The sequence below is a fragment of the Urtica dioica genome, chromosome 6, assembly GCF_054948205.1.
Source record: "Urtica dioica subsp. dioica isolate 48M chromosome 6, U.dioica_male_clone48M_v1_H2, whole genome shotgun sequence".
In the NCBI taxonomy this organism is placed as follows: Eukaryota; Viridiplantae; Streptophyta; class Magnoliopsida; order Rosales; family Urticaceae; genus Urtica; species Urtica dioica.
This window is the reverse complement of record NC_142761.1, coordinates 34,583,327-34,655,415: the sequence shown is the minus strand read 5'-3', so window position 1 is coordinate 34,655,415 and position 72,089 is coordinate 34,583,327. Positions and strand designations below refer to the sequence as shown.

Sequence of the window (72,089 nt, the reverse complement as noted above, 5' to 3'; positions counted from 1 at the left end):
TAAGGTGTGAAATGGCATGTCTCATTTCAGGATTAAGGTAAGCATGATGCAATTCATACATAGTGACTTCGAGACATAAGAGGTTAAATGGTTTGTTCTTATATTGTCTCTAGAAGTGCACTGGTCAATTCAGTACCTTCGGAAGATACCTAGAAGAACTATAGAGTCTCCAACTCTCAATGCCTCATAACCAGACATCATAGATTCTTCTAACAATCATACTGAGGTCAATAGTCCTTTGACCCTTAGATTGCGAATATATCGTTTTAAGCAAACTACGAAGAGTTTGTTCATGCAAATCTACATTTGTCTCTTCGTAAGTTGTTAAGTTTGTTTATGGACTAAAAGACTAAGGTTTTATCATAAAGCTTCAAACAAAGAAAGAATGAATGAACGTTTCAACTTTATTAATGAATAAGCAATTACAAGCAAGAGTCTTCGTAAGACTACATGACATCAAATGTACATAAATAGACACTACTACTCTTCTTGTGGGCACCATTGACAACAAACTCCCACTTGACTCAAAGAAGATGTGAGTAGTCCTACATGCCTAATCCCTCTCGAAGTTGGTCGAAGACCATGTTCGCTAGGGCCTTGGTGAATGGATCTGCCAGAGATCTACTTCACCTCCACGTCTCCGCGCTGCGCGATCTCTCGAATCAAATGGTATTTCCTCTCAATATGCTTAGAGCGCTTATGGCTTCGAGGTTCCTTTGAGTTAGCGACAGCCCCACTATTATCACAATAAAGGGTCATGGGCTCGTCGACGTTTGGAACAACTTCCAAATACTTAAGGAATTTTCTAAGCCATACAGCCTCTTTGGATGCTTCACAAGCAGCCACATATTCTGCTTCCATTGTGGAGTCAGCAATGCAAGATTGCTTAATACTCCTCCACACAACAGCTCCACCATTAAGGATGAACACAGATCCCGAAGTGGATTTCCTGGAATCCTTATCCGCTTGAAAATCGGAGTCGGTATATCTCGTCATAGTCAGGTCAGTACCTGAGTATGTAAGCATCAAGTTCCTAGTTCTTCGAAGATACTTAAGAACATGCTTAACAGCAATCCAGTGCTCGGGTCCAGGGTTGGATTGGAAACGGCTAACTACGCCAACGGCGAAACATATATCAGGTCTAGTGCAAAGCATAGCATACAGGAGGTTTCCTACGGCAGAGGCGTAAGGAATCTTCCTCATGTCTTTAATCTCTTGTGCAGTCTTGGGAGACTGGTCCTTAGAGAGTGAAACTCCATGCCTAAAGGGTGTTTGACCCGACTTGCAGTCTTGCATCGAGAAGCGATCCATCACCTTATCAATATAAGATGCTTGAGAGAGCGACAGGGTCCGATTTTTCCTATCTCGAAAGATTTGGATCCCCAGAATGGACGCGGCTTCTCCTAGATCCTTCATATCGAATTGCTTTGCCAGCCAGACCTTAACCTCAGATAACTTACCCACGTCATTACCAATGAGCAGTATATCATCGACATATAGTACTAGAAACACAACTTTGCCTTCGTGTATTAACTTGTAAACACAAGGCTCATCTATTGACTATTCAAAGCCAAAGCTCTTTACAGTTTCATCGAATCTAATATTCCATGACCTAGATGCTTGCCTTAGTCCATAAATGGATTTAAGCAACTCACAAACCTTGGTCTCTTGACCTTTATCCACGAAACCGTCTGGTTGAGCCATGTAAATGCGCTCGTCAAGATTGCCATTCAGAAAGGCTGTCTTGACATCCATTTGCCAGATCTCATAGTCGAGAGCTGCAGCTATGGATAGGAGTATGCGGATGGATTTAAGCATCGCGACTGGCGAGAAGGTTTCTTCATAGTCAATCCCTTCTTGTTGGGTATAACCCTTCGCCACAAGTCGTGCTTTGAACGTCTCGACGTTCCCATCAGGACCCATTTTCTTCTTGTATATCCACTTACACCCTACGGGTTTAATCCCTTCAGGAAGGTCTACAAGTTTCCAGACTTTGTTGACATACATCGAGTGCATTTCAACTTTCATGGCGTCAAGCCAAAGGTTTGATTCAGAACAAGCCATCGCTTGGCTATAGGAAACAGGGTCATCCATGTCGGAGACGGCTACAAGAGAGTCTCCATAAGACATGTACCTGTCAGGCTTTTGAGTAGCCCTCCCACTACGTCTAAGTACTACTTGACGAGATTCTGATGAGTTAGGTTGTGTTTCAGTTGGGGTAAGAACAGTTCTTACAGATGAGGTAGAAGCTTCCTCACCCAACTTTTCTTCAAGCACAATTTTGCTTCTAGGTTTCGCATCCTTCATAAAGTCATCCTCAAGGAAACGAGCATTCGTGCTAACGAAAGTCTTATCGTCCTCGGGACTATAGAAAGTAAAACCTTTGGTTTCCTTCGGATATCCTAAAACAGGCACAATTCTGACCTACTAGCCAACTTGCTAGTCTTTTGCCTCAGCACGTGTGCAGGGCAACCCCAAATTCGGATGCGGCCAAGATTCACTTTACGGCCAGTCCATCTCTCATAAGGAGTACCAGTAACCGTTTTAGACGGAACTTGGTTCAGAATGTAGGCGGCTGTTTCGAGGGCATATACCCAAAAGGAAAGCGGGAGTGATGAGTAACTCATCATCGATCTAACCATCTCCATAAGAGTTCGGTTTCTTCTCTCTGACACTCCGTTTTGTTGAGGTGTGCCAGGTGCGGTAAGCTGAGAAGCGATACCTTCTTCTTTAAGAAAGTCATCGAACTCTCCAGACATATACTCACCACCTCGATCAGATCGAAGGGTTTTGATCACTTTGCCAGTTTGCTTTTCCACTAAAGCCCTAAAGACCTTAAATACGTTAAAGGTCTCAGATTTGTGTTTAAGCAAATAGACAAACCCATATCTTGAGTAATCATTAGTGAAGGTAACGAAGTATTCGTATCCTCCACGTGCCTGTTGGTTGAGCGGACCACATACATCAGAATGTATTAGTTCCAGCAACTCAGTGGCTCTTCGACGCTTATCGGAGAAAGGTCGCTTAGTCATTTTTCCTTCTATGCAGGATTCACAAGTAGGTAGTGAACCTATTGCAGAGGCTTGGAGTGGACCATCCCTCACAAGTCTCTTAATCCTATCTAGACTGATATGACCAAGTCTTAAGTGCCAGAGGTATGTTGATTTTGTTAGATCGGAGGATTCAGAAAGTTTGATCCTCTTTGGCTCCCTAATTAGATCGTTATCTATTTCGGTGTCTAAAAGAGAAGGTTGAGTGGGATAGATGTAAAAAAGACCATTCTTCATACATGCATCAGTGACAAAAGAATTAGAAAAAGAAATACGAATTCCATTCTTTATAAACTTTAAATAATAATCTTGCTCGAAAAGTTGAGCAACAGATACTAGGTTTTTCCCAAAGGAAGGAACATAATACACATTATTCAAATTTAAAGTTCGATCTTCAAAAGATAGCGTCACGGATCCCACAGCCTTCGCAGACACCACGCTCTCATCACCCCACTTGAAGCAGAAGTCGCCATCCTCTAAGCTTTTGCTTTTCCTAAAACCAGTCAAGGAGCAGCAAATATGGTTAGTAGCAGCGGAGTCAACAATCCACGATGATACATTATCAGCTACTAAACAGGCTTCAGTAACAAGTACAATACCTTTTGCTTTGGTTTTGAGGTAGGCAGGACAGTTCATACGCCAGTGACCAGGCTCGTTGCAGTGGTGGCACTTGTCGTTAGACTTGTCCACCTTTGGAGCCTTTGGCGCCTTCTTCTTCGTGTGAACCTTAGGTTGGTTCTTCTTCTCGGCGTTGCGAGGTCTCTTCTTAGATCCAGAGGTGGAGGCAGTAGCATGTACTTCTCCTTGAGCCCTCTTTTTCTTAGTGAGTGCCTCAGCGGTTTGAAGTTCCTTCATGAGCTCGGTAACAGTGTACTCTAGCTTGTTCATGGAATAATTCAACTTGAAGGTATCAAAGGTTTCGGGGAGAGTTTCCAAGATCATATCTATTTTAGTCTCCCCATCAATCTCAGATCCAAGAATCTCCATTTCGTTTAGATAGCTAATGATCAGCATCATACGATCTCTAACGGGAGTTCCAGCCTTCATACGACAGTTCATGAATTGTCGGACCGCTTGTTGTCTAGCTTGACGTCCTTGCCCTCCAAACATCTCATGGAGATTGTAGAGCATATCGGTGGCAGTTTCATAATCACGATGTTGTTGTTGCAACACATTGTTCATCGATGCCAAAATATAGCATCTCGCAATCTCATCGGATCGAAGCCAGGCCGTCAGGGCGACTTTCTCCTCTTGCGTCGAATCTTCATTCGTTTGAGGACAGGGGGTGGTGAGAACCCATTTGTGCTTGTCGACAGTAAGGACTATGTCGAGGTTACGTTTCCAGTCGACGTAATTGTCGCCTTCGAGTTTATTCGAGGAAAGAATTGTAGAGAGAGGGTTGAGAGACATATTGCCTATAAAAGTTGAAACAAGTTTATGATTAGTCTTTGGTTTAGGATTTAAGTTTTATTAAGACTTTTGTAAAATCCAAAGGTGTTATAAACCAAACGATAATTTACTCCCTCAAGAGAAGGCCGCAAAAAATCTCCATTTATAAGTAAATGACACATCATTAATGCTAAGCCAAGATGTCAATACATCTATTTTGACTAGCCACCTTTTAAATTGGTTTGATCACTCACATCCTTTCGCAGAGCCTCAAGGGAGGATACTAGGGATTGAGCCTAAGTGTGCAACCAACCACTTAGTCCAAAAGATCAGCTTTGAAAAACAATCCCCCAAGGGGAGGCCTTGTCATCATTGCATCACTCTCGGACGTAGCTCATTGAGCAATGATCGAAGCAATAACGCCTTGGAGTACTCACATTTAAGTGAGGCTCGCAAGAGCGACTCTTAGTCCCACGTTATTGCATCTTTCACTAGTGTTGGGGATCGCGGGTTACAAACAACGAATATAACCCTCCCACTTAGTTTTTGGAGATGGTTCATCGACTCTGATAAGTTCGAAAACAAATTTCCTAGTTAGAGAGCGACAGAGCGGACAACTAGAAGAGAATCCTAGATCGACATGTTCAGAGCAGTATTAGTGCATAAAGGCACAAGGTACATACTCGATCTTTTCCTATTTTCTATTTCAGGAAAGTGCGTGAGGGAAGTGTGAACTTCAACTCACTCGAACAAATGAAGAAGCTTCTAGAAGCTCCTTCTAGATGAGAATAGGCGCCCATAATACCCAAGGATAGAGAGTTTATTTTGTGCATAAATGTATTTAGATACTTGCCAAAAGAAAAAGAGGAAACAAATTTGCATATGCATGCACTAGGGTAATCGGCCAAGAGAGAGACAAGGCAAGGCAAGGAACAAAAATGGAAACAAATCCAAGCCTTCTAGAAGGCATCCTTGGCCGAGCATCTCAAGTGGGAAAAGAGGTAATTGGCTCATGAATATGTGATATTCTATAGAAGAGGAAACTACCTTATAGAAGGTGAGACCTCTCCTATAAATAGGAGCCCCTTTTCTTCACAATTCATTCATCCAAGTTTAAGAGATTTGAGAGACTCTCTCTCTAGAACTTGTGGCCGAAAATCCCCTCTCTCTCTCTAGTTTATTTTCGATTTTTTCTTGTCTTGGCACCTAGGTCCTCACTCGACCTAGTGTTTAGCTCTGCGACTTCGAGACTCGTTCTTAAGTCGTAGTGTTTAAAAGTGCCCACTCACTGATTCCTTCTTTTCGAGTGATTTAGTGATAGAAACTTTCGTGGTTGCTCGAGGTGCCGAGGAAAGAAAGAGAGACGTGCTGCGAGGGGAGACGAGCGTTGCAAACTTTCCAAAAGCTTCTTCAAAGTTCAAGCTTCAAGAAAGGTTAGTAAACTCTTAGCTCATATTGGTTTTTAATTACATGTACTTGCTTCTTTGTCTAGGTTAGTAAAAACTGTTTTTACTTGAAAAGAAATTTTTTAAAATTCCGCCGCTTCCCGAAGCATTTAATCTTTTTCTTAAACCCTAGATCAATTCCAACACTGTTCATGAAAGTGGACGCACGCGCACGCTTCCAAGGGGACACCCTCGGGCGACCGCATCTAGACGTCAACTTTCTAATGAGCACGCGCACGCGCCCTCGAAGGGACACCCTCTGGCGACCACGTCAAGGCGTCAAGTGTCGAGTAATACTCGGGGACACTCGACCTCTAGGTCCCAAAAGGGACGCTCCAAGCTCACCATCCGCGTCCAAAACCCCCGAGGAGGTGACGATGTCAATGGCCGTGGTGCCTGTCGAGGACGTCACTCGAATGATGTCCCCTCGCCTAAAGTGATAGGGACGGCCACCGGAGACTTGAGAGATCGCCTCAATTCCCGAAAGAAATCTCATGGGAGCGACTTGAGAGAAAAACTCAACGCCCAACGCGGGATCGAGAGAGAAGTCGTCTTGGAACATCAACCACCCAACGTTGCCGACCGCGCATCCAACAAGAAACGCGCCGCCACACTCATGGCACCGACCAGCGGTCTCGGCTCGCGAAGGAAGAGGCATAGAAATGGTCGGGTCCCTAATGACCATCCTTCTCCGGCCCCGAAGCAATCCTTCGTCCCACTCAATGCGACGCCCGACCGGATCCTGAGCTTACACAGGGAGAAGCTAGGCTCGCCGGCCCCGTTAAAGACGGACCCCGCGACGAGGGACAGGAGCAAACAATGAGAATATCATCGAGACCACGGGCACGCAACGACAGAATGCTACCAGCTTAGGAAGCGAATTGATTCCCTAATTCGAAGTGGGGACATCAAGGAATTTGTCGCGTACACTAGCAAGCCGTGACTGTCGCAGCTTGCACCCTTAAACTCATGCCCGGACTCACTCGACTTTGTAATCGCTTCATTTCAATTATGTAATTTTCCTTTTCCAAAGAAGGCCAAGTGCCATGAAAACTTGTAACGACCTCCTTACTGCAATAAAGGATTATTCTACACATGTCAACACACTCTATTGTACACCTCCAACACGAGAGTTTCTTGGCCTTCGTCTCACAAACGCAAGAAACTCGGGGGGCTAATGGGGATCAATGCTCAATCAAAAACAACTCAAAAATAAAAAAAATATAATAATAAAAATATAAAAAAAAAAATAAGTCCCAAGGGGCCGATGGTCAGGCTGGAGGTCCCAAAGAGAGACAATGTTCACATAACTCCTCGAGATGAGTTCATTCCTCGAGTCGAGTTCGAATCCACGAGTCGACTGATACTCCTCGTGCCGACTCTTCACGTAACTCCTCGTGCACGCTCTACATGAGTCCTCAAGTTGAGTTCGAGTCCACGAGTTGATTGATACTCCTCGTGCCGACTAGCTGGTCACTTCGTCTAGTCGAGCGCATCACCTCGTCTAGTCGAGCTCGCCACGTCGTCTAGTCGAGCTCGTCACTTCGTCTAGTCGAGCTCGTCACGTCGTCTAATTGAGCTCGTCACTTCGTCTAGTCGAGCTCATCACGTCGTCTAGTCGAGCTCGTCACTTCGTCTAGTTGAGCTCATCACCTCGTCTAGTCGAGCTCGCAACGTCGTCTAGTCGAGCTCGCCACTTCGTCTAGTCGAGCTCGCCACGTCGTCTAGTCGAGCTCGTCACTTCGTCTAGTCGAGCTCGCCACATCGCCCAATCGAGCTCGCCACGTCGCCCAGTCGAGCTCGCCACGTCGCCCAGTCGAGCTCGTCACTTCGTCTAGTCGAGCTCGTCACGTCGTCTAGTCGAGCTCGCCACTTCGTCTAGTCGAGCTCGCCATGTCGTCCAGTCAAGCTCGTCACTTTGTCTAGTCGAGCTCGCCACGTCGTCTAGCCGAGTTCGTCACTTTGTCTAGTCGAGCTCGCCACTTCGTCTAGTTGAGCTCGCCACGTTGTCTAGTTGAGCTCGCCATTTCGTCTAGTCGAGCTTGCCACTTCGTCTAGTCGAGCTCGCCACGTCGTCTAGTCGAGCTCGTCACTTCGTCTGGTCGAGCTCGCCACGTCGTCTAGTCGAGCTCTTCACTTCGTCTAGTCGAGCTCGCCACGCCGTCTAGTCGAACTTGTCACTTCGTCTAGTCGAGCTCGCCACTTCGTCTAGTCGAGCTTGTCACTTCGTCTAGTCGAGCTCGCCACTTCGTCTAGTCGAGCTCGTCACTTCGTCTAGTCGAGCAGGAATGACTTCATCACTTCGTCCAAACGTCTTTGGATTCAGTTCGTCAGTTCGCCCAACCGAGTTGGGCTAACTCAATCAAAACAACTCAACAACAACTCAATCAAGGGGCCGATGGTTAGGCCGGAGGCCCCAAAGAGAGACGGTCTGCACATTACTCCTCGAGTTGAATTCAGTCCTCGAGTTGAGTCCCGAGTCCACGAGTCGACTGATACTCCTCGTGCCGACTCTACATGTCTCCTCGAGATGAGTTCATTCCTCGAGTCGAGTTCGAGCCCACGAGTCGACTGATACTCCTCGTGCCGACTCTTCACGTAACTCCTCGTGCAGGCTCAACATGAGTCCTCGACTTGAGTCCCAAGTCCACAAGTCGACTGATACTCCTTGTGCAGGCTCTACATGAGTCCTCGAGTTGAGTCCCGAGTCCACGAGTCGACTGATACTCCTCGTGCCTACTCTACATGTCTCCTCGAGATGAGTTCATTCCTCGAGTCGAGTTCGAGCCCACGTTCGACTGATACTCCTCGTGCCGACTCTACATGTCTCCTCGAGATGAGTTCATTCCTCGAGTCGAGTTCGAGTCCACGAGTCGACTGATACTCCTCGTGCCGACTCTTCACGTAACTCCTCGTGCAGGCTCTACATGAGTCCTCGAGTTGATTTTCGAGTCCGTGAGTCAACTAATACTCCTCGTGCCGACTCTTCACGTAACTCCTCGTGCAGGCTCAACACGAGTCCTCGAGTTGAGTACCGAGTCCACAAGTCGACTGATACTCCTTGTGCAGGCTCTACATGAGTCCTCGAGTTGAGTCCCGAGTCCGCGCTCGCCACCCAGCTCGTGACCCGATACGCGGCGAGTTACGAATGGGTTTCAAAGGCTTGTGCCCGCCGGACGTATCTGGTCTAGCCAGTGTCCACGGGAAACCTAGCCACACAAATGTGGCACCGCGCTCGCCGCCCAGCTCGTGAGCTGAAAGGCAGCGAGTTACAAATCGGTTTCAAAGGCTTGCGTCCGCCGAGCGTATCTGGTCCAGCCAACGCCCACGGGAAACCTAGCCACACAAATGTGGCACCGCGCTCGCCGCCCAGCTCGTGAGCCGAAAGGCAGCAAGTTACAAATAGGTTTCAAAGGCTTGCGTCCGCCGTACGTATCTGGTCTAGCCAGCGTCCACGGGAAACCCGGCCACACAAATGTGGCACCGCGCTCGCCGCCCAGCTCGTGAGCCGAAAGGCAGCGAGTTACAAATGGGTTTCAAAGGCTTGCGTCCGCCGGACGTATCTGGTCTAGCCAGCGTCCACAGGAAACCCGGCCACACAAATGTGGCACCGCGCTCGCCGCCCAGCTCGTGCGCCGATAGGCAGCGAGTCACAAATGGGTTTCAAAGGCTTGCGTCCGCCGAACGTACCTGGTCTAGCCAGCATCCACGGGAAACCTGGCCACACAAATGAGGCACCGCGCTCGCCGCCCAGCTCGTCGCCGATAGGCAGCGAGTCACAAATGGGTTTCAAAGGCTTGCGTCCGCCGGAAGTACCTGGTCTAGCCAGCGTCCACGGGAAACATGGCCACGCAAATGTGGCACCGCGCTCGCCGCCCAGCTCGTGAGCCAAAAGGCAGCGAGTCACAAATGGGTTTCAAAGGCTTGCATCCGCCGGACGTACCTGGTCTAGCCAGCGTCTGCGGAAAACCCGGTCACACAAACGTGACACCGAGGCCCCCCGAGGCCCAAGCCGTGCAAATCGATCACGCCTTCATTGGTAGGTCGAGAAAATAAGACACGCATAATAAAGTCGTGCTAATCGATCACGCCTTCATTGGTAGGTCGAGAAAATAAGCCGCACACAGTAAAGCCGTGAAAATCGATCACGCCTTCATTGGTAGGTCGAGAAAATAAGCCACACACGATCAACCCGGAACAAAAGTCGTCCCTCGCGACGCAGAAAGGCCGTCCCTCGTGACGCACAAAGCCGTCCCTCACGACGCACAAAGGCCGCCCTCGTGACACACAAAGGCCGTCCCTCGTGACGCACAAAGGTCGTCCCTCGCGACGCGCAAAGGCCGTCCCCCGTGTCGTAAACCCGAGAGCGTTAATCCCGCATCCGCACGAAAGCGTAGATTTTGAGTTTCCACTCGACCTACGCTAGACCGGAAACTCGGGGGGCTAATGTTACCGGTCCGTCCCGGCCCGGTAGGACGACGACGGCCACGATAGCGGCCTCCCCGAGTCTCTCCCGGCGCACGGCCACCTCAGAGCCGGCCCTCGCCGCCGTGGCCACCTCAGAGGCATCCCTGGCGTCCATGGCCGAGTCAGAGGTGTCCATGGCCTTCATGGCCGGGTCATAGCCGTCCATGGCCGAGTCAGAGCCATCCATGGCCTCCAAGGCCAAGTCAGAGGCGTCCATGGCTGGGTCAGAGCCGTCCATGGCCGAGTCAGAGCCGTCCATGGCCTCCATGGCCGAGTCAGAGGCGTTCATGGCCTCCATGGCCGAGTCAGAGCCATCTATGGCCGAGTCAGAGCCATCCATGGCCTCCATGGCCGAGTCAGAGCCGTCCATGGCCTCCATGGCCGAGTCAGAGCCGTCCATGGCCTCCATGGCCGAGTCAGAGGCGTCCATGGGCTCCATGGCCGAGTCAGAGCCGTCCATGGCCGGGTCAGAGCCGTCCATGGCCGAGTCAGAGCCATCCATGGCCGGGTCAGAGCCGTCCATGACCGAGTCAGAGGCGTCCATGGCCTCCATGGCCGAGTCAGAGGCGTCCATGGCCTCCATGGCCGAGTCAGAGCCGTCCATGGCCGGGTCAGAGCCGTCCATGGCCGAGTCAAAGCCGTCCATGGCCTCCATGGCCGAGTCAGAGCCGTCCATGGCCTCCATGGCCGAGTCAGAGCTGTCCATGGCCTCCATGGTCGAGTCAGAGCCGTCCATGGCCGAGTCAGAGCTGTCCATGGCCTCCATGGCCGAGTCAGAGCCGTCCATGGCCTCCATGGCCGAGTCAGAGGCGTCCATGGCCTCCATGGCCGAGTCAGAGCCGTCCGTGGCCGAGTCTGAGCCGTCCGTGGCCGAGTCTGAGCCGTCCATGGCCTCCATGGCCGAGTCAGAGCCGTCCCTCGGCCAAGAGGTTGTTCGTAACGCCCTTTGGTCGCCTATAAATACAGGGGTCTTTCCCCTAATCCAGGTAATCCATTCTTGAGTACTGAAACGCTGTCGAACTCGTACCTCGCTCGTTTCTCTCAAGTCTCGGCCTCTAAACACTTAAACCCTCTTTATCCACCTCAATCCCACTAATGTTGAGCGTCGGAGAGGTAAACAGAGGCAACCCCTCTGTTTTCCCTTTGTAGTTCACACCCTCCTGATTGCTTTTCAGGTGCCTGGACGAAATTGACATCACCAACAGCTAAGGGACGACTTGAGATATCAAGTCCGACACGCTCGAGTCAAGACGAGACCACTTAATCCGGCCTTGGGTCTGACCGTCTGTGACTCCTAAAAGTTGTCCGAAAAACAGCGACAACAATAAATAAACAATAAATTAATTAATAATTACAAAATATTAAATAACAAATAAATATATAAATCTTACCTTTTCTTGATCAAATTTTTTATATTCATTTCGTTTGGTGCAAGATTTGTACACATTTTTCGGTACTTGTGTTTTCCCATTTTTCGATGATTGTGTTTGAATAACTCGGTTCATTTATACTCAACAAATTTTATCCAATCTTCCTTGGTGATGTTTGAGAGGAATTTGAAAACACTCTCCGGTCTCTTGAAGGATCTTGGTTCGTTGATCGTGTTTTGAGATGATCACTATATAACTCGTGATGGAATAACCTTGCCGCTTCTCCCACCCTCTCAAGATAATTTTCCTTTCTATCTGTACCAACCGTAAATCCTTCACATATTTCGTTCCAAATCCGTTCCTTCAATTGCATATTCTCTATTAATCTCCAATCGAGCATTGTGATTGGAACGTGTTCTCTAGCTAACACCAAAATAGCTCGACACCTCATCACCCTCCTTACCCATTGGTTGCCCTTTGTTATCAGATTCTATTTTTATATTTTTTACAAGAGTTTTACACTTATTAACTCATGGCATAAGAGTATTTTTCTTTTTCCCACACCTTCGCTATTGAGAAATCTTCTAGTTTTCTTTTTTATTACTACAATCGATAGTAGTACTAGTAGTAGACATTATATCTAAGAAAAAAAACGCAAAACACAATAAAAAAAAGCTATTTTCAACACAAATCCAGACACAATTTTAAACATCTTCATTCTATATTCCATACAATATCAAATCCAAACTCAATTACAACACAATTTCATTCTGAATCCAACAAAAACTCAATTCCAACAAAATATCAACATTTTCAAGCTAAATTCTACAAAAGAATACACATACAAAACATTCAACCATAATTCCCGAAGTTAAAACATTCTCAAATTCAATCTCAATTGCAATAAAGAACTCAATTTCAAATAAAAACTCAATTCAACGTAATATGCAACACCGTTTCATTCTAATTTAAACACAATATCAAATTCTATCTCCATTTAAACATCATTTTAAGACATTAAAACTAAAATTTTAGAAAATCTCAAATTACATACAACCACGGTGGAGTTTCAACCCAAGTTCTAACAAAAATACAAATTTGAAACACTAAAAAACTTAATCGGAGGTAGAGACATGGTTAAGAGCGAGATGTGGTGGTGATGACGTGGTTGGGCGAGCAAGGCAAGGTTGAAGGCGTCGGAGAATAGAGGACACCACAGAATAGAGAGAGGTGTGAGTTTGAAGGACGCCAGATGTTGTCAATGGTGCCCACAAGAAGAGTAGTAGTGTCTATTTATGTACATTTGATGTCATATAGTCTTACGAAGACTCTTGCTTGTAATTGCTTATTCATTAATAATAAAGTTGAAACGTTCATTCATTCTTTCTTTGTTTGAAGCTTTATGATAAAACCTTAGTCTTTTAGTCCGTAAACAAACTTAACAACTTACGAAGAGACAAATGTAGATTTGCATGAACAAACTCTTCGTAGTTTGCTTAAAACGATATATTCGCAATCTTAGGGTCAAAGGACTATTGACCTCAGTATGATTGTTAGAAGAATCTATGATGTCTGGTTATGAGGCATTGAGAGTTGGAGACTCTATAGTTCTTCTAGGTATCTTCCGAAGGTACTGAATTGACCAGTGCACTTCTAGAGACAATATAAGAACAAACCATTTAACCTCTTATGTCTCGAAGTCACTATGTATGAATTGCATCATGCTTACCTTAATCCTGAAATGAGACATGCCATTTCACACCTTAGTATTCTCATTTGAGAAAGTCAGAGTTCGGACTCACTATGTCATTCCGAACAGGGCCTATTGGTGAAATACTAAGTTGTGAGTATGTCATGAGTAACTTTGTGAAGTTCTCATAGATATGGAATTCATGTACAAGATTGCTGAAATGCAATGTATGTCACCTCATGCTTTGTTCCTTGGAGTGTGAATAAATGAACTGGCCAGTGTCCAAATTGAGTCCTGACTCTTTTGGATGAAACAATGTGACTTGTTAGCTCCTCGTCAATACATTGTTTCTAACTTATTCACAAGCGACAAAGGAGTTGAGGAAATAACAGCTAGAAGGGTAAAATGGTAATTTAGTAAATCCCGACTAGCTGATGACATTCATGAAGGGTAGCATAGATAATATTCAGTGGATCCGCTCATTATAATTAGGTCGAATTCTTGAGTAGAAAACAAATTCATTTGAACCGAGAGATTTTCAGTGTCAGCTCTTTAGTGGAGTCAGGTGGTATTAAGCTAAACTTGGAAAAGGTTTGTGAACTTTTGAGTCCAAGTGTTTAGCTAAAGCTTTGTTCATTTGGGTCCATGAGGTCACTGTCACGAATCACATCGATAGGAATAGTTAAACTGGAAGCTAAGTCAAAACAAGAACGAAAATAGTCAAAAGGGTATTTTTGTCTTTTGAGACAAAGGATGAAATGAATGTCAATAAATTTTTTGACAAGTTCATTTGATGACTTAATGTCACTCGGCCATAATATGATTAATTGGGCCTTGTGGATTAATTTCATTTCATAAGAATTTTATTGAAAATTCTTAATGGGCATTTTTCATGTTGTCATGAACAAAATAGAAAAGCTTCTAGAAGCCCCTTCTAGAAGGTGATAGGCGCCCATAATACCAATAGGAAGAGAGAATATTTTGTGCATAAATGTATCAAGATACTTGCCAAAAGAAAAAGAGGAAACAAATTTCCCCTAAGAGGAAACATGGTGGGCGCCCAAATGTGGTCAAGAGAGAAGCAAACAAAAGAGGAAACAAATCCAAGGACTTACTTGTTTTGTCTTGGACGTGCACCTCTTTGAAGGAAAAGGGAAATTGGCTCATGAATATGTGATATTCTATAGAAGAGGAAACTACCTTATTGAAGGTGAGACCTCTCCTATAAATAGGAGCCTCATTCCACACTTTTCATTCATGCAAAGTTTTAGAGATTGAGAGCTTCTCTCTCTAGACTTGGCCGCCCCTTCCTCTCTCTCTCTCTCTAGTTTATTTTCGATTATTTCTTGTCTTGGCACCTAGGTCCTCACTCGACCTAGTGTTTAGCTCTGCGACTTCGAGACTCGTTCTTAAGTCGTAGTGTTTAAAAGTGCCCACTCACTGATTCCTTCTTTTCGAGTGATTTAGTGATAGAAACTTTCGTGGTTGCTCGAGGTGCCGAGGAAAGAAAGAGAGACGTGCTGCGAGGGGAGACGAGCGTTGCAACTTTCCAAAAGCTTCTACAAGGTTCAAGCTTCAAGAAAGGTTAGTAACTTTAATAGCTCATATTAGTTTTTATTTACATGCACATGCTCTTGTCTAGGTTAGTAAAAACTAGTTTTACTTAAAAAGAAAATTTTTAAAATTCCGCCGCTTAACGAAGCGTTAAACTTTTTCTTAAACCCTAGATCGATTCCAACACCAGAAAGGACGTGGCATGGGTTCAAACGACGCAGGATAGGAGAGGGCTGAGAGAAGATGAGTCGGAGACAATGAGGAGAGGCCCGGGTCAAGAGAAGAGGGCCGAGATAATTGGGCATCGGTGGCTGAGAGAAGAAGGCCGATGGAAGAGGCAACAATGGCCGAGAGAAGAACGCTGATGGAAAAGGGTGGCGGCGGCTTGGACGATTGGGAAGAAGGCCGAGAAAAGATGAGTTGGTAGCCGAGAGAAGAGGGTGGTGGTGGCTTAAGAGAGAAGGTGGCAGAGAGAGAAAAGAGAAAAATAGATAGAGAGAGAGAGAGAGTGAAGAAGAAGAATAATGAAGAAGAGAGGGAAATAACTCTGAAATTCAAGAGGGAATTTAAGAAAACATGAAATTTTTAGTTTTTTAAACACTTCTACAACAATTAAATAAGATTTGTAGAATCCTTGCCGCTGCAACGTCTCTTTCTCATCACGGAGAGCCTTTCTACAACGGATATATTAAGTGTTGTAGAAGCTCCCGCTGCGGCTATGTATATTGCTCACCACGGCGAAGAAAATCTAGGAAATTAAAAATATTAGTCTCAACAACTTTCTCGCCGTGGCATGAAAATAAAGAGCGCCGCGGTGAGATTATCTTCTCCAAAAAAGGGTGCTCTCAGTAACTTTTTTGCTGCAACGAAGGCTAAATTTCACTGCTGTGAAATGGTTGTCTGGAACTGCACTCGCCACGGTGAAGTATAAATCTTGGCGTGGCGAGTATAATAGTAACCAAGAAATACATGTCGCTGCGGCTAAACAATTTCAAAATCCATGGTTCCATTTTGCCGCTGCTATATATTTTTTTTTGCCGCGGCGAGAAATTTGGGAAATCAAAAATATGTTCTCGCCGCGGCAGGTTTTATATATCGATGCGGCGAGATGAAATTCATTGCTCTCAGTAACCATCTCGTCGCGGCGATGGCTATTTGTCACTGCGGCAAGTATCTATCTTTCTACAACATTTCAATAAGCGTTGTATAAACACTCTCCACGGGTAAGTATAAATCTCACCGCGACGAGCAACATGAGACTGATGATATAAATTATCATTTATCGACTTTTTTCACTTAGAAATCTTAAATCCTTACTCGGAAATTATTCCAAATACCATTTCGACTCATTTTGCATTGTCCTCATTAGTAACTCTCAACTACACATCCAAATTTGTTAAGTTCCTTTTAACTTGCTATGAATGTGGTTCTATTGCATAGTTTACTAATTAGAATGAGTATTTTTTTCCCAAAATCTAGTGTTTTCTTTCAATGAAGACTATAAAATGGATGTGGGAGAATAGATTAAACGAGATATATAAAAAAATCATAGATGAGGTATGTGGTTTCACTAGAGAGAATATGATGGACGTGAAATCTATTCGTTGTCCTTGTATTCGATGTGGAAATCATAGACATTTTTCGCTTGATGTTGTTCAGACCCATTTCTTTGCGTATGAAATGATGAACTCGTATCCAAGATGGTGCTACCATGGTGAGATTTTTTGTTCTACGATAAATGATGAAGATGAGGATGTTGAAGATGATATTGATGTTATATGTGAAATGAGGAATGATTTGGAGGAAGATTTTGTTGAACAGCCGGAATTTTTTCAGTCAATGATGATTAGTGCGGAGACACCATTATACGAAGGTTGTACAAGCTTTTCAAAATTGTAATTTTTAGTTACATTGTTCCATTTGAATGCGTCAGTGGTTGGATAGACACTAGTTTTACACCATTGTTGGAAACACTTAAAAAAGCCTATCCGAAAGACAATAAAGTTCCTTTAAATATGTATGATGCAAAGAAGACTTTGAGCACATTAGGCATGAAATACGAGAAGTTTCATGCGTGCCCAAATGATTGTGTTTTATATAGACATAACTATGAATATCTAGGTGAATGTCCAACATGCAAGGAGTAAAGGTGGAAGAAGGGTAAAATGTCATGTGACGACATCAAAGGTGTTCCAGAACAAGGTAATTTATTCTTTGACTAGCAATTACATGTAACCTATATTTGTTCTTTATTATTGATTTATGTAAAACTATATTTAATTAATTTTGGTACATTTCTCCAATTCTGTGCTTTCGACGAATGTATAACAGTGCCAAACATGCGAAAAAACATGGTTTGGCACTCCGAAAACCGAATCGATGATGAGACATTGAAACCCTGCTGATGCTTCACAATGAAAATCCTTCGACTTATTAGACTATAAAGATTTTAGTGTTGATCCCTGAAATCTGCGTCTTGGTTTAGCGTCTGATGGTATGAACCCGCTCAGCATGATGAGTAGTAAATAGAGTGTTTTACTGGTTATACTTGTGAACTACAATCACTCTCTAAAGCTGTGTATGTAGGGAAAGTTCTTGATGTTAACATTCCTTATATCAAGAGCAAGCCAACTGGGAAACAATATCGATGTGTATTTGGCACCGTTGGTCGATGATTTATCGATGTGTATGCGAGTTTCCATATTCAAGTGTAAATGGGAGAAAAACAATCATGTTAAAGTTGGCAGTGAAGGAGTTACAATTGTCGACTTTAGACAGACAAGTTACGAAAATGATTAATTTATTTTGGCCTCTCAAGTCACTCAAGTGTTTTATGTTTCAGATTTAGTCAACCCAGAGTTAACATTAGTAGTTCATAAGAAACCGAGAAATTTTAATAAATAAGAAGATGAAGGCATATGTAGTATTCACATCATTATAAATTTCTATTATTATTTCATGAAACTATAAATAATTAGACTAATATTTATATTTGATATCCCTCCATAACATTCCCTCTATTTTCTCCATAAAATTTCAATTTAATACTTTGTTTACTATACCCTTCATTAGTTTCCCTCGTTTTCTTGTTGATATTTTTCCAAATTGTTTTTGTCAAAAAATTCAAAAAATAAAGAAAAGAATAAAGGAAAAACAAAAGTATTAGTTAGGCACGTGACTCAGATTAGGATAGAAACATGAAATAAATTTTGCAAAAAAAAGAGAAAGGAAAATCGTGGTCTGGAGAGAGAGAGAGAGAGAGAGAGAGAGAATCATCGCCGCTTCTTCTTCGTGGTCGTTATTCGTCGCCGGCTTCTTCTTCGTGGTTTTAATTCGTCGCTGACTTCTTCTTTGCAGTCGTTATTAGGCGCCGGCTTCTTCTTCGATCTTCGTCGCCGGCTTCTTCTTTGATCTTCGTCGCCGGCTTCTTCTTAACAGTCGTTTTTCGTCGTCAGCTTCTTCTTCGTGGTCATTCTTTGTTGCCAGCCTTCTTCTTTGTTCTTCCTCCTTCTTCTTCATTCTTCGTCTTCGGATTCACAGTGGTGCGAGTGTGGACTCTTTGATTTTTTCACAGTGGTGGTTGGAGTCCCTTCGTTTTCTTCAAAGTGGTGGTCGCAGTCGTTGTTCGTCGCCTCGTTTGTTCTCTCAATCACAAGGTAAAATAAAACCTAGATTATAAACCGATTTTTAACCTTGCTATTGTTAACTTTGATTTTGAATCCGATTTTAGAACTCGATTTTTGTGTTTCTTTTGAACTTATTACATTTGCTAGGTTTTCAGCTTCTTTAAATCGTATGTGTATTGATTAGAGAGTCAATCGTTTTGTATTTATTGAATATGTGAATGTAAATTTGTGTATTGGTTATGTGATTGTTGAACTTCTAATTTTCGGTAGTGTTGAACTTATGGTCTTGGTTATCATTGAACTTCTTATTTTGGTCATAGTTAGTGCAAAAAAGAAAGAGGACAATTCCGATCTTATGAATGTTATGTTTTTTATAATTATATCACAATAAATTGAGTTCAAATGTCTAAACACGGTTAAATACCCATTTAACAAGATATTAAACGGTTTAATTTAACAGTTATGGATCTGTACAAAAAATAAATGGTCGGATTTGAATCTAGATTGGATCTATATTTCAAACACGGTTAATAAAGGATTAGATCTGGTTCTAGCAATTATTTATGCAAACACGATTAACATGACACGAACACGAAATTGTCATCCCTAGTTACATGTTTATCATCTCAAATGTGTATATCTAATTTGGCCAGTCACTAATTTTTTTTTGGCCTCACTAGTATCCGCATAATAATACATATACACAACATTCAAAATTGTTCATCAACAATCTGGATAAGAGATGTCGCTTTAACGAAATTTTAATTTCAAATGTTTATAAGGAATAATGGACAAATTTTATATATATATATATATATATATATATATATATATATATATATATATATATATATTTATATATTATCATTAATTGAAATAGCCAAAACTAAATTCAGTATGTATATGCATCAATGCGTACATGCACTCCTGAAATGTGCCTTTATTTTTAGGGTTATATAGGTATATAGCCATACGGTTATAAGGGTTTTGGTTTTAGCCAGCCTTCTGTTAATTTTCTGTTAATAGCCACAGCAATCTATTTACAGCAAGTTAAAAGACGTGAATGACCTTAAATGACTCCCGCCCATTATTTTCAACGTAATAATTTAAATGGAAAAAGAGTTTCGACCATAACTACCTCGCATAAATCAAGGGAGCATTTAAAACTCCATAAATGCATATCTAACCCCTCTCTCATTATCCCTTCAGCGTAAAGAAATATTAAATCTTCATAAATTAGAATTCTTCCCTCACCTCTCTGCTCATGCGCTCCAGGCCATAATCCACGTGCTCTGCCAAAGCCCTCCGTGCATGAACACCGACTCCTCCACCACCACCGCCGTCACAGCTCTTCCAGGCCGCGGCGCGTCACGATTGGCGAGGCCGAAGGATTGGCGAGCCTTGTGGAGAAAAAGAGGTTGTCTCTGAACGAGATCTTGGCCGCGAGAAACAGCCCGTGATTCCTCCATGACAATGGCGCTCAAGGTCACAGCCGCCGATTCCTCCCCGGTGAGTGTTTTCAAGGTCGGCACGAACTCCGACAAAGCCTACTTACATGTGGAACACCATGATTCTAGGTTGTTAAATGACCGGGATTGCAAAAGGCCTGCGAGAAGGCTATGATGCCCAAGGAAGATGGGTCGGTAATTTGCTACACAAGGAAGATGAGTTTCAATGGTTATTTGTTTGTACAGAATATGATGATTCATTTTTGTTCGGATAGTGTATATTCGTGTAAATATAAAGCATATTTACAATATATTCGTGTAAATAGAAAGCATATTTACAGTATTTTCGTGTAAATACAAAACATATTTACAGTATATTCATTGTAAATACAAAGAATATTTACAATATATTCGTGAAAATAAACTGGAAAAAATTCTAGAAATATTTTGGATGTTCTAAAATTATGAATATATGGAAAACAAAATAATATCAATAAATGAAGAATATTTTCCAAATCCACACGTCCAAAAATTCAAAAAAAAGTCAGGTTAACTACTTTCCTAATCGGTTTGATTCAAAATTTAAAAAAAAAACTGCCTAAATGAAACAAATTAGTTAAGTCAACGCTGAAATTTCTCCATATCCACACATCCAAAAATTCAAAAAAAGCAGGTTAACTACTTTCCTAATAGGTTTGATTCAAAATTAAAAAAAAAAAAAACTGCCTAAATTATAATTAATAAGGGCAAAGGTGTAAAATTATTTCAATTAATGAGATGCCACGTAAACAAGATGGCTATTTACATGAAATTAACCAAAGGTTAGCTAAAACCAAATTGCAAACCTTAAAGATGGCTACACAGCGAATTTTTTGTTATTTTTAATTAAATATACAACTAAAAAATATATGTACGTATCCTAATTGTCAGGTACGACTGAATTTGAAAACCCAAACTCAATGATCTCCATTAGAGATGACAATTTGATCTGTTACCCGCGTTCTGGCCCGTTACCCGATTTATTCAGGTCGGGTAATACCCATTCTTTTTGGTAAACGGTTACCCGTTAAGGTTTTAACGGGTCCGGGTACGGGTAACGAATATAGTCATCCCGTACCCGGTTACCCGGGACCCGACCCGTTAACTTTTAAATATTTAAAAAGATAATAAATTTTTATATGTTGCAATGAAGATGACCAAATTTACAATGAAGATGATCACTTTGCAATGAACACTTCTTTTGTATTTTTTATTTATTTATTTTGAATTTTAATGTTCTTTATATTGTAGTAGCACTTTGATATTTTTCATCTAAATTTTATTATTTTTAAACTTTACGTTGTTAATGGATTTTTATTTTATAAACGGATAAACGGGTAAGCGGGTCTACCCGACCCGCTACCCTTTTTTTAATCCGGGTAAACGGGTAACGAGTTCAATATTTTTAATCCGCTTACTCGGCGGATATCCCCGTTACCTGGCCCGTCTCAAAATTCGGGTAAACGGGTCCGAGTAACGGGTAAAAAATTATAACGGGTACGGGTAACGGAATAGGTGTACCCGATTTTATCCGTACCCGTTGCCATCCCTAATCTCCATGTTCAGTAAAAATGAATATTAATCTTCAAGCCAAAATAAAAAGGGATGCACCATAATCGCAAAGAAACCACCATATGTGCATATTGCCAAGCAGTATCAGAGTTAAAATGCAATGTCGCAAAAACCAATTCCTTTCTCAAAATCAAAGGTCAACTCCGTCTGCAACGTGAAAACCCATAAATATGCTATGCATAGATCTTAATTGTAAAAAATGACCACCGATTCATTGCAATAAATACACACAATTAAAGTGCACTGAATCTATACGCGACAATATTTAAAAACGCAAAAACTGATAAAATATCGCTCCGAAGGGCCAAACAGCGAAAAAATGCAAACCAAAGTTTTTAACTGACATTGATTATCGAACGTCAAAAGCAATATAACGTGATAAACAAAGAGAGACCAAAAGTCATAACCCACATAATTAAATTCACTGCAAACTGTAATCGATTTCTACAAAAATTATTGTCGAGAATTAAATGGGATGCTGTGATATCAACGAATTTTTGAATCTTTAATTTATCCTCAATTTAATTCAAGAGATAAAATCAAAGATATAAATATAATGACCTTTAATTAATAATGGCCTCAACACATTTATTTATAACATTAGTAGTCCCAAAATATTCTAACAGCTAAACCTTTAATCGTCATCGACTAGTAGCGCTGCAATCCAGAATGATGAAGAAGAGATTATCCCCAGGAATGGTGAAGGGGATTTGATGTGGATATGGTGAGGCTGAATTGCAGCAAAATCGGCGATGGATGCAGAACCTCAGGCGGTGTTTTTGGCTCTTTTCCTGACCAAGTTTCGCAACGTGGGGGAGCTCGTTATTGAAGGTGATTGTTGAAGATCAGTCGTAGAACTTCATCAGAGGCTCTAGTATGCATCATCACAGTAGGAGGACCGTTGGATCATCACACTAGGAGGACCATTCGATCATCACAGTAGACGTTGCTTCTTGTGCAAGGTATCGACGACTGAGATTGATCGCGTGGTTTTAATGAGCTAATGTGTTGCATAAATAGAGGAGAATGAAGAGAGGCTGGTTGTAACTTCTTCCTCATTAGTCATTTGAAAAACACTTGGGAAACACAATTGCGTGATCTTTGTAAGGGTTTAAACACAAAGAGGGAAATTATGCGTGAGAGAATGTGTAACGGAACTTGATAGTGATTGTGATCTTCATTGCTGGATGTAGGCACATTGCCGAACTAGGGTAAAACTCGTGTCGTGTTGTTTTCGCATTTGATTTGTTTGGCGTATTTCATTTCTAGTTTGCGTGCACCAGAAGAAATCTAGGGTTCGTCGTCTAGATTGTGCAAGTTTCACTAAAAATGGTATTAGATCCATTATCAACAAATTAGTTTGGCACGAGGGGGATCACAAAGATGGAGATCGAACGCTTCAATGGCAAATGCAATTTTGTGTTGTGGCGACAGAGAATGAAGGCGATTCTTGTACAAATGAAAATCTCCAAGGTGATTGATTCGGTGGCCAAAACGCTGAATCTGTCACGGCTGAGAAAAATTCCTAGATGAACGAGCTCGCCTATAGCATGATCATCTTGTATCTTGGAGACAAGGTCTTGCGAGAAGTGGCTAAAGAAAAGACCGCCATTGGCGTGTGGAAGAAGCTTCAGAGCCTATACATGAAGATGTCACTGTCAAGATGAATCGATCTCAAAGGCATGCTGTTTGGATTCAAGATCTATGAAGACAAGCCAATTGAAGACTATCTTGATGAATTCAACCGAATCGTGATAGATCTCGCCAACGTTGAAGTCGAAACCCCTGATGAAGATCCGGCAATTCTGATCTTGAACGCATTACCTTCTTCATATGCAAACTTTGTGGATGCAATCAAATATGGTCGATCCTCTATCACCTTAGAGGAAGTCCAACTGGCACTGAAGGCAAAAGCACTGCAATCGAAGGGAGAGAAGAAAGCACCATCTGAAGGCCTGTTTGCTCGAGGGAAACAAGACAAGAAACCTTCCAAGAATTCCAAGAAAGGAAATCAGAAGGTGGAGAATCAAGATAAGCCCTTCACTTTCAAATTCTACAACTGCCACAAGGAGGGCCACATGAAGAAAGACTGCCCTGAGAAGAAGGATGAAGGAGCCTCTACTTCAAAATCAAGAAAGGCATCATTGGCAGAAAATAAAGGCTATGACAGTGTTGAAGCCTTGATGTTGACCAATGATCGTCCAAGCATTGAGTGGGTGGTTGATAGTGGATGTTCATCCCAATGACTCCAAAGAAGGAATGGCTTGAAGACTTCAAACCTGAGGGTGGCATGGTACTCCTTGGAAATGACAAGCAATGTGATGTTCTTGGCATTAGATCCATCAGACTCAGGAATCACCAAGAGCATGTGAAAATCCTAAAGAAAGTAAGGTACATTCCTTAACTAAAGAGGAACCTCATCTCTCTAGGTGTGTTAGATCAAGCTACAAATTTACCTTTGAAAATAGGATCTTGACTGTGCCAAAGAAAGGTGTAGATTGTACTTCGAGGAGTTATAAAAAATGGTCTTTACTTTCTTTCTGGTGAAACAACAACTGGTTTGGTTGCTAGTGTCAAAGGAAAATCTATCTAGATTATATTATGGCACTTGAGGCTAGGCCATGTCAGTGGAAAATGGATCTCTGGGCTGTCAAAACAAGGGTTACTTGGTAACACTAACCTTAACACCATAGATTTTTGTGAAGAATGTGTGTATGGTGAGGCTTGCAGAGTAACATTTGGCAAAAGGTATCACAGATCTCAAGGGGTCTTGGACTACATACACAGTGATCTGTGGGGCCCAGCCAAAGTCCCATCTTTAGGAGGAAGCAGATACTATATGAGCATAGTAGATGACTACTCAAGAAGGCAGTGGGTATATCTCCTCTAACACAAGAATGAAGCTCTCAACTCCTTCAAGGGATGGAAGGCAATGGCTAAGACACAGAGTGGCAAGAAGGTGAAGAATCTGAGATCAGACAATGGACTAGAATATTGCTCTAAGGCTTTTGACAACTTTTTCAGAGAGAATGGCATTCAAAGGCATCACTTAGTGGCTCACACCCCACAGTAGAATGGCATGGCTAAGAGATTCAACGGGACCATCATGGGGAGAGTGAAGAGCTGTCTCATACACGCCAAGCTACCAATGTCTTTATGTGCTGAGGCTATGAAAACTACAGCCCATCTCATCAACAGGTGTCCCTTCACAACCATCAATCTTAAGACTCCAATGCATATGTGATCTAGTCATGAGACCAACTATCAAAAGCTAAGGCTTTTTGGTGCACAACGTATGCTCACATCAAGCAGGAAAAGTTAGAGCCAAGGGCTCTTAAATGTGTGTTTATTGGCTACCTAGACGGAGTCAAGGGCTTCAAGTTGTGGTGCCTTGAGGCAGGTCACAGGAAGTTCATAGTGAGCAAAGATGCCACTTTCAGAGAAGAAGATTTTAGTGAAAGAAAGGCCACTACAGACCTTGGCATCTTATCAGAAGAGGATGATCAATCTCCACCTTTAGTTGAGGTGGAGCTTCAAGATCAAGCTGTTCAAGATAGCCAACATCCAGCTGCACCTGAGGAAGCTGGAGACAAACATATTCATCAACAAGATTATCTAAATGAAGACCAACCCCTACAGCCAGAGGAGCATGAGGATGAAGAAGCCACTGATGCAGAGAATCAGACAGAAGATCAGACCAACTGCAATCTTATCAGAGACAGGGCAAAGAGAGTATAAGACTACTCAAAGCAATAATAGAGAGCAATGGAGTCTGGCTATGGAAGATGAGCTAAAATCTCTTAAGGAAAATTAGACATGGACAGTGGTTGACAAACCACATGACAAGAAGATTATTGGCTCAAGATGGATCTTCAAGCTCAAGGAAGGAATCCCAAAAGTGGAAAAGCCAAGGTTTAAGGCTAGGCTTGTTGAAAAGGGATTATCTCAGCAAGAATGGATTGACTACAATGAGATTTACTCACCAGTGTTCAAACACATGTCAATTCGTATTATCTTATCTATGGTTGTTATGTTTGATTGGGAGCTAGAATAGATGGATGTTATATGGAGATCTAGATGAAGTCATTTACATGCAACAACCTGAGGGATATGAGATTAGGAAACAAGACTGGAAAAGTGTGTTTGCTTCATAAGTCTTTGTATGGCCTAAAATAGTCACCTAGGCAGTGGTATTTGAAGTTTGACTTGTTCATGGTGGAGATTGGTTTTGTGAGAAGCCAATATGACTGGTGTGTATACTTCAAAAATCTAAAGGGTGCTAGATATGTCTATCTATTGCTATATTTAGATGACATGTTAATTATGAGTAAGAAAAAGTCAGAGATCAACAGGTTGAAGAGTCTTCTCAGCAAAAGATTTCAGATGAAGGACCTAGGAGAAGCCAAGGTTATCCTGTGTATGGAGATTGAGAGAAATAGAAGGATTAAGAGACTTGGCTTATTTTAGAAGAAGTACTTGACATGGTGGAGCCAAAGCCTATCAACACTCCCATAGCTTAACACTTCAAGCTGTCTACAAGTCAAAGACCTGAATCAGAAGAAGAAAAGACTCACATGAACAATGTGTGCCTTATGAAAGTGCTGTGGGAAGCCTCATGTACTCTATGATCTGCTCTAGACCTTATATGGCCTATACTATAAGTCTAGTGAGTAGGTTAATGAGTGACCATGGAAAGGCACATTGGCAAGCTGTTAAATGGATCCTAAGATACATAAAGGGATTAGTGAACAGTGGTATCATCTACACTACTACAAATTTGGTTTTCTGATGCGCATGACCGGTGCGACAAGTCGCATCCAAAAGTCGCATCTAAATGACTTTCGGATGCGATTAGTCGCACCTGGTTGTCGGCCGGGAAACAAAAAAATATCGCTGAAATTGAGTTTCATTTTGACTATCCGGTGCGACTTCTCACACCTGATAGTTTAACAAACTTTCCGGTGCGACAAAGTCGCACCCGATTGTTCAAATTTTTTCTGAAGTTCAAATCCCCCCCTCATTTTTTCGTCCAGTTATATGACATGGCATTCTGATTTAATATTTTTTTAAATATTATCAGGTACGAGTAGTCGCATCCAATGATTTATTGGGTGCGACTATTCGCATCTAGGTTTTTCTATAAAACCGAATCTTCTGCACTTCGTCTTCTTCATAACAACCGCCGATTTTCTCCAAAAAAAAAAAAAAAACTTCTCCCGCTCATTTTTACTCTGCTCCAACCTCTCCACCATCACAAACCACCACAACCACTTCCACGAACCTCCACAACCACCAACTCCTCCACAACCACCACAGCCACCTCAAAATCTCTGCCTCACGCTCTCTCCGGCCTCACTCTCTCTGACCTCTCACTCTCCGGCTCACTCTCACTCTCCGGCTCTCTCTCTGCCTCACTCTCACTCTCTCCGTCAGGTCATCATTAGCTCTCTCGTCTTCAACGCTTTCACCAGCACCGCCTCGGCCCTTTCGATCGAGCTTCCGACCGCCGCCGCGGAGTTCTCTGATCTCACTCTCCTCATCATTGATCTCTGCGTCACTCTCTATCTCTCTCTCTCTCTCTCTCTCTCTCTCTCTCTCTCTCTCTCTCTCTCTCTCTTTCACTCCCTCACACTGTCTCATTCTCTCAAACGTGCTCAGCCTCGACAGCCTCGGCGTTTTTGCCCCGACAGCCCCGCTCCCTCGACACGTGCTCAGCCTCGGCGTCGCTGCAATCCCGGTAAGCTATTCCTCACTGCCTCTCTCTATCTCTCTCTCTCTCTCTCTCTCTCTCTATCTCTTATTTTCCCTTTGACTGAACCGAGAACTGAGAGCAGGGCTACTGTTGTCCCGAGCCTCGTCCCTGCTTTTTGGAGCCTCGTCAAGCTGTTGTCCCGATCTGCCTCATCCCTGCTGCTGTCCCGATCCTCGTCCCTGCTGTTTTGAGCCTTGTCATGCTGCTGTCCTCGACGAGTCTCTCTCCCCGTTGCACCGAACCGTCGCTGCCTCGATCACTCCTCGGCCATTTCACCGACCTGCTCTTCCGCTGCACCGAGCCTCTGTTCCAAGTAAGTCTAGCTTTTTAAAAAAAAAATTTATTGTTTGTTATATAAGATGGTTGTTAGTTTAGTTAGTTTAATTAATTAGGCTAGTTGATATAAAATATTAGTTAGTTAATTAGTATGTAAATGTTAGTTAATTAAATAGATATGTTAGTAATTAATTGTTTAGAATGTTAAGTGTTAGTATGTAAATGTAAATGTTAGTTAATATAATGGTAGTTAATAATTGTAAATGTTAATTAGATAGTTAGTAATATGTTTAGGTTGTTTAATTTAATTTTGATTAGTTTATGTTAATTGTAATTGTAATTAATTAGATATCATGTTAATGTTTAGTAATGTGTTTAGGTTAGTGTTTAGTTTAAATTTGTTTTGTTTTAATTAGTTTTGATTTATTGTAATTTATCAATTAGGAATTGTAATTAGTCGAATAATTACATGAATAGGTTGTTTAGTTTAAAATTAGTTAATGAAATTAAAATTGTACTTGTAATATGCTACTTTGAAATTGATTAGTAATTGTAATTGATACTTTCACATGTTTAATAATTTGATTAGTTTAGGTTAAAATTATGTTTTAATTGTGTTTTGTGACATGTTTTGATAGTTTGTGACATGTTTAGTATAAAATTAACTTTAGGGTAAAATTAAGTTAAAGAATTTGTGATTAGTTTTGTTTAGTTGATTTAACATGAAATGAAATTGTAACTTTAAATAAGAAAAATAGTTTGTGACATGTTTTGATAGTTAGTGATATTTTGTTTATTTAGGTTTTTTATTTAAAAAATGTTGTGATGAACCATGGAGGGTCGGTTTAGTGCTGAGCTAATTTGTAGGATAGTTCTGGATGGTTTGCATATGTCTTTAGATAATTTTACAGGTTTTTGGTTTGTCAGTATAATAGGGGACACTCTGCCGAAATTTCGGTAGAGTTTCGAATCATTTAGTCTAAAAAATCTCAACTTATTCAATCCGACTTCAAAATAACATACAATTCATAATCTCTCTTTAATGTTGTTCTCCGTCCTTTATCAATAACTATCCACAACTTTCATTTTTCACTCTCATTCAGCGAAATGTCCAATCCAAGTAGAGATTGGATTACGGAGAATAATCGGGTGACATTGCAGTACAAAACCGGGGTTAACGAGTTTATTCGTGCTACAAGAAGATTCCCTAACGAAAATGACAAATATCGGTGTCCTTGCAGCCTTGCAACAACGTGAGATGGCACGACATCGGGGTTGTTAGGAATCATCTGCTGAACAAGGGGTTTACCACAGGCTACACAAAATGATATCATCACGGCGAGCTCGAGCCTGTCGTCCTTCATCATGAAGAAGATTCCATCGGAGGAACAGATCAGATAGGAATAAGAGGATTGCATGGTTCTGTGGAGGATATCAGGGATCACGAGGATTTCGACGATGCTACGGAGCCGACCCAGAGCGAGGTGCGCGCAAAGGAGCAAGTCGAAGACCTCTTCGCTGAGTTGGAAGCGGAATTGTGCCCTGGATGCAAAGATTTTTCTTCTTTATCCTTCTTGGTTTCGTTGACGAGCTCTATTCGCTTTCTATCGGTTCCCTACAAGTCGCCTATCAATATCCGAGCTGCTTTGTAAACGGCGTGACGTTCATCACTCATCGTCGCGATAATCAACGAGTCACTCAAAATTGCGGTGTCTATGTACTGGTGGATGACTTCACTTACTATGGTTTAATGGAAGACGTCATCGTGGTGAACTATAGGCATAACTATAGTGTTGTATTATTCAAATGCATTTGGTACGGTGATAAGTATCATGCAAACCGACTAGTGCACACCGATAAGACTACTAGAGAAACGAGTGCTTATACCGCGCAACAGTGGTTTACAGAAGAGCCGTACGTACTCGCGACTCAAATGAAACAAGTTTTTTACATCGAAGATCTTGTTAAAGGCGGCGACTGGGAAATCGTCCAGGAATGCTATCATCGAGGGATTTGGGACATTCCTGAAGTTGACCCATCCAACTCAGCCTCAATCCCATTGACTATAGAGTTGTCAAACATCGAGCGTCTGAATCATCGACACGAAACCGATGAAGCTGAATTAGTGACTGTCGTTGACGATGATGAAGAAGACGATGAGGAAATTGAGAGACGGGTCGTTTTTGAGGGAGAAGATGTTGATGTCGATATAGAAGAGGATATTAACATTATATGCATAGATGATTAGTTAGTATGATCATTTACTATTATGTAACCACGATTTTCCTCCGCCATATGTGAGGTTTGTTAATAATAAATTCCGTGGTGCCGTCCACGTGTTTTTTTAAAATAGAAAACTAATATTTATTTACTAATATTGTTTTCATCTCACAGGATGTCAGATGCAGGTAGAGCAGGTTGAGATGAGCCTCCGCTACACCGTTCATGAGCAGGTGAAGATGAGGCTCCGCTAGAGACACCGGGTTCCCAAGATCTTAAGAAAACAAAGGGACCAACGACCTGCTCTACTTCGGCAAAAGCAGCGCATGGGGTACCCGATGCGAAGGTTGTTAGGTGGAACCCAATCTACCAAACATTCTACCAGGATGTAAGGAAAACAATAAAAAAAAAAAGGTAGGAGTATTCAACAACCGCGTCGGCGCTTTGGTGAAAGTCCATATCCCCGTCACAGTTTGTGATTGGAACGAAGTGGCGCCCCAGATGTTGGGCAATATTCTGAGCACACTTCATTCCGAGTACACTTTCGTGTACAAGGATAATGAGACCGAGGAGCTGCTTCCGGTGGGTTGCTTTCCTCATCAGATTGACCAGACTATCATTCGCGATGCAAAGCAAATGAGGCGCAACCAAAAGTCTAGATTATCAGGGACGTTCTTAGGCAAATGTTGCGGGCAAATAAATGTCGCCAAGAAAGAAATCCCAAAAGGATATCAGAAAGATGATTGATAGAGAAGTTCGCAACTGACGATTGGAAGGTAATGTATCATTAAAAAAAATATGTTATCTTCTATATACCAAATCGAATTATAACGCAATTTAATATTTGCAGAAAAATTCTGATCGCAACAGGGATAATTCAAAGAACAAGAAAACGAAGTCCACACAAGGATCGATTTCTTTCTTGGCTCATCGATATTTGAACGTAAGTTTATTTTAATTTTGTAATATTTATTTCACAATAAATACATTACTCATATTTTGATAAAAACAGCAGAGTAGGGAAGATGGGACTTTAGCCTCGGCGTTAGACACGTGGGAGAAAAAACACCAAGATGATCAAGGAAACTGGATGACAGATTGGACGAAACAAGCATTTGTAAGTTACTTGTGTTAATTACTTAATAATCAATATTCGATAATCTTAATAATTTTTTTAACATATGTTTGAAGGCGCGAATTAGAACTCAAGTCGAGGATATTAAGCGACAAGCAGCGGAGTCAGGCCAAACGTTTGACATAGACCAGGCGGAGCAGTATGCGATGGATACTGTTCTCGGGCAATGTCAAGATTGGTATGTCGGGATAGGTCCCTCGATCCCAAGATCCTCGTATCTCTTGGCTCAGGCTCAGGACGAGAGCTCGTCATGAGGTTCGTCATCGAGATGCGTTCCAGATCCAGTGGTTAGCGAGCTACAAGCAGCATTGGCCGCACAAAAGGTCGCAATGGAAGAGATGAGTCTTGAGCAACGAGCTTAGATGGAGGCCTTTCAGCGACACTTCTTTGCCTACACACAGTAGCATCCATCTCCCATGCAGACATCCCCCGTGATGTTGCACCCTAGGACGACGCTGCCATCAGCTTCAATGCCGAATGTTCGAACGCTGTCATCCGCTTCAATGCCGAATGCTCAGACGTCGCCATCAGCTTCAATGCCGAATGCTCAGACGCCAGATTCGGTAGAATTTCGGCGGCATCGTCCGAGCGGCAGCGCACGATGAGGATTTGGAGGAAGAGGAGGTCGTGCATTGAAGAATTGGAATCCTCCGAGTGAAAATGGGAAACAAAAGGAATAGGTTGTAATTTTTTTAATTTATTGAACGTAAATTATCAAATTTATATTGTTAATATTAGAATTTCTATTAAATGATTTATATAATTATTATATGAATCAATATATATATATATATATATATATAATTATTATTCTAATTAATACTATATAATTAATATTATTAAAATTATTTAATTAATTTAACAAAAAAATATTAATCCTAATAAAATCTTTTTGTAATAGAATCAGCATTTAAAAAAAAAAGCTAAAGAGAATTAGTTGCGACTTGTCGCATCTGATACTTTCGCTCCAAAGCTTTCAGATGCGACTAGTCGCATCTGATTGTATTGTATCCCGCCAAAATATATTAGGCGGGAATGAGTATCAGATGCGACTACTCGTATCTGATACGTTTCGCGCGAAGGTTTCAGATGCGACTAGTCGCATCTGATACTATATATCCCACCTTAATATATTATTTTGGAGTAAATTTAGGTGCGACGTTCGGTGCGAGAAGTCGCACTTAAAATTTCGCACTTGATAGTGATGATTTTCAGGTGCGAAAAGTCGCACCTAAAATCATCAGGTGCGGACTTTCAAATGCGACTTTGTCGCATCTAAAGTCACACCTGAAAGAGTCATCAGGTGCGACTCTTGCACTTTCAGGTGCAAAAAAAGTCGCACCTGATGCTATATTTTGTACTAGTGCTATGGCTGCAACAACTCATCAGATTTCGAAGTTGAAGGTTTTGTGGACTCTGATTATGCAGGAAGCATAGATACCAGGAAGTCTCTAACAGGTTACTTATTCACTATTGGTGGTAGAGTTGTTAACTGGAAAAGCAATCTACAGTCAATTGTGGCTCTATTAACAACTGAAGCCGAGTACATGGTTGTCACTGAAGCTGTGAAAGAAGCTATCTGGCTAAAAGGTCTAGTGACTGAACTTGGTTTCACTCGGAAACAAGTTGCAATGCACTGTGACAATCAGTCTACAATTCACCTGTCAAAGCATCAACTCTTCCACTAGAGGTCAAAGCATATTGACATCAAGATGCATTTTATGAGGGACATTGTTATCTCAGGTGAAGTAAAGATAGAGAAGATCGACACTGAAGACAATCCATCTGACATGCTCAAAAAAGCAGTTCTTGGATACAAGTTCTGTCATTGTCTAGAACTGATAAATGTGAGAAATAAGATGGAGGAGGCTAGTCCTTAGTGATCAGTAACATGAAGATCATGGTGGCTACATGAGAGTTCATGACCGAGGTGGAGAATTTTTGAAGATCAGTTGTAGAACTTTGTCAAAGGCTCTAGTATGCATCATCACAGTAGGAGGACCGTTGGATCAACATAGCAGACACTGCTTCTTGCGCAAGGTATCGAGAGCTGAGATTGATCGCGTGGTTTTAATGAGATAATGTGTTGTATAAATAGAGGAGGTGGAAGAGAGACTGATTGTAACTTCATTCTTCGTTAGTCATTTGAAAAACACTAGGGAAACACAATTGAGTGATCTTTGTAAGTCTTTAAACACAAAGAGGGGAATTGTTCGTGAAAGCGTGTGTAAAGGAACTCGATAGTGATTGTGATCTTCATTGGTGGATGTAGGCGCATTACCGAACCAGGGTAAAACTTGTGTCATATTTTTTTCCGCGTTTGATTTGTTTGGCGTGTTTCATTTTTGGTTTGCGTGCATTGGAAGAAATCTAGGATTCATCGTCTAGATTGTTCAAGTTTCACTACAGTGATAACAAGCATGTTCTTGACATTCTTCGAAACTTTAGAAGTTATCTGAATTGGTCTTTGATCCCTTTGTTTGAATATGTTAAAGCTCTTGCAGCAGGTTATCATGTTCTCCCTTTTTATTGGATTCCTCGTGCTACTAATACTGTCATATGGAAGAGGTCCCGACCTCTGCCTAGGGAGACTCTTTGGCCGATTTGGCTGTTGATTGATAGCATGATCGTTTATTAAAAAAAATAATCAATTACATTTGTTAACCAAAGATAGTTTTGTCAATATAAGCGTTAAATCATTTTAGAAATGTACACCTATGAGTATTTTATTAATGACAGATAGATAATTCCACTAATTAGAGTCTTGATTTGTCCTTAAATTTTTTGGTTTATATATGCAAATTCTAAATAACATGTTTGCAAAACTTCTACCATGGAAAGTTCTATTTTCAAACCTCTAGCTGCTTTTTTCTTTTGAGTGCACTCCCTATTTGTATAATCGAAAAATTAAAGAATTTTGTTCCAATAACAAAGTATTTTGTATTAAATATTTGAGCAAGGTTACCTCATCTTATTGGTTGGATATAACCGTGTTGGTACGTTCAAGTTGGCATTATTTTTTAATGCAAGTTGTTGAGGAAAGATGTCGGTCTTCATGCTTCAACTTTTGTCGAGGCATCCTTCTTCTTGTGGACATACTATTTTTCTGGCAAATTTTCTGCTTTGCCAGATTGCTTTGCAGAAGACGTTCCTTGGTGATCTTCTCGTGTGTCTGGGTAAGAAAACCCTAGATTTACTTCCAGAGATGTATGACTGCTATAAAGCCGTGCGCTCCCCCCTTAGCAGTCTTGACGCTTTAACAAAAAGAATTAGGATTCATAGACGTGCACGATTGACAGATAGGGAAACTAATTATTTTTGTTAAGAGCGGTGTTATTCTTCAAACACTATTCCAGAAGACTGAGTGTTTGTGAGATTTGGGTTTTGTGTTTACGTGATTGAAGTTTTCACGTACGTTGAGATTGAAGTCAACCAAGCATAGGCAAGTGCTTGAAGAGCGGAATTGAGAGGGGTCTCAAATTCAAGGGGAGTCTTTGGTCTTGGTAATCACTCGTGGTAATAGTTTCTAGGGCATTGATATTTCTTGTATTCATATAAGTCCTATTTGTACTATTGACTATATTATAGTGAAATCATTTACACTGGCTGTGAGCCCCCAGACGTAGATGACGTTGCACCGAACTGGGTAACCAATTTATGTGTCTCTTACTCTTTCGTACTCTTTGTTATCTATTCATTATTTGTGCTGAAGCAAATTGTCGAACACATTGACTCAACATTGTGAATGTCATCTTGTCTTCCTCTTGCAAAATAGAATTTCAAACCGTATTATCAAGCTTCAATTTTAAGAGGTATTGAAATTATTATGCATGTTATATTTTTAGGATATTTTTTTTACACCCTAATTTTTTTTTGCCCCCCACCCCTCCCCTTTTTATAATTCTGGGTCCGCCACTGCGTGTAGTACATGCTTTTTCAACTATTAGTTGTTACACCCCCACCCCTCCTTTTTTATAATTCTGGGTCCGCCGCAGTGACATGCTTTTCCAATTATTAGTTGTTAAGGGGTATTGATATAACCATATTATGCATGTAGTGAAATTATTATACAAGTAGAGCACATATTAGAGTTGCAAGAACAAATAAAGAAATGATAAAAGAAGAAGAAATAACAAAGGACACAGAGATTTATTAACCGTGTTCAGTGTCAAAACATCTAGTCGTAAAGATTGATATGTGCCATGGTGAAAAGAAATTCGCATATTGGTACCGTTCTATTCAATTGATCTCGTTTATCTGAATAAGGAAAAGATTACCCTATGAATTAGAGAGACTGCATGGATAAAATATAATACCACCTGCTTCACCAAGAATATCCCAATATAAGTGATTGCAAATGATATATATCCACTACTACAAATATGAGATTCTACAACGGACTTTCTACAACGCTTAACATAAGCGTTGTAGAAACTAGGGATTCTACAACGCTTAACATAAGCGTTGTAGAATCTGGGTGATTCTACAACGCTTATGGATAAGCGTTGTAGAATCTGGGTGTTTCTACAACGCTTATGGATAAGCGTTGTAGAATCTGGGTGATTCTACAACGCTTTACAAAAGCGTTGTAGAAGAACTTAAATTTCAGATTTCCCACAACGTTACAACAACCCGTTATAGAACCTTCGCCGCGGCACCATGTGATTTTCGCCGCGGCGAAACCTTTCTACAACGCAAGTTCAAAGCGTTGTAGAAGGATGGACCTCGCCGCGGCACGATTTAAACCTCGCCGCGGCGACAAATTCTACAACGGTTTTTTTAAAGGGTTGTAGAATAGAGTCGCCGCGGCGATGGTCCTCCCTCGCCGCGGCGAGATTATGTCGCCGCGGCTGGAAATAACCTCCGCCGCGGCGAGAAGGATACCGTGGCCTAGCAGTTTTCTATGAAACTGCCTCGCCGCGGCGATGTAGGACTCCCGCCGCGGCGAGATGATCCTACAACGGTTGAAAATCCGTTGTAGGATCTTCTCGCCGCGGCGAAGACATATTCTCGCCGCGGCGAGGTTTTTAGGTTTTCACTATATAAACCAGTTTTCAGTTTTTTTTCTCATTTTCCTCAAAATACAAACGCGAGACAAACTATTTCGGCCGACTCTGTCTTCATTTTCTCTTCCAAAATCCCTCGCCACGTCCTCGCCGCCCCGATTTCTCGCCGTCGCCTTGTCCTCGCCGCCATTCTCGCTCGCCACATCCTCGCCGCCATTCTCGCTCGCCACGTCCTCGCCGCCCAACTCTCTCGCGCCTCTCTCTCTCTCACCGCCTCTCACTCTCTTTTTAAAGGTATGATTTTCTAAGTTTTTAAGGTGGTTATTGATTTAATTTCGTGTTGTTGAATATGGATTTCGTGTTTTTGAATATGGATTTCATGTTATTTCCCCGAGTTGCATGTTGTGGTTATTGATTTAACAAAATTAGGGTTATTGATTTAAGGTGGTTATTGATTTAACAAAATTAGGGTTTGTTATTTTATTATGAATGAATTTGAGTTAGAATTTGTGTTAGAATGAATTTGAGTTAGAATTTGTGTTAGAATGAATTTGAGACGTTAGAATTTGTGTTAGAATTTGTGTTAGAATGAATTAGAGTTAGAATTTGTGTTAGAATGAATTTGAGTTAGAATTTGTGTTAGAATGGAATTGTTTATGAATTTGATATTGTTATGTTTAAATGAAGTTGGAATTGATATAGAATTTGTGATTGTTGTGACATTGTTAGTATTTAAAATGGTTATGTTGATTGTAGATGTCGAGATTGAATTTTTTATGATTATGCTTTGTGAAGGTGAAAAATGGTTCGAACAAAAAATCCGGCGGGCGCCACGGCTCCGAGCACTTCCAAAGGTCCTAGTAAAAGTAAAAGTAAGCGAGCTCGTCAATCGTCTCCTGAAGCAGATTATAACACGAATATCTTCACCAGCAAGGCCGCGGAGGATCGTTACGACAAAATCTCATCGCGCAGTGTGATCCCTGAGCGGGGATTCAATGTGAGCTCTAACACCGAGATAGGAGTGTCAATCCGCAACAGTATTCTTGGTCATGAATGGGTGAAGTATTGTGCCGTTCCCGAGTTCGAGACGAACTTAAACTTCGTGTACGAATTCTACGCAAACTTACCGGATCACAATGGAGATGTTGTGACGGTCCGAGGTAAAAAGGTCGATGTGAGCATCGAAGCGATCAACGATTTGCTTGGGACCCCAGATGTGCCTTTCGAGAATGAAGGCTATCGGGAATGGTTGAGAACTTGCAGCCACGAGGAGATGGCGAGGTTGCTGTGCATTCCAGGAGAGGATTGGGTCCTTGAAAAAGGGAAAAGGGTACTCAAGCGTGACCAACTCACCAGGATTGCTAAAGCTTGGATTTACTTTGTTTGCGCTCGCCTCTATCCGATCAAGCACTTCACCACTCTTGACGAGGGCCGTATCCAGGTGTTGTTCTGCATCATAAAAGGTCATTCTATCAACGTCGGTCGATTCATCTACAATTGGATGAAGAGTCTAGACTATACTAATGAACGCCACGGTTTGCCATATCCGTCGATCATTACCGGCCTTTGTACAAATGCGGGGGTAGGACGCTCGAAAAGGGATACGATCAAGGGTCCTATGGGGCCTATTACGAATAACATCATCGATCGCTACAAGATTAGGGAGGAACCACAAGAGGAGGAAGCGGAGGATGAGGAGGAGGAAGGGGAAGAGGGACCACCAGTCAACGAGCCTCGATTGTTCTTACCAGCACCTCCGGTAGTCGACCCCGCCACCATCGACTACATAGCTCAATGCTCCAACTATCTCGTCGGCGGGTTCCAACACACGCAACAGTACATGCACCAACAAGCGGAGTATGGCGCCTCTCACATCAACCAACTGAACGATCTCTACTCTCGGTGGGACATCAACCAAGAGAACCAGGTGTTATTTCCTCCATATCCTCAATACTCCGATTATCCGTACCCACCACCACAGTGGCCACCGCATATGACACCTCCTCAATATCCGGCGCACTCACCACCACCACCACCACCGAATGACGACTAAACCAACAACACCAACTTTAAATTTTAAATTCAAGACTCGTTTGGTTTGTTTAAGCTTCATTTTAAATTTAAATTAAGACTCGCATGGTTTGTTTATGTTTAAGACTCGTGTTTTAGTTAATGTGTGTTTGAGACTTGATTAATATTTAAAAACTTATGAAATCTGAATGTGTGATGGTTTTTTACTTGAATGATAATTTTTCTGTTGAAAACCAAGTTTAAAATGGGAAAGACAGTAAAAATGTGTAGGGTGAGGTGATTCTATTCTAATCTCGCCGCGGCGACTTAGACATTTCGCCGCGGCGTATAACTCTCGCCGCGGCGTGTTTTTTACCTCACCACGGCGAGACATTCTACAACGCTTTCCAAAGCGTTGTAGAAAGTCTTCGCCGCAGCGAAACTTACACGTCGCCGCGGCGAGAAACTTACCGAGAGCATGCGTTTTTTAAAACAGAATCTCGCCGCGGCGGCGTAGTCTTCTCGCTGCGGCGAAAACGTGTCGCCGCGGCGCAAATAAGCTATAGCCGCAGCGAGAAACTTACCGAGAGCCTTCATATTTGGGAACATATCCTCGCCGCGGCGAGTTGATATTCCCGCCGCGGCGTAATGACCTCGCCGCGGCATGGAATATACGTTGCCGCGGCGAGGTTTCTACAACGCTTTTTTAAGCGTTGTAGAAGGGTCCTCGCCGCGGCAGGATTTGTATCTCGCCGCGGCGAGAGTTTGATATTTTTATACCGAGAGTCTGTGTTTTTTAAGAACTTGTCTCGCCGCGGCGTGGTGATATTCCCGCCGCGGCGTATTGACCTCGCCGCGGCATGGAATATACGTTGCCGCGGCGAGGTTTGTACAACGCTTTTTTAAGCGTTGTAGAAGGGTCCTCGCCGCGGCAGGATTTGTATCTCGCCGCGGCGAGTGTTTGATATTTTTATACCGAGAGTCTGTGTTTTTTAAGAACTTGTCTCGCCGCGGCGTGGTGATATTCCAGCCGCGGCGTTATGACCTCGCCGCGGCATGGAATATACGTTGCCGCGGCGATGTTGGAGAAATGTAAATGACATTGTATAGAGAAATTTTGAATGAAAAATAACGTTGTCCACAGGAGAATAACATAAAATCCAAAATGAAAATACATTATCTAAATGTTCAATATCAAACAAAAATAGGATCTATATCCTTACGAAGTAGATGTGAAACATCGTCATCATTAAAATCATCCACCTCTTGATCAATTGGCGGTAATCCTGATGTGAACGGAGGAATGCTAGACATGTCTTCGTCTTCTTCTTCGTTACCGTTTCTCGCTTTCATATGAACCACTAACGATAACTCAGGATTTGCTGGATCTGAAACATAAAACACTTGACTTGCTTGCGAAGCCAAAATAAATGAATCATTCTCGTAGCCAATCCGTCTAAAGTCGAGAATTGTAACTCCTTCATTATCAACTTTAACGTGATTATTGTCTGCCCATTTGCACTTGAATAATGCGACTCGCAACCCGCAATAATCAAGTTCCCAAATATCTTCAATGTATCCGTAATACTTCATAAAAGCATGTTTTGGATTCTTATCTTTTGCCGACGAAACATGTAAAGCTTCAGCAAACAATGTAACACCGCTATTTTGTACGGGATGCTTGTTGTCTCGTTCCCTTGTGTAAAATGTAAAACCATTAACAGACCAAGCAGTGTACCTTGTAACCATTGAGGACGGCCCGCCAGATAGTTTACTCAACGTAGATGAATGTCCTGCCTCTATAAATATGCGTTTTCCAAGCCAGTTCTGAAACAAACGGTTGTGCTCTTCTTGCAACCATTTTTCATTTCTACCCTTCTTTGGATTATTCACTCTCAACTCATTCAAATGAATATCCACAAATGGCTTGACCTCGGAAACGTTGTGTAGCACATGGAGACTTGCTTGCTCCCATTCTTTTCGGTTGACGATCGAATAACTACCTATATATAATGAAACAAATACTTAAAAATAATGTTCATATATAATTTAAATAAACAAATAAAGTGTTAAATAAAATACCTTTAGATAGAGCTTTTGAATCAAAATTGGTATTCTTGGGTAACCCAATTTCGTCTGTTTTAGCTAAATACTCAGAACAAAACTCAACCGACTCTTCTGCTATGTAATTTTCAACTATGCTCCCTTCCGGCCTATTGTAGTTCTTCACGTAGCTTTTCAACACTTTCATATAACGTTCGATTGGATACATCCACCGTAAAAACACGGGCCCTCCTAATTTCACTTCACGTACCAAGTGGACGGTTAAGTGGATCATTATGTCGAAAAACGAAGGTGGAAAGATCTTTTCGAGCAAGCACAAAGTTTTCACCAATTCTGACTGCATTAAATCCAATCGAGTTGGATCGATGACCTTCGAGCAAATCGAGTTAAAGAATACACATATCTTTGATATTGCAAACCTCACATCTTTTGGCACAATTCCTCGTAAAGCAAGAGGCAACATTTGTTGTAGCAGCACATGACAGTCGTGCGTCTTCATTCCAGTAAGTCTCAAATCTTTCAAAGACACGAACCTCTTATAGTTTGACGAATGACCTTCGGGGACTTTAATAGAAGCAAACCAGTTACACAATTTCTTTTTCTCCTTTCGATCTAGAGTGTACTTTGCCGGTGGTAATTTTGTTTTTTTCCCACCCCCCTCCTCGGGATGCAAAATGCTTCTTATATTCATCTCTTTGAGATCCAATCGAGATTGTATTCCGTCTTTCGATTTATTTGGATCATCAAGAAGTGTACCAATAAGCGATTCGCAAACATTTTTCTCGATGTGCATAACATCCAGACAATGCCGGACGTAGTGTGTCTTCCAATAAGGAAGGTCGTAGAAAATCGATTTCTTCTTCCAAGGATTCTCTTTGAACGATTCTTTAGTACTAGCACTCCGCTTTCTTTTCCCAAGCACTTCATTGACGTTTTTAACCATCTCATAGACATCTTCACCAGACAAAATTCTAGGAGGGGGTCGTTCTTCTGAATTTCCATCAAACGCTTGTTTCAATCTTCTATACGAGTGATCTCTTGGTAAGAATCTTCTATGACCCAGAAAAACAGTTTTCTTACCATGCTTCAAACGGATGGAAGATGTGTCTTTCATGCAAATCGGACAACCAATCGAGCATTTCACAGAGTATCCTGACAAGTTTCCATAGGCCGGAAAATCGTTAATAGTCCACATTAACATTGCCCTTAAGTTGAACGAATCTCCACGGTAAGCGTCTTTGACTTCCATCCCTTTCTCCCATAACATCTTCAAATCATCGACCAACGGTGCCAAATAGACATCAATATCATTTCCTGGTTGATTCGGTCCTGAAATCAAAAGCGTTAACATCAAGAACTTTCTCTTCATACATAGTTTTGGAGGGAGATTGTAGTTCACAAGTATAACCGGGCCAAACACTGTATTTACTGCTCATCATGCTGAACGGGTTCATTCCATCAGAAGCTAGACCAAGGCGCAAATTTCGAGTATCAACACTGAAATCCTTATACTCTAAATCGAATGATTTCCACTGTGCAGCATCAGCAGGATGTCTCAACATACCATCATCGATACGCTTTTCGGAGTGCCAAACCATGTTCTTCGCGTGTTTGACACTATTAAACATTCGACGAAAGCGCGGCATTGGAGGAATGTACCATAACGACTGAAATATATTTAACGAAAATCAGTAATAAATAATGAATATGAGCTACATGTATTTCCTAATCAAGTGATGAAAATGTACGTACCTTAACTGGAACTCCTTTAACCCCGTTACATGGAATTTTACCCTTCTTCCACCGTGACTCTTTGCACGTCGGACATTCATCTAGATCTTCATACTCGTGTCTATATAAAACACAATCATTTGGGCACGCATGGAATTTCTCGTACTTCATGCCTAATGTACCCAAAGTCTTCCTTGCTTCATACATACTTAAAGGTACTTTATTGTCTTTCGGAAATGCTTTTTTCAGTGTTTCCAACAATAGAGTAAAACTAGTGTTAGTCCAACCCCCCGACGCCTTCAAATGAAATAATGTAACTAAAAATGACAACTTCGAATAGCTTGTACACCCTTCATCTAATGGTGTCTCCGCATCATTCATCATGGACTCAAACAATTCCGGTCGCTCAACAAAATCGTCCTCCAAATCATTCATCATGCCGCACATATCATCAATATCATCTTCAACATCATCCTCATTTGCCGTAGAACGAAAAACCTCACCATGGTAGAACCATCTTTGATACGAGGTCATTATTCCATATGCAAACAAATGGGTCCGAACAACATCAATCGAAAAATGTCTATGATTTCCACATTTAATACAAGGACAACGAATAGATTTCAAATCTACCATGTTCTCTCTAGCAAAATCACAAAACTCATCTACACCTTTCCGATATATCTCATTCAATCTATTCTCCCACATCCACTTCCTCATATTCATAGAAAAACCCTAATTATACAAAAAATTACCAATTCTAATTAGTATAAACTATCAAGAGAACAACAATTAGAAGAAGTTAAAGAAGAACTTACAAGATTTGAATGTGTAGATGAGACTAGTAAACGAGGACGCTCTAGAATGAGGTTACCCTAATTTTTTCGAGTGAGGTTATGAGAGAGTTCAAAGTGAAAAAGACCAGAAATGAGAATTTATATCACCAGTCTCGTGTCACTCGCCGCGGCGAACTTTCTACTTCGCCGCGGCGAGACATTCTACAACGCTTACCATAAGCGTTGTAGAATGTCCTCGCCGCGGCAAAAATATGTGTTCGCCGCGGCGACATATCACGCCGCGGCGAGGTACAAATCCCGCCGCGGCAGGAGTCCTGCGCCGCGGCGGGAACAAGTCGTCGCCGCGGCGAAAAACTTACCGAGAGCACCATGTTCCAGACATATACTCTCGCCGCGGCATCCTACAATTCCCGCCGCGGCGAATGTATTCCTCGCCGCGGCGGGAATTAGCCTTCGCCGCGGCGAGGCTTCTACAACGCTTACTTAAGCGTTGTAGAAAGGTCTCGCCGCGGCGGAAATTGTATACTGCCGCGGCGAGGACATCTAGGGTTACCTCGCCGCGGCGATGACACATTTTCGCCGCGGCGAGACGTTTCTGGGTAACTCTCGACGCAGCGAGAATTTGGTTTCGCCGCGGCGAGGCTCCTACAACGTTTATTCTAAGCGTTGTAGAATCATCTCGCCGCGGCGAGAAATACACTTCGCCGCGGCGAGATCCTACAACGCTTAGAATAAGCGTTGTAGGAGCGTTAAAAAATCTGAAAGTTTCAAATTTTTTTAACTACCCGCGCCCATTCATATCTATACTTAGCGTTTTTTTCCCTCTCATTTCTCATTCTCATTTCTTCTCATCTCCATTACTTACATCTCTCTCGTCTCTCTCTCTCTCCGCCACTCTCTTGCCGCCCCGCCCCTCTCTCCGGCCACCACTCTCTCTCTCTCGGCCCCTCTCTCTCTCTCCGTCCCTCACCTCGCTGAGCCACCGCGCCCTCGCCCCGCGCGTTCTCTCCCTCTCTCCGACCCTCACCTCCCTCTCCTCGCCGTGCGCCGCGCCCACGCCGCCCTCTCGCTGAGCCCCCTCCCTCACCTCGCCGTGCGCCCACGCCGCCCTCCCTCGCCGCGCGCCCTCACCTCGCCTCACCACCTTTTTTCTTCGCCACCCTTGTGCTCGTCCAACTCCGGGTAATGTTTTTGAATATTTTTACATGGACTTATTTAGTGTGAATTCGATATTGATTTGAAATTAGGAGATATTGTATTGGATTTGAGTTTATTGAATTGAAGTTTGATATTGATTTGATTTGAGAAATATATTTGATAGTAGATTGAATTGAGATTGAAATTGTGTTTTTGTTTAGAATCGGATTGGATTTGAGTTTATATTGTGATTAGAGTTGAGTTTATATTTGATTTTTGTTACATTTGAGTTGAAATTGTGATAACATTTGAGTTGAAAATTGAATTATGATTTGAATTTTGTTTATTAGATTCAATGTCGTCCACTACTACTACTTCTAGCGGTAGTGGTAAAAGAAAAATTAGAAGACAACTAGCGCTTAACTCCGATGAACAAGGAAAACGAAGAAACACTCTTATGGGTCGGGTTAATAAGGCTAAAACACTTGGTAAAAAAATCCCGGTACAATTTGATGATAAAGGGCAACCAATCGGTAAAGAGGGTGATGAGTTGTCGAGTTACTTTGGCGTGTTAGCAAGAGAACACGTTCCACTTTCAATGCGTGATTGGAGATGTAAAGACAACGCCCAAATTAAAGAACGGATTTGGAACGAAATGCAAGAAGGATTTACGATTCCTATCGAACAAAAACACGATTGCCTTATGAGAGTCGGAGAAGCCGCAAGGTTATTTCGTCATGAGATATACAACGATCTACTCAAAGACATAATCAACGAACCAATCGCCTTAAAGAGACCGGCTTGTATTTTGAAATACTATACAAGTATCACCGAAGAAGATTGGATAGCATTTGTTGAGTATAGACGAACCGAAATGTTCAAACAAACATCGGAACATGGGAAATCAAATATCGGAAAAAGTGTGTACAAATCTCGAACGGGCCGAAATGGATATCGAAAGCTTGATCAAGAAAAGGTTAGATTCATTTTTTTCTTTTAGTTATTTCAAATGTTGCAATTATTTTTTAATTTATTATATAATTACTTCTTACTAGCATGACGAAACGGGGGAATGGCCTACGAAAGAGGAACTTTGGATTGACTCGCGAATGAAAGACGTAGATAACTACAAGGATGAGAAAGACAAATTGATGGGAGACAAAATCGTAAGTTCTTTACCTTTGTTATAACAATTAACCTTGTAATTTTATTTTCAAATAATTTTATGTGTAGAAAACGTTATCACAACAAGCATCGCAAGGGACATGGTTGCCGGAATCGGGAAAGAGTGTTTTGCAAGAAGCTTTGGGAACGTCGCGAGTTTGCGGTCAATCCAAACACACGTCGCGTTTTAAGTACTTTGTTCCTCCAACGCCCAACGAAGAAGTAATGAAGATGCGTCGGGAAATGAGCGAGTTAAAGTCTTTGGTGATGAAGGCATTCGGTGGAAATGGTAGCATTAATGTCGAGTCGCCTAGTGTCGAGCAAGTGAAAGAGAATCTCAACGCGAAGGTTGTTGATGATAAAGAGATGGCAAATGTTGAAGAACACGTCAATGAAGCGGTCTCTTTAGGTATGTTCAATTTTTTTTTATCTATTTATTAAAGATAAATGTTTTGGTATTAAGTTATTGATAAAATTCTTGATTCGCTTAGAACACGACGATGTTGACGATCGTCCGAAGATCGATCCTATCATTGTTGATGATCGTCCGAAGATCGATCCTATTGTTGTGGAAAAACCAAATAGTGTCCGTGCTAGTTGCTCTTTGAATCCAACCACGCCGGTGACACCGAGTTCGGATGAAAGCGTCGAGTGTCTTCTTTTCATTGATGACACCGAGTTCGGAGGCACAATTCATGTTGCAAATGGGCGAGCGTACATGAATGGAGGCGTAGTTCATTTCTCACCTTTGGAGGAAGGAAATTTACGCGTGGCCGTTTTGGGGGTTTTGATTAAAAAAGCAAAATTGCCAATTCCCACCGAAGAAGCTCAAACCGTTGAAGATGCTATAGGCGGGTTTGTCTCGTGGCCGAAGAGACTCATGGAAATGGACTCGGGAATAGAGAGTCGCGGTCCGGTTGTCAAACAACTCTCAAAGCTCGGTTTTGAGAGTGAAGCTAGCATCGATGATGCTAAGAAGATTCCGTACAAGGTGATTAATCCAAAGTATCGATTGCTCGCTCAACATGCCAACAAAGTAATGTTACCGGAAGGGGATGTGATTATGGTCAATGTTAGTCCAAGTCTCGCGGCTATCCCGATTCCGGTGTCATTTGAAGACATTTCCGATTTTTTGCAATACTTGGAAATTGGCGCGGGGAGCATAACGGTTTATATGGAGTAAGAGTTTTCTTTATATGCGTTTTTTAATATCAATATTCAATATTTAGTGTTTTGATCAACTAAATATTTGTTTGTCATAGCTATCTACGATCGAGGCTAGAAAAGGCGAAGAAGACTCGAAATTTTTGTTTTATAAATCCGAGCTTAAGTTCGTATATACAAAATGACGACGAGGAGGCTTATTTGTCAAAACGAGTCAAGGACGTTGAAACGTGGTACGACATTGCAAATTTGGTGAACTAGTTTTGATGCCGTATAACAAAGGTGCGCATTGGATGCTCGTTGTCCTCGACCTTTGGAGAAATAGCGCTATGTTCTTTGACCCGTTGAGAAATAAAATCCCAACGGATTTAAATCGATTGATAAAAAGGTAATATTTTGATTTCTTAAATAATTTTTATTATAAACCGTTCTAGATGTTTTTTCTCTTATAATCTCCGTGTTATATAGGGTTCTTGTTGATTTCAAGCTCGAGCATCAAAACGCCAATAGTAACGGGCAATCAACGTACATCAAGGCTTGGGACGCTCCGAGACAAACGGGAAACACGGAATGCGGGTATTTTGTCATTTCTTATATGCGTGATATAGTCGTAGGAGGTGTAGGAAAATTAGAAAATAAGAAATCCTATACAAAAGAGGATTTAGAGAGAGTTAGGGAAGAATGGGTAACTTATGTACAAACATTTATTAACTGTGACGATTAGCTAGTTTTTTCGAAGATGTATATATTAGATTTTGAATGTTTTAAAGATGAGGATATTTGAGATGAATGTATATATTAGATATTTTTTGTATTGAAGATTATTTTCAGGTGCTAGTATCGTGTAAAAAACAAATTGTGGATTGAAAATAAATGATTCTCGCCGCGGCGAACTATACTTCTCGCCGCGGCGAGACAAGATACCGAGAGCAAGCAAATTAGAAATCTTAGTCTCGCCGCGGCGAGATTTTTTCTTCGCCGCGGCGAGTTTTTAAAAAAAAATTCATCGCCTTCCTACAACGCATTATATCCGTTGTAGAATCATCTCGCCGCGGCTAAGATTTGACGTCGCCGCGGCGAATTTCTCGCCGCGGCGAAGTATATTTTTCGCCGCGGCGACGTGCTTCTACAACGGATTGAATATCCGTTGTAGAATGTTCTCGCCGCGGCTCGGAACGTACCTCGCCGTGGCAAATAACTCGCCGCGGCGACGTATAATTCTCGCCGCGGCGAGGTCCTTCTACAACGGAAAATCAATCCATTGTAGAAGCACGTCGCCGCGGCGACATGTGTGAAAATATTTTAAAATTACACAATGGAATTAGACCGTTGTAGAAGCTTCTACAACGCTTAAGATTCCGTTGTAGAAGCGTAGTTTCTACAACGGATAATTAAGCGTTGTAGAAAGCTGTTGGATTCTACAACGGATTTTTAAGCGTTGTAGAAGCTTCTACAACGCAGGATTCTACAACGCTTAAGAAGCGTTGTAGAATCATTCTACAACGTTTTTTAAGCGTTGTAGAATCCTATTTTTGTAGTAGTGATCGGCGATATTTTTTCTTTTCTACGATTGTGATTGTTGTTTTTCTGCGGTTGAGAGAGAGAGAGAGAGAGAGAGAGAGAGAGAGAATAACTATTTCCTTAAAATAAAGAGAGTCAAAACAATAAATATTTATTATATAAATAATCTGTATATAACACTATAAACCGATTCCACGAATCAGGAAAGGATTAAAACACACAATGAATCGGCCTCGTAATACATTTGTCTATTTGTTTAACATTTATAAAACTTTTGTTAGATTGAAATTTAAACGTTTGAAGTTGTCTTGTTGATGCTAAATCTTTATTCCTTTTGTTAATGGCTAGTTTGCAAAATTTAACACTTGCTGACAGCGGCTTTGCTACAATACCCAAAATAAATTATCTTTAAATTTTGTACCAAAGAATTTATCATGAATGTTTTGTATTTGAACCAAACAAATGCGTCGTAATTAGAGATAGATGATGTTAATGAATAGCAGCATTTATTAAGGGAAAACATATTTATTGCCTATTCATAAATGATATCTCCATTGCAAACATGCATGAAATCATACAGATCAATGTTGGATATTAATGTCATTTAATACCATATTTTTAACTATAAATAGGGACGAATAGTATAGCGTCGTTATCCAATTAACAATCCAATCAGGGACCAATAGTATATAAATAGGGAGCCAATAATTCCCTAGAGAAAAACACAGCACCATGAAGTCGTCTAGTCTGGGTTTGACCATTCTACTTGCAACGATGATGATGACACCGGTCTTGGGATCAGTGCAGCCTGACAAGTGGTGGTTATTTCCGACGAAGGTGAATATCACAAACGGGTTGACGGAGGAGAAACAGCTGAGGATGCACTGCAAGTCGAAGGACGATGACCTCGGAGAGAGGTTTTTGTTGGGCGGGCAGTCGTGGACCTGGAAATTCCGTGTGAACTTCAAGGAGAACACGCTGTTCTACTGCAGTTTCGATACCCTGGTCGGCTCGGGGACTTACACCATCTTCTCTGCCAAGAGAGATAGAGGCTTCTGTCCTCAACACTGCACCTGGATCATCAAGGACGACGGCGTTCATGGTTACGCACATGTGGGCAGTAGTGATATACATTATTTCCCCTGGATGCCCTAACGTATGCATCTAATTTGTTTTTCAGTTTTGATTGTCAAAGTCATTGTAATGAAATAATTATATCTATTCATCGCCGACTTTACAGAACGAGCACAGTAAAAGGGAACAAGCCCATGGTCAGGTCTCGGATCAAAAAACAATTTCCATTATAAACTAAGTCCATGATACGATTATTTTGCAAAGAAAAGTAAAATGAGAAGTTGCTTGCTGTATGAGCCCATGTACCTCAATTGAAGGTGAATATATTATTAATGAAAAAACACTAGGACAAAATTACATATCCGGTGCGACGAATGTCGCACCCAATGCCTCAAATGTCGCACCTAAAAGTTTATTAGGTGCGACAGCGTCGCACCGGATAACCCGTCGCAGAAGGTATTCGGTGCGACATGTCGCACCTAATAAGTCCCCTTTAGGTGCGACACTTACAGGTGCGACATGTCGCACCTCATGCCCAAGTTATTTTCCTGCCAAATTTTATAGAATTGGCAGGTAAATGAATATCGGGTGCGACATGTCGCACCTGAAAGTGTTCGCGCCATGGTATTCGGTGCGACAATGTCGCACCGAATATGTTTTTTCAATTAAAAAAAATTAAAAAAATTAAATTAACAAAATAAAAATGAATTACATAATTCTAAATGAATTACATAATTCTAAATGAATTAAAAATAAAAATTCAAATAATATTAATTAAACAAAATTCTAAATGAATTAGAAATAATATTCTGAAAATAGAATTCTTAATTAAAAATACAAATTCTTTCCAAAAAAGCGAAAAAAATGAATTCCTATTTTTTTTCTTATAAAACTTATCGATAGTAGAATTTCCTCTACCGAATAAGTTGCCAGAACTTCGAGAACCGCTTCCGCGTCCTCGTCCACCGCTGCCTGACGCACTGCCGCTCGTTCCGCCGCTTCCGTAAGGACGGTCTCGCAAGTAATCCGGCGTGGAACCTGGCGTCTGCTGATCCGTCCCACCTGAGTGCGATGCAGGCGGAGGTTGAGGAGTCGTGGGAGGCTGGTTGTGCTACTGGCTGAGGAAGGCGATCTGTTGCCGCATCACTTGCAGCTCGGCTTGTTGGGCATCCATCTGAGTTCGCATCTCAGCAACCAATGGATCGGTCTGAGATGACGAACTTGACGAGCCTCCATCTAGCGTTTGGGCAACACCCAACGATGACCTTGGGATCGAAGGCCCTAAACCGACTTCCCAGTCTCTGCGCACTCCCAAAACATCGCGCATCGCGTACATCTCCGCATCTTCTTGGGAGATCACGATGTTTTGCTCCTCCGCTTGCCGCAAAATATCTATCGTCTGAGCGGTGACTTGATCCTTCAAAATAAAACCACAAAAAACTTATCAGATAAGAAGAAATAAAATAATTAAATATAGTAAATAAAAAAAATTAACTTACGTATTGCGTCTTCGCGAAGTCCGTCGTCCACGATCCCTTAGCGTCCTGGTGTTTTTCTAACCATATCGCTAAAGCCGAGCCTATACTCCCATCTTCTCTTCACTGTAATTTTTTTCAACATTAAAATATGAATCACATATATATTGCATATTAATTTTAAGAGACTTACGTTCCTCGAGCGATGACCAAAAAAACTAAGCGAGCCTTGCCTCGCCTTCGTCTTCTTCATCTTCGAATTTTCCCGGTTGCGGAGAGATTTCGCCTGCAAGACATAAATACGTGAAGTTTAATTTTAAGAAATTCGAATAATCATCGAAAGTTCAACTCATACCTTATGCTCCGGCGAGTCGAACGTCTCTATTGCTTTCAACCAGGCTTCCTGGTTGTAGCCATCGGGAGTTTCATTTTTAGCGAGATCCTTACTCCCGCAAAATGTCTTGAAGAAGAGCTGCGACAACCTCGACTTCTGGCCACGGCGCATCCTCTTCGCATCGCGAACGATAGCCATATCAATCTCGTTGCGAATAGGATCTGCAGGCACAAGCTCGCCACTCTCGGGATGTTCATAAACGAAGTTATACTCGTTATGAATCGAGTTCATAAGAGCCGCCACACTCTGCGCAGGCACATGATTCCAGTCTGGGAGGTCGACTGGAATGGTACTCTTGATCAGGTTTCCTAATCGGTTTTGGAACGTCCCGATCAACGGATTTTGCTCCCTGACGTCTTGGTAGAACGCCTGCGCATTCTGATCGTAGCGAACTGTGTTCGCTCCAGGGGTCCCAACACGAGCTCTCGCAGAAACGACGTCAGTCGTTGGTCCCCGCTTCTTCCTCGGCATCTGCGGGGGGTCACGCTCTCCTCCTGATGGGTCCTGACCTGAAGTAGACATCCTGCAAAATGAATTGAAGTTAGTATTTTTAATTACTATTCGACGATTACGGTTATTACATGGTGTTAGTCATTCATCGTTGTCACTCGATGTAATGTTAGTATCGACATCAACATCGTCTCCCTCAAAAACGGCAAGCGCCTCATCTTCTTCATCCACTTCTTCATCATCTTCAACGACATTAACAAGCTCGGCCGTAGCAGTTTCGTGTCGATGATTAAGACGGTCGATATTTGACAATTCTATTGTCAATGGAATCGATGCTGAAGTGGTCGGATCAACTTCAGGAATGTCCCATATCCCACGTTGATTGCATTCCTGAACGATTTCCCATTCGCGACCCTTAACGAGATCTAGAATGTAAAACACTTGTTTCGCTTGAGTCGCGAGTATAAACGGCTCTTCTGTAAACCAGTCTTTAGCGGTATACGAACTCGTTGCTCCGGTGGTCTTATCAACGTGCACTATACGTCCTGCATTGTACTTGTCACCATACCATATGCATTTGAACAGTACGACACGACAATTATGTATATAGTTCAGCACGATTACGTCTTCCATTCGACCGTAAAAGTTGAAGTCGTTCAGGGGCACACAAACACCGCTATTCTGGGTGATTCGTTGGTTATCACGACGACGAGTGATGAACTTCACGCCATTCACAAAGCAACTCGGATACTGATGAGCAATTTGCATAGATCCCCGTAGACAATGCGTAAAGTTCTTCAGACACGTCGGAACCACTAACTTTCATGTCATAAATCTGGAATATACAAATTAAGATGATGTCATTAGCAATTTTAGTATGCTTTCAGCAAATGAATCCTTTCGGTTTACCTTTTTCGCAAACCAAATTTTGAATTCTTTTCTGTGCATTGCTTCGAGATCAGAATCTGCAGTTCCCGCTTCAGAGTTATTTTGTATAAGTTCCAAATGCTCACTGTTAACATTACGTAATTAGATGTAAATCAATGAGCTAGATTATGTACATATTTAAATGAAAGATTCCCTTACATCAAATACGGATCGATTTCTGGACAATTGGTAAAAATGTACCACTCCGCCTTCTCTTTTTGGTCGTCGTCTAAAACTATCGGCTTCATCATCCCGTAAGGCACACAGTTTTCAGATCGAAAAACACTAAGTTCCCGCACTTGAACTTCATCGACAGTTTTCTTATCTTCGAGATACCTTGCAACAAATGTCAATGCCTCTTCTACAACGTACGCTTCTGTTGGAATCGATCTAGGGTTTGAGAAAATAATTAACGCTTCGGTAAGCGGCGGAATTTTAAAAATTTTCTTTTACAAGTAAAACAGTTTTTACTAACCTAGACAAGTGCAAGTACATGTAATTAAAAACCAATATGAGCTAGAAGTTTACTAACCTTTCTTGAAGCTTGAACTTTGAAGAAGCTTTTGGAAAGTTTGCAACGCTCGTCTCCCCTCGCAGCACGTCTCTCTTTCTTTCCTCGACACCTCGAGCAACCACGAAAGTTTCTATCACTAAATCACTCGAAAAGAAGGAATCAGTGAGTGGGCACTTTTAAACGCTACGACTTAAGAACGAGTCTCGAAGTCGCAGAGCTAAACACTAGGTCGAGTGAGGACCTAGGTGCCAAGACAAGAAAAAATCGAAAATAAACTAGAGAGAGAGAGGAGTTCGGCCAACAATGTCTAGAGAGAGAGTCTCTCAATCTCTAACTTATGTTGAATGAATTGTGAGGAATGAGGCTCCTATTTATAGGAGGAGGATTACATTCAAAAGGTAGTTTCCTCTTTTCCTATTGCCTTGCACGTCCAACATGCCTCATGAAGGCTTAGGATTTGTTTCCTCATTTGATTTCCTCTTAGTTGGCCGAAAATGCACTTTCCTTCTTAAGGAAATTTGTTTCCCCTTTTTCTTTTGGCAAGTATCTTCATACATCAATGCACAAAATAAACTCTCTTTCCCACTATAGCATGAACGAAATTCAGCCTTATTTTCCTTGGGTTGGACGAAATTTGAGCTTCTAGAAGGAGCTTCTAGATGTTTCTTCATTTGTTCATGACAACATAAGAAAAGCCCATTAAGAATTTTCAAGTAAAATTCTATGAAATGAAATTAATCCTCAAGGCCCAATTACACTAATATGGCTGAGTAATATTTATTTCATTTGTCATCATATGACAATGTCAAAAAAATTTATTGACATTTTTTTTCGTCCTATGTCCAAAAAGACAAAAATACCCTTTTGACAATTTTCGTAAAACTGTCTCGTTCTTGTTTTGACTTAGCTTTCAGTTTAACTATTCCTACTCGATGTGATTCGTGACAGTGACCTCATGGACCCAAATGAACAAAGCTTGAGCTAAACACTTGGACTCAAAAGTTCACAAACGTTTTCCAAGTTTAGCTTAATGCCAACTGACTCCACTAAAGAGTTGACACTGAAAATCTCTCGGTTCAAATGAATTTATTTTCTACTCGAGAATTCACCTAATTATAATGAGCGGATCCACTGAATATTATCTATGCTACCCTTCATGAATGTCATCAGCTAGTCGGGATTTACTAAATTACCATTTTACCCTTCTAGCTGTTATTTCCTCAACTCCTTTGTCGCTTGTGAATAAGTTAGAAACAATGTATTGACGAGGAGCTAACAAGTCACATTGTTTCATCCAAAAGAGTCAGGACTCAATTTGGACACTGGCCAGTTCATTTATTCACACTCCAAGGAACAAAGCATGAGGTGACATACATTGCATTTCAGCAATCTTGTACATGAATTCCATATCTATGAGAACTTCACAAAGTTACTCATGACATACTCACAACTTAGTACTTCACCAATAGGCCCTGTTCGGAATCACATAGTGAGTCCGAACTTTGACTTTCTCAAATGAGAATACTAAGGTGTGAAATGGCATGTCTCATTTCAGGATTAAGGTAAGCATGATGCAATTCATACATAGTGACTTCGAGACATAAGAGGTTAAATGGTTTGTTCTTATCTGGTCTCTAGAAGTGCACTGGTCAATTCAGTACCTTCAGAAGATACCTAGAAGAACTATAGAGTCTCCAACTCTCAATGCCTCATAACCAGACATCATAGATTCTTCTAACAATCATACTGAGGTCAATAGTCCTTTGACCCTTAGATTGCGAATATATCGTTTTAAGCAAACTACGAAGAGTTTGTTCATGCAAATCTACATTTGTCTCTTCGTAAGTTGTTAAGTTTGTTTATGGACTAAAAGACTAAGGTTTTATCATAAAGCTTCAAACAAAGAAAGATTGAATGAACGTTTCAACTTTTTATTAATGAATAAGCAATTACAAGCAAGAGTCTTCGTAAGACTATATGACATCAAATGTACATAAATACACACTACAACTCTTCTTGTGGGCACCATTGACAATCCGCAATGGAGCCTTCGGGTCTAGCTCTATTTCTGACAAATTGTTTTAACGTTCCAAGGTATCTCTCAATTGGGTACATCCATCGCATATGCACCGGAGACCGCCACACAACGCTTCATCTGGTAGATGAATTGTCACGTGAACCATGATCGTGAAAAAAGCTGGCGGAAATATCATCTCAAGCTTACACAATATCTCAATGATTGAATCTTGCGCTTTTTCGAGATCGTCCACTCTCAGGGTTCTAGAACTGATCAACTTGAAAAAGTTGCAGAGCTCTGAGATCGTCTCTTGTATCGGTTTTGGCACAAAAGGGCGAATACCATCAGCCAACAGCCTCTGCATGATCACGTGACAATCGTGCGACTTCAAGCCTGTGAGCTTCCCGTCAGCAGTTACATTTTTCTTCAAATTTCCAGCGAGCCCATCTGGGAATTTAACAGATTGGAGGAACTCGGTAAACCGATGTCTCTGCTCAAGCGTTAACGTGTACGCTGCTGGCGGTTTGTACCACCCATTCCTTTGTTGTCTCAAGTGCAGAGAAGACTTGATTTTCAAGTCCATCAAGTCAAATCTCGACTTCTCCGTATCGTAGTTCTTCTTTTCCAAGCTGAGCATCGTCCCGAGAAGATTCTCGCACACGTTCTTCTCTATATGCATGACGTCCATGTTGTGCTTCAACTCCAATTCTGACCAGTAAGACAACTTATAAAAGATGCTCTTTTTTGTCCAATTCAATTCGCACTCAGCACGTTTTCGTACCGATATGCTTGCCGGTTGTCGTGGAAGACACACTAGTCTTCTGATCGAGTATGTCTTGCGCAGTCAACTTGACAGGTTTCAGGCGCTTCTCGTGACGATTTACGTAGTGATCAGTGCTTTTCCTCAATCGGTGAGGCGTAGGCAAGAATCGACGATGGTCATAGTAGACAATCCTGTTTCTAATTTTCATAGATGGCATCTCAATGTTGCACGTGGGGCAAGCAAGATACCCTTGGCCACTCCATCCCGACAAATACGATCGAGCCGGAAAGTCGTTTATCGTCCATAGAAGCGCGGCACGCAACCGAAACACTTCATCGTTCGCCCCGTCTCGCACTTGGAATCCATCATCCCACAATTCTTTCAGCTCTTCAACTAGTGGTTCTAAAAACACGTCCATGTCTTTTCCAGGTGAGCTCGGTCCAGGTATCAAAAGCGTTAGCATCAAGTACTCTTTTTTCATGCACAACCAAGGTGGCAAGTTGTACGCAGTTAGTACCACGGGCCACATACTATACGCTAGACTCATTTCCCCAAACGGGTTGAACCCATCAGAAGCTAGTCCCAGACGTACGTTACGAGGCTCTGCAGCGAAATTTGGGTGTCTCTCATCTAGATTCTTCCACGTCGAACCATCTGTAGGATGTCGCAAAACGCCTTCTTCTTTGACCCGATCTCGTTCATGCCACTGCATCTCAAGCGACGTGTGTCGAGAAGCGTACAATCGCTTCAATCGATCTTTCAAGGGAAAGTATCGTAATATCTTTTGTGATACATTCTTCCCGGTTGGCTTCCATCTGCTCTCATTGCAAATTGGACACACTTCAGCTTTCTCGAGATCTTTTCGAAATAACACACAATTGTTGATGCACGCGTCAATCATATTGTATCCCATGCCGAAACGCTTCAGCTTCGCCTTTGCCTCGTAGTGTTTTTCCGGAATTCGATTACCAATTGGGTGAGACTTCCTCAAGAGCTGCAACAATTCTGTAAACGACTTGTTCGTCCAATGGTTCGTGACTTTGATGTGCATCAACGAAACCAAGAACGACAAAGACGAAAACTCTTTGCACCCAGGGTACAATTCTGCTTCTAACTCAGCGAACAAATCTTCCACTTGCTCATCTGCACGCACTTCACTCGGAGTCGGATCCGTAAAATCGTCGAAGTCCTCGTGATCCATTATATCATGGAGAGCATCGTGCAATCCACCGACTCCTCTTTGGTTAGTCTCGCTGGCATCTTCTACCATTCGACGTTCGCCGTGATGATACCATTCGGTGTATCCCGGAGTAAACCCCTTGTTCAAAAGGTGATTCTTTACGACCCCGATGTCCAGACATCTCACGTTATTGCAAGACTTACAAGGACAACGATAATGACCGTTTTCGTTCTGGAGTCTGCTTGCAACGCGGATAAACTCGTTAACCCCTGTTTTATATTGCAAATCAACCGATTGTTCTCGGTAATCCAGTCCCTACTTGGATTTGACATTCTTCTGAATGAGAAGGGAAATTGGGAGATAAAACTGAATCGTTAGAATTCATTTTGTAAGAATGAATTATTAGGAAATTGAGAGGTAAAATTGAGAGTGAATCGTTAATATTTGAAATTTAGAGTGAATTATTATGAAATTCAGAGTGATGAATTGTTAGGAAATTGATAGTGGATCGTTAATATTTGAAAGATTCGAGAGCGAATTTGTAAGAATGAAAGAGAAATTGTGATTGACATGTATTAATTTTGAAAAGTGGTTAGAATTCGTTAATATATAAAAATTCACTACTGATTTCATTAACGAGTTAACCAATTTCGACAAATTAGTTAATTCGTTAAAATATATTATCAAAAAAGTTACTTTTCTTGACAAATACGTTTTATTCTACCGAAAATTCGGCAGAGTTTCCCCTAAAATATTGACTAACCAAAATCTGCAATTAAAAAAAAAACACACATATAACCAACCAAGACTATCTTATTAACATACTAAATACTAAATTGAACCTCCGTAGCTCCATTGCAATAAATTTTCAATAAGTTTAAATTAAATTTAACATGTTACTAATTCATTTTAAAATATATTCATATATATTACTAATTAATCTAACTAAAAAAGTATTAAATTAATTAATTAACCAAATTTTCAACAAATTGCAATCAACTTAAACAAATCATGTTACAATTACATTAAATTACACTAACCACGTTACTAATTAATTTAATATATTACTTTTAACTTAATTAATCTAATCTAACATGTTACACATTATTAAAAAAAATTGACTATTACTATATGCTACTATTTTATCAAAGTTATATTATCATTTAATCTAACATGTTACTATTTTCATATATATTACTAATTAATCTAACTAAACATATTACTAATTAATTAATTAATTAAACGTGTTAACATCTAATCAAAGTTATATTTTCATATATATTACTAATTAATCTATATGAAATAATCTAAAAATATTAAATAATCTATAAATATTAATAATTACAAATAACTAACGTTTTTCCGAGGCGACGACGAGGCACTGAGACGACGGGGCTGCGAGACGACGGGGCTGCGGCGACGGGGCTGGTCGCGCCGGGGACGAGCGTTCAAAGAAACCACCGAAGCTGAAACATTTCAAAGAAGAAAATTTTGAAACAACCATTACGTTCAAAGAAACCACCGAAGCTGAAACATTTCAAAACCACCATTCTAAAACATTTCATGTTAAAACAACCATTTCGTTCAAAATTACCTAAGAAACGAGTGTAAAATCGGATAACCATTTTTCGAAATCGTAGAAACAATTTTCGAAATCAAAGAAACCATTTTTTTTTTTTTATAAAGAAAACTAAGAAACCCTAAATTAAACATACAAATTTCTAAAACTAGCCACTGAGAGAGGAGGACGATGGACAATGGCCGACGGAAACAAGACGATGGCATGCGGGACGAAATCAGACGGTGAATGGTGCGACGTACCTGGAGGACGGCGAGCTTCACGGCGTGGCGAGCTTCACGGCGTGGCGGGCTGGAGGCGGGGCTGGTCGCGCCGGGGACGAGCGTCGGAGAGAAAGTCGGGCCTGGTCGGAGAGAGACAGAGTGAGATTGACGGAGAGAGAGTGAGACAGAGAGAGAGAGAGAGAGAGAGAGAGAGAGAGAGAGAGAGAGAGAGTGAGAGAGAGAGAGAGAGAGTGAGGCGTACCTGGAGGACGGCGAGCTTCACGGCGTGGCGGGCTGGAGGCAGGCTGGTCGCGCCGGGACGAGCGTCGGAGAGAGAGAGAGAGAGAGAGTTAGAGAGAGAAGAGAGAGTTATAGAGTGAGAGAGTGAGTTTGGGCGAAGAAGAAGCCGCTCGGGTATAAAACATACCCTAAAACTATTAGGTGCGACACTGTCGCACCTAATAGTCATAAATGTCGCACCTAATGTGAAATTCCAGAACCCAAAATATTCGGGAGGAATTTCTGACCGTTTTAAATTTTTAAACCCATTAGGTGCGACACTAGTCGCACCTGATAGTATTAGGTGCGACAAATGTCGCACCCAATAGTATTAGGTGCGACAATATCATATCGGGTGCGACATAGTCGCACCGGATAACACTTATCATCAGCGAAATTTTTAGTCGCTTGGACGACTATCTGGTGCGACTTGTCGCATCTAATATGTGCTTAGGTGCGACTATTAGGTGCGACATGTCGCACCTAATACCCTTTCGCACCTAATATGTTAATTTGTAGTAGTGAAATATATACATTTTTTTAATAAAACAAGAAAAACTTATTATTGCAACATTTTTGTTTTTAAGCGATAGAAAGAGGGATTAGTGTTTAAGATTGATGGAGAGTTTCATCCACGCTAATCGGATAGGGCCTCACAATCGCCTTCTACCCCTCGTTCTAGAAGAATATTGGCCAAAATTATGTAATGATGACTAATTCATGGACATGCTAAAGCGTCTCTCAGCTTTACAATTAAAAGCGTCTTTCATTTTATACTACTCACTCTATATTGCCGTAGCATGCGGTAGACATGTGTGAGACCTTTAAAGGGATTTGAAAGGTAAGGTTTGTTTGACTTGAAGTAATCGAATTAAAAAAATAACATAAAGTTTTAATTTTTTGGTGCTGCTGTGTAACTAAAAGAAAATGCTTATATTCCGACATTTTTTTCACTTATCGTCGACTGAGAGTGCTGGAAAAAGTATTATTTTTTAACTTTTTATGACAATTTCCAATTGTGATAGGTAGTGTTATTAATTTATTTTTTTAATGATAGAAAAAAGAGTAAATATGAATCACACACACAACAAGAAAATGGTCCTATCGCCGCGCTCCCAAGTGTGGAGTCGGAGTCGCGTCTTAGCCTTCAAAGTGCCTCACTATGCTTCAGCCCCAGTATGAGGTCGGCCTCAAAGCCTTTGGGAAGGAAGATCCCGGCAACCAAGAGGCCAGCCAACAAGACCCCAACTGGTTGGAGTCCTAGCAACAAGGCCTCTACCAATATAGTTCCCAACCACAACGCCTCGTCCAGAGGAGGTCTTGGCCAAGTCTCTTCGTTCTCCAATAAATACGACACTCCTCTCAAACTCATGGTAAACCATTCTTATCTTAGGAAACTGAAAACATATCCCCGAACTTAATATAACTCTCTCTCTCTCTCTCTCTCTCTCTCTCTCTCTCTCTCTCTCGCTCTCTCGCTCTCTCTCTCTCTCTTCTAGAACATATTATTCCCCTTTCTACATCTAAAAAACGAGATGATACACTCTATCGAACAAACATACTACTTATTGAGCGTCGGATAGCGTATTGTGTAACCTTCTTCGCCCCGTCGTGGTTTTTCTTCTAGTCTTCATTTGAAAAAAGATGGAAGAGTGTTTCTTATAGGACATGACAACGAGTCATGATGGCTACCACTTTTAGCTCTGCAACAAAACAGGGCCCTGTGTCTAACCGCGTTCTGTGTTGATCCAAAAAAAAGGAACTAGTATTTTAGCGTTACAATGAGTGGGTGCAAGAAAACATTCACGAGTTTCCATAGCAATGCATTTTTTCTACAAATTTTTTTTTTTTTTTTTTCTGGAATTTATGGTAACAATCCTCATGGATTACGCCTATAAGTCTGATTCACGTCCCATTGCAATACATTCTACAATGATTTTGCACAAATCGTTGTAGATGCTTACTTTGTACAACGGTTTGATGAACTATTGTTGAAGCGCCATTAGCAGCCTCAATTTATAACTATATTTGTATAATAGTTAAATAATTAATTTATAATACCATAAGCTAAATTACATTTTTATTGGGTAATGATATGACTAGTCGCATCTACTACGTCACCCTGCATTTTTGGAAGATGTTTAAGACGCGACTAGTCTCGTCTAATGACCCCCCGTCAAATTATATATGATAAAATAGACTAGGCTAGTTATGTCAATGGTCACCGCTGAAATCGCGGCTAATATTTAATCGTGATTAGTAGCATTAGCGTCGGACTCTTATATTTATTTATTGTTGGTTTCGTTTAGGAAAATTGCCAAAAGTAGGACTAAATTAATAAGGCCCATTTTCAATTTCCTACTATTTTCAAAAATTTACCAAATTAGGACTAGTAAAAAAAAAGTCAAATGAGAGATATAAAAAATTCTACCTATTATACTCTCATACTAATTACCAACCTATCATCTTCCCCAATAAAATCTCTTCTTTTTTCTCTTTCTTTCTTTTTTCCCGCTCAGCACGTCGAGTAAAAGAATTTTTTTTTTTTTTTTACTAGTCCTAGTTTGGTAAATTTTTGGAAAAAGTAGGAAATTGAAAATGGGCCTTAATTTAGTCATACATTATGATTTCAAATTGTCTGTCTTATATTTCTTCCTTTGATCCTCGTGATTAAGTTTACAATATTTCAAGTTTGTGAAATAAATTAATTTACTAGAAGAGTTGGTTTAATTTATTATTGAGATTATGGTTTTTTCGCAAGTTGTTTTCCACTATGTTAAGTAAATTCATTGATTGAATCTAAAATAGATCATATGTACGTGTTAGTAAATTAGTTTACTATTATGCTTTAAGTTTATACGTTAACTAGGTGTTTGATTAATTAATTTTAATAGTAAATAAGAATATGGATGCATTTTAGTAAATTAATTTACTTATATCGGGCAGTGAGTTAGTTGCGAAATATGTGTTCAAATTAATTAATTTAGTAATATCATGCAGGGAGAAAATTGTATAAGATGTTGAACCATCATTCGGGAGCAACAGATTTCGCCCGTTTATTACAAAAAAAGTAGAGCGACCAAACATCACTAGAAATCCAGTATGTCAAAGAAAAAAAAAGTTCAATAAATAGGAACAACTTAAATCTTATTTGGTTTTTGGAAGTTCCACTATGTTTATTTGGTTAATTAGATTGACTGTTACATTGGTGTATGGTGGCTTTTTGGGATTTATTTTTAGTGTAAAACTGCTTTAGCTCATCAAGTACGAAAAAGAATTTATTTAGATTTAGTTTTTGGGTTAATTAATTTACCTTTAAGCATTCCATCTTCTTTTTTTATTTTTAGTTGTGTTAAAATATGCGTTAATTGATAATCTACAAATTAGTTATTTGAATTTATTGGCTTGTTAATAATGTAATTATTTCACTACAAGAAATACGACATTTAGCGACGAAACTATTAGCGACAACTTAATCGTCGCTAATAAATCGTCGCTAATCACCCTTTTAGCGACAATAATAGCGTCGCTGATTTTTTGGTGCCAAAAATATTAAAGTTTGGCGGCAAAGATAATTAGCGACGAATTTATCGTCGCTAATTCTTTTTTGCCGTCGCTAAGTTTGCGGGAAAATATTTAGCGACGATTTTATCGTCGCTAATTATTTGTGATTTCAGTTAGCGACGATAATATCGTCGCTAATAATGTAGAATTAATTTCGAATTTTAAAGAGGGAAAAATCCCTACAATTTAATTAAAACGAAAACATTTAGCCACGATTTTCTCGTCGCTAAATATTTTTTGTCGTCGCTATACATTTAGCGACGATTAAATCGTCGCTAAATGATTTCGAATTTTAACGAATTTTAAAGAGGGAAAAATCCCTCCCATTTAATTAAAACGAAATGATTTAGCGACGATTTATTTGTCGCTAAAGATGTGAAATATACGATTAGCGACGAATAAGTCGTCGCTAAATGCCTGGTGATTTAAGTTCATTTAGAGACAATATAAAATCATTTAGCAAATCGTCGCTAATTGTCTTTAAATACCAGATCGCAACCCAGTTCCCCCATTCGCTCTCTTAACCTAAAATCGCCATTTTTTCTCTGGTTTCTCCTCTCTGCCGTCCATCCGCCATGTGCCCTCCTCCGCCGTGTGCCGCCGACGCCGTCGACACCGACCTCGTCTTCCCCGGTAAGTCTCTCTCTCCTCACTTCTCTCTCTCTCTTCTCACATCTCTCTCATTACCTCTCTCTCAACCGTTGCAGCTCCTCCGCCGCTCCGCCGCCGACGCCGTAGCCGCTTCCCCGCCGACGCCGTCCTTGTCCGCTTCCCCGCTTCCCGCGCGCGCCGTCCCTGATCTCTCACGGTAAGTTTTTTTTTTTATAACTTTATATATATATATATATATATATATATATATATATTAGTTATTTATAGAATTAATATATTAGTTATTTATATATATATATAACTTTATTTATATATTAGTTATAAATATAAATGAATTAATTAGTTATAAATGTAAATGAATGAATTAGTTATATTTACATAATTTAGTATAAATATTTATATTTATAGAATTAATTATATATTTGTTATAAATTTTATAAATATTTAAATTAGTTTTGTTTACACAAATATTTTAATTAGTTATAAATTTTAATATTAGGTATAAATATTTAAATTAGGTATAAATATTTATATTAGGTAAAATTATGTTAAAACAATTAGTTGGTTTATGTAAATTAAAAGGAATTGTATTTAATTCTTGTTACAAATGATTAAAAATGTGAAATTAATTAGTTGATATGGATTATGAATTTTAATAATCGAACCACTGAGGTTGGATTTATTGTTAGTTTTAGGATGTTTCTATGCAGGTTTTAAAGTTAAAGGCTTGATGCCGGGTTGTTAAGTTTATAGGGAAGGTTCTGCCGAAATTTCGGTAGGATCGTGAAATTATAAAATAAAATCCGAAAACTACTAAATTTTGAAATGTTCAATCTATAGGTAAAATGAGTTATCCAAATAGGAATTGGATAATCGAGGACCAACGTTTAAGCGTTGAGTTTGCGGCTGGCATGACAGAGTTCATGGCAATGGCCCGACAACACGTAAATGTCGAAGGACGAGTTAAGTGTCCATGCAAGAGGTGTAACAACGTGTTGATGCAAAAAATTCCTGATATAGAGAATCATCTCTTTATCAGAGGATTTAAGAGGAATTACACGAGGTGGAACTTTCACGGGGAGGAAGAAGATGACGTAATGCAGTATCAGACGAATTACAGTGGAGGAGGTGGGGTGTTTGATGCTGTACACGATATCTTAGATCACAACGACGTAGACGGTGACGATGTCAGTATTGAGCCAAATGCAGAATACCAGAGTGGACAGTTCGATGACCTTTTCAGCGGCCTGAACACAGAATTATGGCCGGGTTGTACGGAGTATTCGTCACTCTCCTTTGTTGTCACGTTGATGCACTTGAAAGTGATGAACAAGTAGGCGAATAAGTCGTTTGATCGGCAACACGATTCCAGAGTCACACTATGAAGCAAAGGCGAAATTGCGTCGATTTGGTATGGGTTACGAGTCGATTCACGTCTGCAAACACGATTGCGCGGTTTTTTGGAAGGACAACGCCAATCTAGACGAGTGTCCAGTTTGTAATGAGAACTGGTGGCTGAAAAAAGACGGTGAAAAAAAAGTAGCGCATAAGGTGTTGCGCTACTTTCCACTGAAAGATCGACTTAAGCGATTGTACGCGAGTCGGCACACAGCTCTAGAGATGCAGTGGCACGAGAATGAACGTATTAAGGAGGATGGTGTACTGTGACATCCTGCAGACGGAGCAACGTGGAAGGAGATCGAACAAAAATATCCCATGTTTGTGGCAGAACCGAGGAACGTCCGGCTTGGACTTGCCGCCGATGGTTTCAACCCATTTGGTGACATGAGTTTATCGTACAGTATGTGGCCGGTAGTCTTGACTGCGTATAATTTACCGTCGTGGTTGTGCATGAAAACATTGTACTTGATGTTAACATTGCTTATACCAGGTCGTAGTGCGCCGGGAAAAGACATGGACGTTTTCTTACAACCGCTGATTGATGAGCTGATGGAATTGTGGGAAACCGGTGTTGTGTTGAGAGATGGTTCGACCGGTGAGCTATTCAGGTTGTTTTCCATACTTCTATGGACGGTGAATGATTTTCCAGTGAGAAGCAGTTTGTTGGGATGGAGTGGTCAAGGGTACCTTGCTTGTCCGACGTGTAACAACGACACACCATCTTTCAAGGATCGAAACAAGATTGTTTACTGCGATCATCGTCGATTCTTGCCGTTGTTACACCCGATGAGGAAGAGCAAACTGTACAAGGTACGAAATGAGAAACGACCACCACCAGTGAGAAAATCAGCAAGCGACATACTTCGACAATTGCGATTAGTGGGAGATGCAACCCCGGGGAAGCACCCTGACTTCGGCGGGAAGAAACGAAAGCGCGATGCGAGTGAGCTGAATTGGACAAAGAAAAGTATTTTCTTCGAGTTGCCGTATTGGTCGAGTCTTACGCTGAAGCATAACCTCGATGTAGTGCATATAGAAAATAATGTATGCGACAATCTTCTGGGTACCTTGCTGAACATCGAGGGGAAGACGAAAGACACAGATAAGGCGCGGTTGACGTTGGGGGACTGGAACATAAGGCACGAGCTTCATTTGTACCAAGAAGGAGATAGATGGATGAAACCGCCTTCGTCATACACTCTAACACCTTCAGAACGGAAGCGGTTTATTGAGTTCTTGAGATCTGTCAGATTTCCCGATGGTTTTGCGGGGAATTTGAAGAAGAATGTTACCGCGGATGGGAGGTTGACGGGCTTGAAGTCTCACGATTGTCACATGATTATGCAGCGCCTATTGGCTCCTGCTATTCGTCGAAGAGTGTAATCATTGAAATGTGTGGGATCTTCCTGATATTGACCTCATTCTTGGTCAATCTTCGTCTTCAGTTCAGTTGTCAGTAGAACCGTCAGATTTAGATTCACTGTCGACGCGTCATCAGTCTACGATACCAGAGCCCGTGAGCAACGAATGAGTGAACTTGGAAAATATTGAAGAAGAAGAGTTTATCGATGACGAAGAAACTGAGGACGAAGATTTGATAGAAGAAGATGATTTGTCAGACGACGATGATTGATAGTATATAACGTTTTTCATTTACTTAATAAAATAACTTATTTAAATTATTACGAATGCATAACTAAATATAGTTTGTTTTGAATTTCAGATGGCTGCGGCTACAGGAGCTGGAGGCAGCGGAGGTGGGGATGACTACTTATCCCGTCTCCCGAATTATTGTGAGTCGACGCCCGTACGCGATGGCGTCGAAGAAGAAGACGAGGATATCGAACCGGCCGTGCGTGGGCCGACGGTCGGGCTTCGATCTGAGCGTGCACGGCGCCCCGGGGTGAAGGAAGTCGTTATTTATAACGAGGAGTTTCAGTCGTTCTTGCAGCCAGCTCGGGTTGGTCGTCCGAGACAAGATCTCGCCTACGGTCCCAAGGTGGACGAATGTGAACGTGGGGCCGGCGAAGGAGGCCGAGATCCGAGCAGCGATTCGAGACAAGTACGACATTTGAGTCGATGGTGATGCAACCGGGAAGAAGAAGGAGATTGTCGATGCGGCAATCATTCGAGACGCGAATACTCATCTTCGCGATTTGAGGCATACCTTGCGGTCATGGTTCGACATCGACTGCAAGAGCAGCGTACAGGTGGCGCGGTCGATGAAACCGAGGACCGTTAAGCTCGCAACGAATGGGAGACGCTGATACAACGATATACGAGCGATGAGTTTAACGTAATCAAATCATTTACGTTAAATATGTGTTTACCCTTTTATTAAACGATTTTTTATTTACGTGTACGTTTATTTATATTACAGGCCATACAAGCGAAGAACAAGGCGAATCGCGCGAAGAAGAAGACGAAGACTCGATAGGGGACGATTGGGTTCTCGACCCACTGCATGAAAAACGTAAGTTTTATGTTTATATGATACATCAAATCGTTAAAATTATCTAACACTTGAAGTTTTGTTTACATGCAGAAGAGCGCCGAGACAGGCGCTTTCGAGAGCTTGTTTGCGAACTACAAGCGCCAACATCAGTCCGACAAGTCCGAATGGCTGACTCCTGAAGCCTCCGCACGTTATGTAAGTTTACATTTATTTTGTCTTATTTTTCGATTAATATATACTAACTAGTTAATTATATCAGGATCGACTGGTCGATAGGTTCAACACGTTGCGAGCGGAGGCTGAGCAACAAGGAGCGGACGGGCGGCTGAAGTCGTCGAAGTCTACGGTTCGGAGGCTGGGACGTCGCAACCAGGATATATCTCGCAGGAGGTGTTGACATCGACCCTCGCCGCGTTCGCCGAGGCAATACAGAGTCAGGTGCCCGGCCTCAACCTTGGCTCGTTCATGTCCCAATTTCCGCAGAGTTCGCAGCAGGCTCCGTCATCCAACAGCCAACAGACTCCGACGGCCGGTGTCCACACTCCGACGGGCGGCCAGCAGATGACTCCCGACGCTAGCCAGCAAACGACACCCGGCGGACCAAGTCAGTCTACTGATCAGCACATTGTTCCCCCGCAGCTTGAAGAGTCTCAGCGCCAGCCGAAGAGCGTTTCACGTCGAGGAGGGGGAAAACGAACGGAGGGACGACAAAGCAAACGTCGCGACTACTGTTTTATTAGATATTTTGTATATAGTAGATTATTATTTACATATTTCTCGATAACCGAAAACGTACGTAACCGGATTTTATATATTTGTTGATTTGGATAATATAATTTAGTTTTTATTTGATTTTTCATCTTAGAATTTCATAAACAAAAAACCATAAAAAATTAATAATTAACGACGAAAAAAATAAAAAAATAGTAATAATTAGCGACGAAAAAGTCGTCGCTAATTATTAAAACATTGAAGGTATTATGAACGGCTTTTTCGTTGCTAATTCGTGCGGGAAATTTTCCCGCGCGAATTAGCGACGAAAAAGTCGTCGCTAATTATCTGTCACAAAATGAAAAAAAAACTTTTCGTCACACCATTTAGGAACGAAATTATCGTCGCTAATCTCGTCGGTAAATATTTAGCGACGAATAAATCGTCGCTAAATATATTTAGGCACGACTATTTAGCGACGATTATAATCGTCGCTAAATATATTTAGCAACGATTAATGGTTATTACCGACGAAAAAAATCGTCGGTAATTGTTCTATTTGTTGTGGTGTTTGTTTGTTAATAATGTAAAAATATAAGATCTATAAAAAAAAAAAAAAGTTAAATGAATTAACTTTTATAGTTAATTTTAAGTAATCTTGAAAAGGTTGAAATTTTTTTCGAAAAAAGAATTAATGCAGAACCTGTAAAATTTATTATAGTAAGTTTTTTCTTGATTGACAACTTTATCATAGTAGGTTATGCATATTTCATAAATGAAAAAGCAATATCTATGAAGGTAGTATACTGAATGCAAAAACAAGAAAACCTATCAAGACATAAAAATATAATTTACCAAATTAGATATTCTAAAATTAACATTATAACATCTTTAACGTCTTAACTAAAAAAAATAAGAACGACACCTTCAAATTGAAGCATATGAAAGTAGACTATACATAACAAATGAGATCATAAAAAACAATTGAACAGCTGGAACAAGAAAAAGCTATATTTTCGTGGTTAATTTAAGGTACTATGCTGGTTAATTAACTTAACTTATCAGATCTTGAATGTCTTCATATGAACTTCGAGAATCAAAAGGAGTGCCACGGCCATGACAGAGAGACAAGTATTCTCCAATAACAATAATTTGTAAAGGAAGAAAACTTGGAAATTTACGAAGCAAATAGGAAGAAACGATTTATGAATAGTAAATCAAATTAACCTTCTCACAAATTAATTTACTTCACAAATCTGAAAATTTTCAGAATCAATCAGTGGAATCCGAAGAAAAATCGAAGACAGAACAATTAGAAATAACGATGTAAGAAATTTTTTGTATAAAAATGTAAAGTGAAAGACTTGATGAACTTTAAAAATATATATATATATATATTTATATATATATATATATATATATATATATATATATATATATATATATTCGCGAGCTAGGAGGAACTGAAACACAACGATCGGAGAAAATCAAAAATCACAAGAGGAAACAAAATTACTAGCAATAGCAAACGAATATGAGATGATGGCAAAATAAAAATTCATTTAGAAGAGGGATATAATGAAACCTATAAATTTTATGGGCTATTTGTTTAATAAAATGAAATTTCGACTATAATCTTAGCATAAATGGTTACAACATATTCTTCAACAACAATAGAAGTCTTGAAACTTTAATCAAAAGTTTAATTTCTTCATTTTACTATTTTTTTACTTCAGTATAATGTATTTTCTTTTAATTGTGGTTGGTTTTAAATGTACTTAATCGTGATTGATTAAGTAAAATTAATAAATTAATAGACTCTACTAATAAATATAAATATATATATATATATTTATATATAAAAAGCATAATGAGCCATATGTATATAGAATCGGAAGAAGACCTAGTAAGAGACATAAAATGTTAATAGAACTACCAATTGAAATTATGTTTACTCGTCAAAGACAAAAATATCACACACAATGTAGATTTAATGTATGCGACAATCAGTTTCTATTAAAAGGATGGATTAAAATAAGGCAATGCCTAAAAGTAAATAATAAAAAGAACGATAACCTTGTTCGGTGCAACGACACCTACTCTGGAGGGCAGTGTGGTTAGTGTAAAGGAAATTCACTAATCAATAACTAGTCAATAGTACAACAACGGACTTACATGAACAATTCCCGCATCAAGGCTCATTTTCTATTACTATATGTGAATTCCAAAGCAAGCTCCCTCTGAATCTGAGATCTGCTAAATTCCACTCTCAAACACTCTCTCACTTCAGTATTCTTTGATGTCAACGTTCGTGAAAACTTCAATTACAAAATCACAAAACCCAAAGGAAACTCTAACGCGTAATAAGAAGATGAATAGCGTTTAGAGTATTACACCACATAATCAATTTCTCAGTCCATCGGTCTTGCACGTCTAAGAACCCTAATTGTGTGAATGAATGCGTCAAAGATCACTAAGTCGAATTAGAGTATACTTAGTCATTCACGCGGAGAAAATATATGTAGAAAATCATATGTTGACAACGTTTCCCGAAACAAAAAACTTACCGAAATTACAGTTCTCTGCATAGCTGCCAAGATGTCTCAACATCTCCATTGATGTGCGTCTTCTTCTTTGACAATATTTCTTTAACGTGAAATTTTTTTAGGTGCATGAGAAAAAATCAAACTCAAGTGGATGGAAAGAGATCCTTTCTGTTCGGGTTGCAATTAGAGAACAGTGAATCTGCCCGTGTATTCGAGGACTATTGGGTGTATCACTAGAGGACGATTCTAGAGGAGATCTCGGAGGCATACAAAGATATGAAGGTCAGCGAGTTCATTCGCGGGGGGGGGGGGGGGGGGGGGGGGGGGGGGGGGGGGGCTTCTCAGTGAAGACGGCGGCGAGGCACCGTAAAAGGGCTCCATTCAATCCTAATGCGGAGATGTGAAATTCTTTTTGGAAGGCTAAGATTCATGAGAAATGAAAGCTTATGCTATGGTGGCTTGGGACAAATTGCTTCCTAGTGGCGGAGAAACTTCAGAGAATTAAGGCCTAAACAGATGGGATGCGAAGAAGTTGTGGTTATGCAACTGAGACTCTTACACATTTCTTTTTCCGATGTGCGGTGGCACAGTGTCAATGGCTCTCAAAAGTTTTGGGAAGGAAGTGGGAGTGTTCGGATGATTTAGATGGGTCTGACCTTCTGCAGGCTATTCTGGATTGTAATACTGAGGTCCAAAAAAATAGGGGTGGCAAGAGGGAGTTCCTTCAGTCGGCGTGGCTTGCCCTTGAGGAGATTTGGAGTCAGCGCAACGAGAGGTTATTCCGGAGAAGTTAGTGTTAGGATTTTAAATCCCTAATTTAATGTCAATTAAATTCAAGAGAAATAAAACCATAGATCTAAATAGCGGGAGCATACTGAATCCATGGATTGAAAATACAAAAGAGTAGTGGTTTTTCAATTGCAGTTCGCTTGAGAGTCTGGAGTAGTCTTGTTGATGGGGATACCAGAAAAGATACGTACTACAATCAAGCACCGCACCTGTTATTAATAACTGCCAGGCAGTTACTAATACCTATTGCCTACTTCTAATTTGGCCCTTCGTCAAATTAGAATTAGCACTTATGGTATCCACATAATAACCTCATGAAAAATATGTCATTAAGTTACAAATTTTATTTTGAATTAGACCACATCAATTTTGACTTAATTAATAACGACCCAACACATTTATTTATAACATTAGTAGTCCCAAAATATTCTAACAATCTTCCAGTGGACTACGGATGAACTTTAGCGCGCAAAAAATATTTGTCATTATTATGATGTGACATATTTCAATATCGTCCATCAATTATATCAATATATAATCAAAGTTGTTTTTGTTGTATCAATCACAACTAAACACACCAATGGTCACATATATCAATATAATCAAATCACATAGATCAATCATGAAGATGTGGTGGATAAAATTATATGCATGGTGATCTATTCATATCAATTTTATCATGTCCTACTTGACTTTAAGGAGATAAACATTATCCTCAATAAGCAAAGTGTACCAAACTAATGTCATAAATCTAATCAGAAACAACAAATATGCGTTTTTATAAACGACACAAAACGTAAAGCACACCCCATGAACAAACAAACAAACTCCCACTGAATCTACATATCGTGAAGCTTTTACAGCACCCATGAGAAGTGTGTTCATGAAAGATCTTAATAGATAGACACTGCTATCGTGGATTTTGCTCTTAAATCTTTTATGTAATGTTTCCCTCTTTGCACTCTTTACTTAACAACTAAGAACTTGATGTCGATATGTTTCGAATTTTTTGAGCTCTTGTTGTTGTTGGAATATATTAGGACTGCTTTATTGTCACAATATAACTTAAACGGCCTTTCAATTCCTTTAGAGATATGCAACACTGTAACGAAATTCTTCAGCCATATGCAATAGTTGGATGCCCTATACATAGGTCCACCACCCAAAGAATGACGTAGCCTTATGTGGAATTTCTACTATATTCGCATCCCGCAAAGTCAAAGTCCGAATATCCATTGATCTCAAAGTGGCATGACTTCCTATATGTGAGCATATGATTCTTTTATCGTTGCAAGTACTTCATGACTCATATGGCTACTTTAAATGATCCTGGATTACAAAGTATATATCTAAGTCTCCTACAATATACGCAATATCTGGATCCGTATAAACTTGAGCATACATTAGACTTCTGACAACCGAAGCTTTACTCCTGTATGTTTTCATCGGCCTTAATCTTCATTGAAAAATAAGCCACTATAATAGAGTGCTCATTTCAGCATTGTCGCTCACTATACAGTGCTTTTTCG

The 72,089-nt window shown here is 40.8% G+C and overlaps 1 protein-coding gene across 1 annotated transcript; it reads left to right on the top strand.

Moving 5' to 3' along the window:
- Positions 1–48,359: 48,359 nt before the first annotated feature.
- Positions 48,360–48,782, top strand: LOC149393777 (S-protein homolog 6-like). The gene has a single exon (XM_089618156.1). It carries the CDS (start codon positions 48,360–48,362, stop codon positions 48,780–48,782), a length of 423 nt encoding a protein of 140 aa, XP_089474282.1.
- Positions 48,783–72,089: the final 23,307 nt, after the last annotated feature.

Bases quoted from the DNA above. Each gene is read 5' to 3' on its own strand.
- LOC149393777 (XM_089618156.1), top strand. From the start codon at position 48,360: ATGAAGTCGTCTAGTCTGGGTTTGACCATTCTACTTGCAACGATGATG.